Source organism: Lithobates pipiens, unplaced genomic scaffold (genome assembly GCF_037356315.1).
Source record: "Lithobates pipiens isolate NorthernLeopardFrog02 unplaced genomic scaffold, aLitPip1_a1.2 Scaffold_30, whole genome shotgun sequence".
Classification (NCBI taxonomy): domain Eukaryota; kingdom Metazoa; phylum Chordata; class Amphibia; order Anura; family Ranidae; genus Lithobates; species Lithobates pipiens.
In genome coordinates, this window is record NW_027507791.1 from 45,896,382 (window position 1) to 45,968,470 (window position 72,089).

Sequence of the window (72,089 nt, forward strand, 5' to 3'; positions counted from 1 at the left end):
TTATGCCGCGTACACATGATCGAATTGACCACAGTACGCCGGACAATTCGATGGTGTGTGGGCTCCAGCGGACTTTTTCATCATAAAGTCCGGCGGACTTAGAAAGTAGTTTTGACTCAAAATTTGTCCGCCGGACTTGGCTTTTCAGCGGACAATCCGTTCGCCAGTGTGCTAGTCCGGCAGACTAAGAATGACGCATGCTCTGAAGCAAGTACGAGACGGAAGCTATTGGCTACTGGCTATTGAACTTCCTTTTTCTAGTCCCGTCGTACACGCTGTACGTCATTGCGTTAGAAATTGCAGGACTTTCGGAGCGTCCGTGTGTGGCCAAGTCCGTTCGTTATAAAGTCCGGCGGATTGTTTGCCGGATTGTTTGCCGGACCAATTCCGCTGGACAATTCGATCATGTGTAAGCGGCATTAGGAGCTATTATTAAGGGTTAAGGTTAAGGACTAGGGTTATGAGCTAGGGTTAGGGTTAAGGGCTAGGGTTAGAGGCTAGGGTTAAGGGTTAGGGGCTAAGGTTAGGGTTAAGGTTATGGTTAAGGGCTAGGGTTAGAGGCTAGAGTTAAGGGTTAGGGGCTAGGGTTAAGGGTTAGAAGCTAGGGGTATGGTTAAGGGTTAAGGGCTAGGGACTAGGGTTAAGGTTAAGGGTTAGCATTAAGGACTAGGGTTAGGGTTAAAGTGTAGGGTTAAATGCTAGGGTTAGGAGTAGTGATGGACGAACGTTTCGCCCGGCGGTCGTTTCGCGGCGAATTTCCGACATTCGCGGTCCGCACGTTCGAACGCCTTTTTCCGTCGTTCGCCGCGGCGGACTTACGTGTTTAATGTATACAAGAACTTTAACCTTTGGTGACACGTTTATCATGTGATACAGGACAGCCAATTGAGACATGACAGCACATGGACACTTGGACATTCCCCCTAACCTATAAATACACCCGATCCGGTGGCCATTTTACATTCTTTCTTCTGTTACGATAGGGACAGGTTCCTGTGTGGAGTAGGGAGAGATAAACCACTAGCTATTTGGTACACAAAAGTTCTTTTCAGGACTGGTATAGGTGTTAGGTGTTGATAGGTTTGCTGTGCTGCTGATTCTTGCAGCAGCCTGAGTGTCTTTTGTTAGTTTAGAGAAAGGGAAAGGACGGTGTATGCTACAGGGACAGCCAGATTAGTCTTTCATCATCATCATCATCATCATCATCATTAGCTGTTACTATCAAGGTCCACAAAAGAGCTGTTCCAGTAACCACTAATCGTTCTCTTTTTTTGCCAATTTGTATAGGGACAGGAAGGAAGCAGTGTTGTCAGGCAGTGAGGGTAATTTTAAAGACTTGCTGTTATTATTAGTTCCACAAAGGTTCTTTTCAGGACTGGTATCAGTGGTACAGTAATAGGCTTGTACATGTATAATATTCTTTCTTCCAAATATAGAAAGGATATTATACTTGACTGCTGCCCTTCTGCTGCAGTCTGCTAAACATTCACAACTCACTTGTTCCACAAAAGTTCTTATAAGGACTGGTAACTTGGTATAGGGTGCTACGGTACATAGGCTTGAGTGCGGTACAGTCTGCTGTTCTGTAAGGACCGCTATCGGTCCACAATAGATAGGGTTGACGTGCACCACTGCTGACCGCTGCCCTATACTGCAGCAGTCCTTCAGCGGTATAGGGACTGACGTACAGTCTGCTAAACACTAATACACAACCTGCTTGGTCCACAAAAGTTCTTATAAGGACTGGTAACTTGGTATAGGGTGCTACGGTACATAGGCTTGAGTGCGGTACAGTCTGCTGTTCTGTAAGGACCGCTATCGGTCCACAATAGATAGGGTTGACGTGCACCACTGCTGACCGCTGCCCTATACTGCAGCAGTCCTTCAGCGGTATAGGGACTGACGTACAGTCTGCTAAACACTAATACACAACCTGCTTGGTCCACAAAAGTTCTTATAAGGACTGGTAACTTGGTATAGGGTGCTACGGTACATAGGCTTGAGTGCGGTACAGTCTGCTGTTCTGTAAGGACCGCTATAGGTCCACAATAGATAGGGTTGACGTGCACCACTGCTGACCGCTGCCCTATACTGCAGCAGTCCTTCAGCGGTATAGGGACTGACGTACAGTCTGCTCACTTCCTTGACCCAAAAAAGCACACCGTACTATATGCCCCTACCCTCCTCTTTGAAGAGGTTGAGCGGTGTCATATTTCTACTGGGGCTGCTTATGATATCCCTGTGCTGTGCTGACTTCCTCCTGGGGGTTCTTATTATGAAGGGATCACACTATCCCTGTGCTGTGCTGACTTCCTCCTGGGGGTTCTTATTATGAGGGGATCACACCATCCCTGTGCTGTGCTGACTTCCTCCTGGGGCTGCTTACGGTGCTGCTGTCAGTGCTGTATGTCACGGTGCTGCTGTCAGCGCTGTATGTCACGGTGCTGCTGTCAGCGCTGTATGTCACGGTGCTGCTGTCAGCGCTGTATGTCACGGTGCTGCTGTCAGCGCTGTATGTCACGGTGCTGCTGTCAGCGCTGTATGTCACGGTGCTGCTGTCAGCGCTGTATGTCACGGTGCTGCTGTCAGTGCTCTGTATTACGGTGCTGCTGTCAGATGCCTCTATCACGGTGCATGTGTCATTCCGGTATGTCACGCTGCTGGTGATCATCTCCTGCACCCTCTTCTTTGCCTACCCTGGTCCCTGACCTTCCCTCTCCTCCATTGCCTTCATTAGCTCCATAGTCCTGAATTGTTAGAACAATTTCCCAAATAAAATAAAAATGCTTGTAGTTATCGATCCCAAATTCACCTCATACATGTATTATGTCATTGTCCAGATGGTGGGACTACGTTTTACCCCCTAATAATTACCACGTGGCCGCAAATTCGACATGAAGGTTTGCAAAGTTCGCCTCCCATTGAAGTCAATGGGGCCCGCGGCGAACGTTCGGTTTCGCGAACGTTTGGGTCCGTTCGCATTTCGCTTTCGCGAAACGTCCCGTCGGAAGTTCGTCCATCACTAGTTAGGAGTAATCATTGGAGTTAGGGTTAGTGGTAATTGTTACAGTTGAGTTAATGTTAGGGTTAGCGTTCTAACAATAACAATTACTGCTAACCTCAATCCTACAATTACTGCTAACCCTAAACCTAACCCTAACTCTATCTCTAACCTTAACCCTAACCTTAACCTTAACTCTAGCCCTAACGTTTATCCCTAACCCTAGCCCTTTATACTAACCCTAACATTTATCCCTAACCCTAGCTCTTAACTCTAAGCCCTTGTACACACAGTCGGAGATTCCGACGGAATGTTTCCTATCGGAGCGTTTTGTCGGATATTCCGACTGTGTGTGGTCTCCATCGGACTGTTTCCGTCGGAATATCCGACGGACCAACTATTCCAACTTGCCGGAAATATTTTCCGACAAAATGCTCTGATCGGACATACTCCGATCATGTGTAGCCTGCTCTGAGGGACAAAGTGCCACACATGCTCAGATCAAATTCCTAGACCAAAGCTATTGGCTACTAGCCTGAACGTAGTCCCATCGTAACGAAATAACGTCACCATGTTATGCACAATCGGATTTTCCGACAACTTAGTCCGACCGTGTGTATGCAACATCACTTCCGGACCTCTTCCGGAATCAATCCGTCGGAATTACTCCGACGGATTTGGTTGTCGGAATCTCCGACCGTGTGTACAAGGGCTAAGTCTTCTAGGCATGGAATGAACAAGTTGGTGACATATTGCATCATCTTTTTCCATTCTTCAAGGACGACCTCTTTTAGAGCCTGGATGCTGAATGAAGACTGATGCTAAACTTCTTCAGAATTCCCTCATAGGCGTTCCATTGGCTTCAGATCAGGAGACCTTTTTTTTAGCCACGGAATCACTTTTACCCTGTTCTTCTTCAGAAAAGCAACAGTGGCCTTATGCCGCGTACACACGACCGGACTTTTTGACAGCAAAGGCCAGACGGAACAAGTCCATCGGACAATTTGATCGTGTGTGGGCTCCATCGGACCTTTGCTTGCCAAAAATCCCGCAGACTTTAGAAATAGAACATGTTTTAAATTTTTCCACTGGAACTCCGCAGGACCAAGAAATCCGTTGGTGTGTGTAAGCTAGTCCAACGGACCAAAACCAACGCTGGGGCAGCTATTGGCTACTGGCTATGAACTTCCTTATTCTAGTCCGGTCGTACGTCATCACGTTCGAATCCGTCGGACTTTGGTGTGATTGTGTGTGGCCAAGTCCGTTCATTCGGAAAGTTCCTTTGGAACTCTGCCGAAAGTCCGTCGGAAAGACAGTCGGACCTAGTACCTCGAAAAAGTCCGAAAAAATTAGGTATGTGTCTTGGATCCTTATCATGTTGGAAAAGTGCACGGCGATCAAGAGCACAAAGTAATCATAGCATCTTCTCTTTCAATATAGAGCAGTACATCTGTGAGTTCATGATACCATCAATGAAATGTAGCTCCCCGACACCAGCAGCACTCATGAAGCCCCACAGTAGGACACTGCCACCACCATGTTTCACTGTAGGCACCATGCATTTTTCTTTGTACTCTTCATCTTTGCGACGCCATAGTTTTTTAAGCCATCAGTTCTATCAGTTCCAAAAACATTTATCGTGGTCCCATCACTCCAGAGTACAAAGTCCCAGTAGTCTTCTTTTTCAGCATGGGCCCTGGCAAAATTCTAGGTGGGCTTTTTTGTGCATGGGCTTTAACCACTTTCAGACCGGACCATTTTGCTGGTAAATGACCAGAGGTCTTTTTACACTTTGGCACTGCGCTGCTTTAACTGGTAATTGCGCGGTCATGCAATGTTGTACCCAAACAAAATTTGCGTCCTTTTCTTCCCACAAATAGAGCTTTCTTTTGATGGTATTTGATTGCCTCTGCGATTTTTATTTTTTGCGATATAAACGTAAAAAGACCGCAAATTTTGAAAAAAAATGATATTTTCTACTTTTTGTTATTAGAAAAATCCAATAAACTCAATTTTAGTCATACATTTAGGCCAAAATGTATTCAGCCACATGTCTTTGGTAAAAAAAAAGTCAATAATTGTATATTTATTGGTTTGCGCAAAAGTTGTCACATCTACAAACTAAGGTACGTTTTCTGCAATTTACGCAGCTTTTAGTTTACGACTGCCTATCTCATTTCTTGAGGTGCTAAAATGGCAGGGCAGTACAAAACCCCCCCAAATGACCCCATTTTGGAAAGTAGACCCCCTAAGGAAATTGATAAGAGGCATGTTGAGCCCATTGAATATTTAATTTTTTTGCCTCAAGCGATTGAATAATGACAAAAAAAAAAATTTTTTTTTTTTTTTACACAAAGTTGTCACTAAATGATATATTGCTCACACATGCTATGGGCGTATGTGAAATAACACCCCAAAATAAATTCTGCTGCTTCTCCTGAGTACGGGGATACCACATATGTGGGACTTTTTGGGAGCCTAGCCGCGTACGGGGCCCCGAAAACCAAGCACCGCCTTCAGGCTTTCTAAGGGCGTACATTTTTGAGTTCACTTCTCACTACCTATTACAGTTTTGAAGGCCATAAAATGCCAAGATGGCACAAAACCCCCACAAATGACCCCATTTTAGAAAGTAGACACCCCAAGCTATTTGCTGAGAGGCATGTTGAGTTCATGGAATATTTTATATTTTGCCACAAGTTGCGGGAAAATTACAAACTTTTTTTTTTTTTTTTTTTTTTCACAAAGTTGTCACTAAATGATATATTGCTCACACATGCCATGGGCATATGTGAAATGACACCCCAAAATAAATTCTGCTGCTTCTCCTGAGTACGGGGATACCACATATGTGGGACTTTTTGGGAGCCTAGCCGCGTACGGGGCCCCGAAAACCAAGCACCGCCTTCAGGCTTTCTAAGGGCGTAAATTTTTGAGTTCACTTCTCACTACCTATTACAGTTTTGAAGGCCATAAAATGCCAAGATGGCACAAAACCCCCACAAATGACCCCATTTTAGAAAGTAGACACCCCAAGCTATTTGCTGAGAGGCATGTTGAGTCCATGGAATATTTTATATTTTGCCACAAGTTGCGGGAAAATTACAAACTTTTTTTTTTTTTTTTTTTTTTTCACAAAGTTGTCACTAAATGATATATTGCTCACGCATGCCATGGGCATATGTGAAATGACACCCCAAAATAAATTCTGCTGCTTCTCCTGAGTACGGGGATACCACATATGTGTGACTTTTTGGGAGCCTAGCCGCGTACGGGGCCCCGAAAACCAAGCACCGCCTTCAGGCTTTCTAAGGGCGTTACAGTTTTGAAGGCCATAAAATGCCAAGATGGCACAAACCCCCCCCAAATGACCCCATTTTGGAAAGTAGACACCCCTAAATTTAGGGGTACACTAGTGAGACTAGGTAATAAATGGCGGGTGCCCTGAAACTATAAAAAAATAACTAACCAACCAGCGTCACCTGTAACAGTTATATGGTGATCACTGGTGAAAGGGTTAACTAGGGGGCAATCAGGGGGCTTTATGCGGTAGTATATGGGGGTCCCTGGCGCTATAAAAAGCTGCGGCGAACCTAAATACCTACCTGCCTAACTAGCGTCACCTGTGACACTAATACAGCGATCAGAAAAACGATCGCTTATTAGGCTGGGTTCACACTGGAGCGATGCGGGAACGCCACGAATGCGCGGCGGGTTCCCGCATCGCATGCCTCCCGGCGGCAGTTCACACTGCCCTATGCGAACTGCTGGGAGTGTCAGTGAAATGTTAATGACACCCCCAGATCAGTTCGCATATCGCAGTGCGATCTGCAAACTCGGATCGCATGGTGTGAACACCCATGCGATCCGATTCTGCTGCGGGCCAAAAAAAGGGTCCCGTGCGAATTTGCGGCGGGTGCGGCGGGTGTGGCGGGTGCGGCGGGTGCGGCGAATGGCTGAACTCGAATCGCACAGAGATCGGATGTGATTTGCACTGCAGTGCGGTGCGAATCACATCCGTTCTCATAAACCGCTGCAATGTGAACCCAGCCTTAGTGACACTGGCGACGGGGGGTGATCACGGGGTTAAACCTTTATTGGGGGGGTTAGGGGGGTACCTTAGAACTAAAGGGGGCTAACCCTAACTGCCCTAACAGTTATTAGTCACAAATGACACCCGCCGGGTGATCAGGGGGTTAAACCTTTATTAGGTAATAAATGGCGGGTGCCCTGAAACTATAAAAAATAACTAACCAACCAGCGTCACCTGTAACAGTTATATGGTGATCACTGGTGAAAGGGTTAACTAGGGGGCAATCAGGGGGCTTTATGCGGTAGTATATGGGGGTCCCTGGCGCTATAAAAAGCTGCGGCGAACCTAAATACCTACCTGCCTAACTAGCGTCACCTGTGACACTAATACGGCGATCAGAAAAATGATCGCTTATTAGGCTGGGTTCACACTGGAGCGATGCGGAAACGCCGCAAATCCGCGGCGGGTTCCCGCATCGCATGCCTCCCGGCGGCAGTTCACACTGCCCTATGCGAACTGCTGGGAGTGTCAGTGAAATGTTACTGACACCCCCAGATCAGTTCGCATATCGCAGTGCGATCTGCAAACTCGGATCGCATGGTGTGAACACCCATGCGATCCGATTCTGCTGCGGGCCAAAAAAAGGGTCCCGTGCGAATTTGCGGTGGGTGCGGCGGGTGTGGCGGGTGCGGCGGGTGCGGCGAATGGCTGAACTCGAATCGCACAGAGATCGGATGTGATTTGCACTGCAGTGCGGTGCGAATCACATTCGTTCTCATAAACCGCTGCAATGTGAACCCAGCCTTAGTGACACTGGCGACGGGGGGTGATCACGGGGTTAAACCTTTATTGGGGGGGTTAGGGGGGTACATTAGAACTAAAGGGGGCTAACTCTAACTGCCCTAACAGTTATTACAGTCACAAATGACACCAATGCAAAAAAAAAAAAAAAAAAAAAAAAAATGACATTGGTGTCACTGTGACTGGGGGGCAGGGGTAATTGGGGGGGTGATCGGGGGGTAAAGGGGGGGTGTGAGTGTGCCTGGCATGTTCTACTGTGTGTGGGATGTGTTGGTGCAACTCACTGATCCGCTCTCCTCCGTGTCGGAACGAAAAATACCGACACGGAGGAGAGAATACATCACTTCCTCTCCTGTGTTTACATTACAGGAGAGGAAGTGATGTCACGGGGGATTCCTATTCGTCGGGAGCGATCGCGAGGGGGTGGCCATGAACGAATGGCCGTCCCCTCGTCCGGGATCGCTCCCGCACGAATACCGACCGCCGCAGGCACCGGGCGGGGGCCCGATCGGGCCCCCGACCCGCGGGAGGCAAGGGACGTACATGTACGCCAATATGCCTGCCCGTGCCATGCTATCGACGTACATCGTCGTGCGGCGGTCGGCAACTGGTTAAGAGAGGCTTCCTTCGTGGGAGACACCAATGCATGCCATTCCTCTGCAGTGTACGCTTTATTGTGTCATGGGAAACAATCACCCCACAGCCCGGATGTCTCTATGAGATGGTTGCATTTCCATCTTTGTTAAATTTTGTTAAATTTTTGTATCACTTTTTCTACAGTATTCTGACTGATAAGTAAAGCTTTGCCGATCTTCTTGTAGCCTTCACCTTTCTTGTGTAAATGATTTTCTTTCTCGGGCCTTGTTACATTTCTCTTCCATGTGGTGCCATTGCTGACAGCATGAAATGGGAAGGGGTTTTCTTTGATAAGTAACACCCTTTTATAATCAAAAATCTTCTGGACAAAAACAGTATCTCACAAGTAAGTACACCCCTCACATTTTGAAAATATTTTATTATATCTTTTCATGTGACAACACTGAGGGATTGACACTTGTCTACAATGTAAAGTAGTGAGTGTACAGCTTATATAACAGTGTAAATTTGCCGTCCCCTCAAAATAACTCAACACACAGCCATTAATGTCTAAACCACTGGCAACAAAAGTGAGTACACCCCTAAGGGAAAATGTCCAAATTGTGCCCAAAGTGTCAATATTTTGTGTGGCCACCATTATTTTCCAGCACTGCCTTAACCCTCTTGGGCATGGAGGTCACCAGAGCTTCACAGGTCACCACTGGAGTCCTCTTCCCCTCCCCATGATGACATCACAGAGCTGGTGGATGTTGGAGACCTTGCACTCCTACACCTTCTGTTTGAGGATGTCCCACAGATGCTCAATAGGGTTTAGGTCTGGAGACATGCTTGGCCAGTCCATCACCTTTACCCTCAGCTTCTTTAGCAAGGCAGTGGTCGTCTTGCAGATGTGTTTGCAGTCATTATCATGTTGGAATACTGCCCTGCGGCCCAGTCTCTGAAGGGAGGGGATCATGCTCTGCTTCAGTGTCACAGTACATGTTGTCATTCATGGTTCCCTCAATGATCTGTAGCCCCCCAGTTCCGGCAGCACTCATGCAGCCCCAGACCATGACACTCCCAACATCATGCTTGACTGTAGTCAAGACACACTTGTCTTTGTCCTCCTCACCCGGTTGCCACCACACATGCTTGTCACCATCTGAACCAAATACATTTATCTTGCTCTCATCAGACCACAGGACATGGTTCCAGTAAGTCTGCTTGTTTTCAGCAAACTGTTTGCGGGATTTCTTGTGCATCATCTTTAGAAGAGGATTCCTTCTGGGACGACAGCCATGCAGATCAATTTGATGCAGTGTGCAGCGTATGGTCTGAGCACTGACAGGCTGACCCCCCACCCCTTCAACCTCTGCAGCAATGCTGGCAACACTCATACGTCTATTTCCCAAAAACAACTTCTCGATTTGACGCGGAGCACGTGACCTCAACTTCTTTGGTCGACCATGGCGAGGCATGTCCTGTTAAACAGCTGTATGGTCTTGGCCACCGTGCTGCAGATCAGTTTCAGGGTCTTCCAGTGACCAGTATGAGAGAGTGAGGCCGCCTCCAACTCCATTTCTGAATCTGAACTTTGCTCCGAAGAAGCCCCAGATGAGGAAATATATAACCTAGAGGCTCTATGACAGTTGGAGACGGGCACTGGAGCTTCCCATTCAAAGGTTGAACTGAGCTCTTTTGCATGATCTGACCAGAAGAAGCAGACAAGATCCTGTCTCCTCCAAGGGCCATAATCAGTGGGTAGGAGGCTTGCCCCTAGTCCCCTCCAAAAGCCCCTGTCCCAGTAGGGTCTGCCACAGGCTCACAGTAGCTGTGTTGATAGTGGTTACTAATCTGAGAGGCATATGTTGCTCATTGCTCAAGAAACCCCTAGTAACCTTGGAGGAACCCTGGTTGAGAACAGCTGCTCTATACTGTTATTTAGGAATTTCATTTTGTGGGGTGGAGCAAAATCACTTGATAAAGTGATAAGTGGGGCTGCACTGATAATCAGGGCACTGATTATCTGTGTAAATGTCCCCTGTCACACTTTCCGGTTAGAGGCTCTCCTCTCCTCACACTGCAAAGGAATTCCAATAACTGGCAAGCTTGTTTACATGTGATCAGCTGTGATTGGACACAGCTGATCACATGGTAAAGGGCCTTCATGATTGACCCTTTACCCAGATCTGTGATCAGCTGTGTCCAAAGGAAAAAGCAATCACAGAGCGTTGGATGCGCACCACAAAGGGGGAGCGTGAAAAGGGGTTCTGGGAGGAAGCCAGTTAATGGACGCCCTCCCAGAACTGGACAACCTCATTATAGCCTTCTTTCAGCTATAGTGCGGTCTCAAGAAGTGGTCAGTCTGTAGAGGAGGAGAGGGGTCCTTTAGGTATGTGCATGGAAGGAAACATTTATGGATTTTATTTTAAAAAAAGGGGACAGAAGACATTTTAAGTGGACTACAATTCTCTACAGACTGAACGACGACATGAAAGGAAATATTTGGTGTGGTTTTAACCACTTCAGCCCCGGAAGATTTGGCTGCTGAATGACCTGGCCATTTTTTGCGATTCGGCACTGCGTCGCTTTAACTGATAAATTGCGCGATCGTGCGACGCGGCACCCATAACAAAATTGGCGTCCTTTTTTTCCCCACAAATAGAGTTTTCTTTTGGTGGTATTTGATCACCTCTGCGGTTTTTATTTTTTGTGCTATAATCAAAAAAAAGAGCGACAATTTTGAAAAAAACACAATATTTTGTATTTTTTGCTATAATAAATATCCCAATTTTTTTTTTTTAAAAAGCTAATTTTTTTTCTCAGTTTAGGCAGATACGTATTCATCTACATATTTTTGGTTAAAAAAAATCACAATAAGCGTATATTGATTGGTTTGTGCAAAAGTAATGCCGGATTTTGGGCCAAACTTGTCTTGCATACACACGGTTCCACAAAGTTGTCGGAAAATCGTTTAGAATGCGGTGACGTAGAACACGTACGACGGGACTATAAAGAGGGCATCGTGTGTGGGCTAGTCCGATCGTTTTTCTTTAAAAAAATCAGACGGACCTAGAAATAGAACATGTTTCAAATCTATCCAACAGACCCAATCCCTATCGGGAAAACCGTTCGTCTGTATGCTGGTCTGAACGGACCTAATACGATGCAAGGGAAGCTATTGACTACTGGCTATTTAACTTCCTTTTTTAGTCCCGTCTTACATCATCACGTTCAAAATGAACTGACTTTTCGAAGAGACTTAGTCAAGTGGCCAAGTCTGTTCGTTCGGAAGGTCCATCAGAATTCCGCTGAAAGTCCGTCAGGAAGACCATCGGACCTAGTCTGCCGGAAAGTCCGGTCGTGTGTACGTGGCATAATGCTATAAAATGCACTGATTACTGTATAAATGTCACTGGCAGTGAAGGGGTTAACACTAGGGGGGGGGGGGCGATCAATGGTGTTAACTGTGTTCCCTAGTGTGTGTTTCTAACTGTAGGGGGAGGAGACTGACTAGAGGAGATGACAGATCGTGGTTCCTAGCTATTAGGAACTCACGATCTGTCACTCCTCACAGAACAGGGATTTGTGTGTTTACACACACATGTGTCCCTGTTCTGCCTCTTGTGCCCGCGATCGCTACTGGCCGGCGTTCATCGTGACCGCCGGCCACGAGCTTCGGCACCCCCGCAGTGCAGTGGGCGCGTGAGCACGCCTCCAGCGGCGTGCGCGTGCCTGCTATCCCACTTAAAGTAGCCGACGTATAGCTACGGTGGCTTGTAATCGGTTAAAGAAAGTTTCCGTAGAAAAGTATTTCACAGCTGTTGGGTTTTAAAAGGGGAAATGGACAGTGATTTTGTCTCTGTCAGTTTCTCTGTCGTTTTTCCAGCACAACTGCCATTGTTTTCACCGAGATTTGGTGGCAGTTTAAAGTCTGGTGTTTTGGAGTCCGGATGCTGGTTTACCCCATGGGTTTCAGGAAGGCGTGAATATACCAGTAAGAGGATCCCGGAGTGATGTATTTGAAGGCTGGATATTCACTGGTTTAAGGTGAGAGTTCTGTGAGCACATAAGAGTTGTGTGAAGACATGAAATTAATACGTATAAAGCCCCATGCACACTATCAGATTGTCTGCTGATTTTTTCCTTCAGGTTTACCAAAACCATGTAGTAGAAGGGCCTGCCTGATTGCATACACATTGAAACCCCTAAGGTTTGACCTCATATTATATGGTTTTGTTAAATCTGATGGAAAAAATCAGCAGAAAATCTGATAGTGTGTATGAGACTTTAGAGGCACCTCTAGCATGAAGAACTATATGAATTAGATGTTTTTGGTTCTTGATTTAGTACACCAATTTTGCACATTTATATTATATTATTGTTTGTGATCATTTATTACTCCGCAAGATCACTTATTCATTATTACAGGAAGATTACCCAGGCATTCCCTGAAGTTGCTTCAAAGCCACATCAAGTAGTACTCAAATCGCCAGGAAGTCGCCTGCCAAAGTTGCACTTTACAAGTGTGACTTTCAGGTCGGGGCAGGGGGAGCCTCTGTCTGTAGTGCATGTTCAAACCTTAATACCATAAATAATAACATGTTATCAGATTTTTAATCAAGGAGTATATAATGAGTTTGGAAATTCCAGAGAAATGCTTACCGTATTTATCGGCGTATAACACTCACCAGCGTATAACACGCACCCCAAATTTAGGAGGAAATTTTAAGGAAAAAAACATTTAGGGGGGAAGTTTAAGGAAAAAAACTTACATTTAAATGCCCATCAAAGCAGCCTTATCAGTGTCCATCTGCAGCCTTGTCCATCATTGCAGCCTTGCCCAGTGTCCATCTGTAGCCTTGCCCAGTGCCTTGGCAGCCTTGCCCATTGCCTTTGCAGCATTGCCCAGTGTCTTTGCCTTTGCAGCATTGCCCTGATTTAAAATTGGAGCCTATCTCCACTGACTAAGCATAGAGTAGGGTGACCAGACATCCCCGGTTTCCGGGGACAGTCCCCGGATTGAGGACACTGTCCCTGAACCAAGTCTGTCCCTGGTTTTGTTCCCGGATTGGATTTGAACAGGGGCTGGGGCAATTTCAAAGACAGACAGTGCAGAATAAAAAAAATAAATCAGAATTACTTCCCCACCCCCCCCCCCCCCCGCTCTGCCGCTCCTTCTAGCTTAGACGGTGGGGGTTTATTTTTTTTTTATTATCTGTGGCCCTTCCTGATGATCATGTGCTAGTCGGAGCGGAGAGAATATTTCTTCAGTTTCAGGTGCATGCACGTTCCGCTCCTGCTCGCATGTTCTTCTGCCTTGGCTCAAGTCCCGGCCAGCCACCTGCCCGTCTCCTTGCCTTCACTGGTGGAGTGATCTTCCTCTGCTCGCCACCCAGTAGTAGCCGAGGCCTGGAGAGTAAGACTTGACAGGCTGTGAGGCGACGGGCAGAGAGTCGCTAATTGCCGCCATTACTAGTTAAACAAAAATATGTCCCCGGATTTCATTTAAAAAATCTGGTCACCTTATACCAAAGTTGTATGACTCCCTCTGTGACTAGCATCCCCCCCCCCCCCCCCCCTCCATTCTATAGCTCTCCCTCTGTCTTATCTCACTAACTGCTGCTATCTTTATTACCATTGATTTGTATGTGTTTTTTTTTTCTCTCTCTTTTTTTTCTCTCTCTCTCTCCTTTCCCTCAGAGATGTGTTTTTGGTTTGTTTTTTAACATTCTGCTTAAAAATTTGTGACTCAGTACTACTTTGACCTTGAAGAAGGGGACATACCCGAAAGCTTGTTCTGAAAAATTGTATGTTAGTGCAAATAAAAAAAGTATCACGGACAGTACTCAATTTTCTCTGTCACAATTGCACTAATATGGCTACAATCACATCCAGAATAACAAAATAATTTTTATTTTATTTTTATTCGGTCTTTTTACATTTTTTTTACCAAAAAATAAAAATCGCAGAGCTGATCAAATACCACCAAAAGAAAGCTCTATTTGTGAGAAAGAAATTATAAAAATGTCAGCGCTGAAAGCTAAAAATTGGTCTGGATAGGAGAGGTTTTAAGTGCCCAGTAAGCAAGTGGTTAAGTTCTATTGGCAGATAGCGTGTCTAATTTTTTTTTTTTAATGCACAATAAAAAAAATTGTGGAGAATAATACTTGGCTGTGTGTTTTACTTCAAATGACAATTTGGGAGTAGGGAGTTACATTTAAAAAAATACAATGTACAATTGACAAGGGACACCAACATAGTTGTATCTTTGATCTTAAAAACTACAGGATAATGGTGTTGTGGTAACTTGCCCCCCCCCCAAAAAAAGCATAATAATATTATTCTTGATATCACTAGAAAAAAAATCCTTTGAAAATTAGTTTGCAATAACTCCATCAGTATCACCAGCAAAGCAACTTCATTATTATCCCATTAAAAAAGAAGAGAATTGTGCGCTGCATTTGGAGATTTCATAATTTGCCACGTCACGAATTTTAATTCTCCATTACGAACTCTAGTTTACAAGACCAACCGCTTTTGCTTCCGAGCATGCACGTTTGTACTTTGGACTTTTGTCCGACGGATTGGTGTACACACGATCGAAAAGTCCGACAGCACACATTTGTTGGCAGTAGAAAAGATGTAGCTGGATAGCCGCACTCTGAATTATTCAACTTTATTTCAAAAATATAATTAAAATCATAGCATCTAGGCTGGTAAACAGACTAACGGCACAGCCGCTGACATGTTTCACACCGAACACGGTGCTAAGTCATAGCACATTTGTTGGCGGAAAATTTGAGAACATGCTAGCCAACATTTGTTGGCGAAAAGTCCGACAACAATTGTCCGATGGAGCATACACACGGTCGGACTTTCCGCCAACAAGCGCACATCCAACAATTCCCATCGGAAAATGTCCAATCGTGTGTACGGGCCTTAAGGCTCCTTTCACACAATAGGCCCACTCTGATCCCCCTGTCCGTTTTTTAGCGGATCCGAGCGGGCCACTCATTGACTTCTATGGGGAGGCGGATGTCAGCGGAGATGTGACTACTGATATTCATCTGCCATCCGGTCCGTCAAGATCCGCTCAGAACAGAAGGATAGCGATACGTACGCCATCCTCCCAGCGGATTGGATCGGATGGGATCCGATGCTGTTTGTTTTCATCTGATCTTCCCATAGTGAACAGTGGAGTTACGTTACAAGGTTATATTTATGGTTATAACAATTTCCAATGTGGTTGAATTGAACGGTTTGTTCTGATATAGAATTAGGATGGTGAAGTGTATTAGTCAATGGTCCATTAAGTCTCTTGTTGTGGGTTACCCTCCAGGAGAGTTCCCTGATTACAATGTTCTGTAAGCCCCCGTACACACGGTCGGAGAATCCTTCGGAATGTGTACTATCGGACCGTGTTGTCGGATAAACCGACTGTGTGTGGTATGCATCGGACTGATTCCGTCGGAATATCCGTCGGACCCAATTTTCCAACTTGTTGGAAATATTTTCCGACCAACTGGTTCGATCGGACATACTCCGATCATGTGTAGAGAATTTTGATCGGACCAAGTGCCACGCATGCTCAGATCAAATTCCTACATCAAAGCTATTGGCTACTAGCGTGAACGTAGTCCCATCGTAACGAAATTACGTCATCACGTTCTGAATGATCGGATTTTTCGACAACTTAGTCCGACCGTGTGTATGCAATAGTTTCGGACAAGAAACACAAGTATACAATAGTTTACGGACAAAATCCGACGGACAAAATCCAACGGATTTGGTTGGCAGAATGTCCGACCGTGTGTACAGGGGCTAGGACATGTTTGGATGTACAGACGATGATATAATAATGAGGAGAACCCTGGTCAACCTTTTATTTTGTGGCCTAAAGGACTCTAGTAAATCTCCAGTTAGTGTAGCACCGAAACCAAAAATTCAGGATGGCTAAAAACCAAAACCAAGATGGACATTTTTTTTTTTTTTTTTTTTAATATAATTGTATTATTTCCAACTTTTTAAATTAATAGTTTTTGAAGTGCTTTTGCCTTTAAAAAAAAAATCAAGAAAAGCTCAAGGAAAAGTGCATCCCCTTAAATTCTATGTATGCCTTCACACTGGTCCGCTGCAGTTTTTTATTCACATGACCTATAAAAATCATAGCAAAATTGCGCACGTTTTTCAGTGGCCATTATCAGCCCTTTTTTTTCAATCAGCAAAACGTTGATAAACCTGTTTTAATTTTTAGGGTCAATATATCGGTGCAACCCTATCTCCGGTGTCTTCGTGTATTGGTAGAAGGACTCATCACTTCAGTCTTCATGTGATGGGTAAGAATAAGGCAAGCGATCAATAACACACAGCCAGATATCACCAGTCGTATTGTGTTCTCTGTTGTGTAATCCACTGGAGTTTGCATCTGGGCAATTCCTAAAAATAAAAAAATAAAAACTCATTAATCGCTTGCCGACCAGAGCACGACGATATACGTCGGCACAATGACACGGCTGCGTAAATGAGCGTATAGGTACGTCCCCTTTAATAAGCGGCATTGTGGGCTTGCGTGCGCCCCGCCAGTCCGTGACCGTGCCCGTGGGACCCGATGTCCACCGGTGTCCCGCGATTGTGTCACAGAGCGGCAGAACGAGGAGATGCCTATGTTAACAAGGCATTTCCCCATTCTGCCTAGCGACATGACAGAGATCACCACTCCCTGTCATCGGAAGCAGTGATCTCTGTCATGTCCTAGGTAGCCCACCCACCCCTCCCCCCCACAGTTAGACTCCCTCCCTAGGACACACTTAACCCCTCATCCAGTGCCCAGGGCAAAGATGCCATACTGCACCCCCCTTTCCCTTAGGGTTAGGGTCAGGGTGCCCCCTACCCCTGCAATAAACCATTGCGCCAGGGGCAGCCTCCTGCCCACGCCTTGTCCCGGCCCTGGTTTTTAACCCCTTCCCTCCCGGGGTCATTTATACAGTAATCAGTGCATTTTTATAGCGCTGATCGCTGTATAAATGACAATGGTCCCAAAATAGTGTCAAAAGTGTCCCATGTGTCCGCCATAATGTCACAGTCACAGATCGCCGCCATTACTAATACTTTTTTTTATAAAAATGCCATAAATCTATCCCCTATTTTGTAGACGCTATAACTTTTGTGCAAACCAATCAATATACGCTTATTGCTTTTTTTTTTACCAAAAATATGAAGAAGAATACATCTTGGGCTAAACTGAGGGAAAAAAAAAGTTTTTTTATATATTTTTTGGGGATATTTATTATAGCAAAATGTAAAAAATATTGCTTTTTTAAAAAAAAATCGTCTGCCTTTTTTTTCTTTTTTAGCGCAAAAAAAACCCAAAACCGAAAAAAGAAAGCTCTTTTTGTGGGAAAAAAAGGACATCAGTTTTGTTTGGGTGCAACGTCGCACGACCGAGCAATTGTCAGTTAAAGCGTCGCAGTGCAAGTGCTCTGGTCAGGAAGGGGGTAAATTCTTCCGGGGCTGAAGTGGTTAAAGTCCAAATCCAGTATTTGTTATTACATTCATCCCAGTGCTCTGGTGCTCTCCCCCCCCCCCCCCCCCCGCATACTCACAGTTCTATCACCATTGGTCATCTTCTGGTCTATATGATGCTCATCGTAATTCAACCCACTTCCTGTGAGCTCAGGGAATAAAGCTGGCCATACAATAGTAGGATTTCATTTGAACGTTTGCACATAAATTGTTCAGCAGACATTCGATGATATCATCATGGAATCAAAACATTTTGTATGACTTTTCATTCCCTGGCCATGCAATTGCTTCAAATGTTAAACGTTGATCTCAATAAGTGATGGAATGCCCTTGTGCACTACAGTACATTACATTTTTAAGACCTAAACTACATTCTCTGTTATTCCCACACACCAACTGAGCTACGATAATCCAGCAAGTGTACAAATATAAAATAGAACAAAATATAAAATAACCGCAATATTAACCACTTGACCTCCAGAAGGTTCTACCCCCTTCATGACCCGGCCATTTTTTGCTATTCAGCACTGCCCTAATTTAACTGGTAATTGTACGGTCATGCAACACTGTACCCAAATGAGATTTATATAATTTTTTTTCACAAAACAGAGCTTTCTTTTGCTACCATTTTATCACCACTGGGTTTTTTTTTAATATATTTTATTATACAAATGAAATAAGACAGAAAATTACTTTCTATTATAAAACATATCCAATAAAATCAAGCACTTATTTTTTATGTTTTACATAGCTATACCTGCAAAAGGGGCAAACCTGAAGTCATCTAGCAGGACTTATTTTTCTGACTAAAGTTCTACTTTAGAGGGTAAAGTTCTGCTGTAATCTCTGAAAAGAATTGGTGACAGCAATAGCTTAATGACCACTAGATGGTGCTTCATGTGTCATAATAGGATTAGAGCAGCACAGTCGGTGTATGAATTATTGTGGCTTTGACAAATATCTCATAGCATGCTAGCAGCTTCTCATTCGTTTTTGTTTCACTATATATTATGTCTAGAAGCAAGGTTTCTTTTCAGTATGTACTGTAATACATTCTCTGTTAGAATTTTGGTAGTTAAGATGAGAAACTAGAAAAATGTTTCCCACCTTCGAATGTTTATTCTACTCATTTTGATATTGATTTGTCCACAATATTTGTTAGCAACCTGAAATTTTTGGAACAGAATTCTACACATGTATGGCCAGCTTTATAGACACTCAGCCTTGGGGCACGTCACCAAGTCACTCTACGATAGGGTTTCTCAACCGGGGTTCCATGGAAATCCTAGGGTTCTTCTAGAGATTTCTAGGGGTTCCTTGAGCAATGACCAATTTATGCCTCCCAGATAAGTTCCGACTGACAGCATTGAACTTTTTAGCTATCTGTAACAAGGTAAGTCTTCTCAAAGACCACAATATCCGACGGACAAAGTTTTAGAGCTGGGCTATAAAACTTTCCGACAACATGATCCGATCGGACTTTGTCCGATTGTGTGTAGAGAATTCAAAGTGCCACGCATGCTCAGATCAAATTTCTAGACCAAAGCTATTGGCTACTAGCCTGAACGTAGTCCCGTCCTAATGAAATAACGTCATCACGTTACGTACGATCGGATTTTCCGACAACTTTGTCCGACCGTGTGTATGCAACACAAGTTTTGGACTAAATCCGTCGGACAAAATCCGACGGATTTTGTTGTCAGAATGTCCGACCGTGTGTACAAGGGCATATATATAGTGCAATATAAATGAAGCAACAATATTAATCAAAAACCGGTAAAAGAGTACATAGAATGTGTGATAAAGTCCCCAGTGATAGCCAGAGCCTTGTAGATCTTTAGACCACAAAAACTGAGCTTGCGACCACCCATGTAACAGCACCACCACCGATAAAATTGCAGGCTTACCGGAGGGTTCAGACTCAAAAAGAACATACGTTCTGTGAGTCAATCAGGCTTTATGGTGTCAACTGACAGCTGGGATGTGACCTGCCGAAACTGCGTCCCCAAACTTATGGATAATCCGTCTCCATACAAAGACGGTTGATATCAATTTGCAATCAATTAATGGGAGAAATAGAAAAAGGGCCACATAGTGTAATTCCGTATAGCTGATGAAGTTTATTAAAAGTAGTACACTTACATTATAATGCCACGTACACACGATCGGAATTCCGGCCAGAAAAAGACCGATGAGAGCTTTTCATCGGAAAATGCGACCGTGTGTACGCTCCATCGGAATTTAGCTGTCCGAATTTCCGCCAGCCAAAAATTGATAGCATGTTCTCAATTTTCCCGACGGAAAAACTTTCTAGCGGTAATTCAGATCGTGTGTAATGCAATTCCGGCACGCCAAAAATCACGCACGCTCAGATTCAACTACGAGACAGAAGCTATTGGCTACTGGCTATTGAACTTCCTTTTTCTAGTCCCGTTGCACGTGTTGTACGTCACCGCGTTATAAACGATCGGAATTTGATGTGACCGTGTGTAGGCAAGACAGCTTGAGCCGAATTCCGTTGGAATTCCGTCGGGAAAACCATCAGAGCTTTTTCCGACGAGAATTCCGATCGTGTCATAAGTAGTAATTTCAAGTGCTTCTAAAAACAATGGCGGCAGTGGAGTTCCTCCCGACGCGTTTCATCTCAATAGACTTCGTCTGGGGTCCCGTCTTTGATTTTTTTTGTGGTCTAAAGATCTACAAGGCTCTGACTATCACTGGGGACTTTATCACACATTCTATGGACTTTTTCACCAGTTTTTGATTAATATTGTTGCTTCATTTATATTGCACTATATTTATGAGATTGTTGGTGCAACTCATGACTTTTTTCTTATTTGATAAATAGGTGTGATTTATAGTTTATGTCACAGAATTTGCTATTATTCACTTATATTCATTTATGATTTCTGGCGTTAGTTTGGCTAGGTAATTAATTTACCAAATTTAGCGCTGCACTTTATGCACCTTTTTCACTTGAAACAAAGTTATCTGTTTGTTGTGTTAGCTGTCATTTTTGTTCTTGTTTTTTTTTGGTTGCGCGGGGTATTTTTTACATAAGATTTTAGTACAGCTTTGGCATCTTTGAGACCTTGGGTCACCACAGTCTACACATCTCCCTTATTTTTTACCCTCTTTTACAGAATCATTTAAAGTATTTTTGTGTATAGAGGTTGGTAGGAAATTTTTCTTCTGCAAACTTCCTGCCGAATGCCTTAATGAAGTATCACGTGACTCTGTGGCTTCACGCGGCACTACAGTCCGAAGCTTGTTCCTTTCTTAAAAGGGTATTTTGCAACCTGTGGTAAACCACAAAGTATAATACTATACAGATATCTGTGCTCTATACCAGTAGATGGTTCCATTTCAAACGTAAAGCCTCAAAAGGTGTCACCACACCATCTTATCCGTTTTTTTTTGTTTTTTTTTATCATTGCTGAAATAAAAAACATAAAAACATACCTGAATCCACTGTCACGTGATCTCCAGGGCATTTTTAGAGGTGAACGGTGGTCTGAAACTGCTCTCCATTCTCTTTAATCGATCTTGCTTGGCCTCATTGGACCATGTGAGGATTTAGTGCATACCTCCAAACCTTTAAACTTGAGAATGAGGGACATTTCAGGGGGACGGTGACCTGCGGTATGCTTTGCATGCCACAGCAAAAAGTGAGTGTGGCCAACATGATAGTGGGAGGGGCTTAAACAAAACCTGGGCTTCCTTGTACCTATAAAATATGCTTTGATTGCTGTGCCACAAGCTGGAGTCTCCAGTGTGAACCAATCCTTAGGGAGAGAGACTGGAGAGAGCAGGGGATCACTGTTATATGGAAGAAATGAAGGAGGGATCACTATGGTACATAGAAGGCAGGAATGAAGGGTGACTATGGCACATGGAGGGCAGGAAGGATCACTATGGCACATGGAAGGCAGGAAGGATCACTATGGAACATGGAAGGTGGGAAGGAGCACTATGGAACATGGAAGGTGGGAAGGAGCACTATGACACATGGAAGGTGGGAAGGATCACTAAGACACATGGAAGGTGGAAAGCATCACTATGGCACATGGAAGGTGGGAAGGATCACTAAGACACATGGAAGGTGGGAAGGAGCACTATGGAACATGGAAGGTGGGAAGGAGCACTATGACACATGGAAGGCAGGAAGGATCACTATGACACATGGAAGTCGGGAAGGAGCACTATGGCACATGGAAGGTGGGAAGGAGCACTATGACACATGGAAGGCGGGAAGGATCACTATGACACATGGAAGTTGGGAAGGAGCACTATGACACATGGAAGGTGGGAAGGAGCACTATGACACATGGAAGTTGAGAAGGAGCACTATGGAACATGGAAGGTGGGAAGGAGCACTATGACACATGGAAGGTGGGAAGGAGCACTATGGAACATGGAAGGTGGGAAGGAGCACTATGACACATGGAAGTTGGGAAGGAGCACTATGGAACATGGAAGGTGGGAAGGAGCACTATGACACATGGAAGGTGGGAAGGAGCACTATGGAACATGGAAGGTGGGAAGGAGCACTATGACATATGGAAGTTGGGAAGGAGCACCATTGGACATGGAAGGTGGGAAGGAGCACTATGACACATGGAAGGTGGGAAGGAGCACTATGGAACATGGAAGGTGGGAAGGAGCACTATGACACATGGAAGTTGGGAAGGAGCACTATGACACATGGAAGGTGGGAAGGAGCACTATGGAACATGGAAGGTGGGAAGGAGCACTATGACACATGGAAGGTGGGAAGGAGCACTATGGAACATGGAAGGTGGGAAGGAGCACTATGACACATGGAAGGTGGGAAGGAGCACTATGGAACATGGAAGGTGGGAAGGAGCACTATGACACATGGAAGGTGGGAAGGAGCACTATGGAACATGGAAGGTGGGAAGGAGAACTATGGCACATGGAAGTTGGGAAGGAGCACTATGGAACATGGATGGTGGGAAGGAGCACTATGGCACATGGAAGGCAGGAAGGATCACTATGGCACATGGAAGTTGGGAAGGAGCACTATGGAACATGGATGGTGGGAAGGAGCACTATGGCACATGGAAGGCAGGAAGGATCACTATGGCACATGGAAGGCAGGAAGGAGCACTATGGCACATGGAAGTCAGGAAGGAGCACTATGGCACATGGAAGGTGGAAAGGATCACTATGACACATGGAAGGCGGGAAGGATTACTATGACACATGGAAGGCAGGAAACAGCACTATGGCACATGAAAGGCAGGAAGGATCACTATGACACACTGAAGGCAGCACGGATCACTATAATACATGGAATGCAGGAAGGATCGCTATGGCACATGGAAGGCAGGAAGGAACACTATGATACATGGAAGTCAGGAAAGATCACTATGGAACATGGAAGGCAGCAATGATCAATATGGTACATGGAAGGCAGGAAGGATCACTATGGAATGAAAGAAAGGGAGAGAGGGGGAGTCACTCAACCAAGGCTGGCTGTTCTCCAGAGTCTCAGGCAATGACACTGTGTGCACTGCTTCAAATTTCCCGCACACATAATCACTTCACAGCCACAGGATTGGCTGCACGCTGGGGTTTGTGCAGACACAGACACAGGGGGGCGTGGGGAGGAAGTGCAGCAGATCTAGCCTCCTCTCCTCTTCCATTCTGTGGAGCAAGTGGGCGTCCTTGCAGGCGGGGGAGGGGGAGTGGCTGTACTGGTCGGGCACTGAGCAAGTCTTAGCTGCAGTCTGGCGCACACTGACAGGTGTAGTCAAGTGCCGGAACTTGTTCCAGCACTGGGCTCTGCTGCGGGATTCAGCTCAGGTTCGTGGGAAACCGGGATTTACTTGAAATCCAGGGACAGTCCCGGGGAATCCGGGACAGTTGGGACATATGAATTCTAGTGATGGGCCCATCTGATAGACAATGAGCAGGGGCCCACATCTTTCTTGCCCTCTACCAAACTGCAGAGTAGATCAAAGAAGGCTTGGGACTGAGTTTTGGTTACTTGGGGCATTTAGGTACTAAAACCCCCCCAAAAAACTACAGAATGGACACAAAAAACGGGAGAAGTTTTTTTTTTTTTCCTGGAGATGAACTGAAGGAGACATTGTTATTAACTTTTTGTTTAATAAATGTTTATTAAAGATAAACAACAAACATATACTGTTAAATCCACATATAGCACCCAGTCCCATACACCAGGGGACAGGATTAGTAATTAGCATCAGAGCATCTTAGGGCAAACACAGTAAAGCAATAACGGAAGTGCCAGTGAAGAAAAACAAACAAAAAAACAAAAAACAAAAACAAAAACAAAAAAAAAACCGAAAAGCATTCAAGAGATAATGAGCAAAGTACACAGCCCTGATTCAAGGACCAGGTATCATGTTGTCTATCACAGAAACTGAGAAATAACAGAAAAAGGCGAGAGAGTGTAAAAAGGGGGGGGGGGAGGGGAAGAGAAGAAGAGGAGGGTCAAGGAGGGGAGAAAGAGGGTGGGGGTACGGTGGCTCGCGTGGTGGCATGTAGAGACTTAGTTTGCGATGCTCAGTGGGGCTGCGCTAAGATATCTGCGTAGAATGTAGTGGAGGTAAATTCTTTCCAACAAGACCAAGTCAAGAGGGTTTTTTGCGAGGAATTCTTATTGGCATGAGTGATGTCCTCCATGAGGTAAACTGCCTCGATTTTACGCATCCAACTTTTCAGTGACGGAATCTTTGATTGGCCCCACAGGGCAGGTATCAGTGCCTTAGCTGTGTTCAGCAGGTGTGGGATGATAGAGCGTTTGTATCGGCCCACAGGGTCTGTAGTAGCATGGAAGAGAATGGTCCAGGGTTCATCAGGGAGGAGGGTGCCAGAAATACGTTGAATAATCTGGATGACATTCGACCAGAACGGCTTAATAATGGGGCATGACCACCATATGTGTGCATGAGAGGCCCGGAACCCACAATTCCTCCAGCATAGCGGGGAGTTGTCAGGAAACATCCTGTGTAACTTCACAGGGGTGTAGTGCCATCTGGTGAGCAATTTGTAGTTAACCTCAGCTATTTGGGAGGCGATGGATGAGACCTGGGTTAGTTGTAGCACCTTCCGTTTTTGTAGGTCAGTGAGGTTGGTACCTAAATCTTTCTCCCATGAGGCCAGAAAGGACGGGAATGAGTTGTGGAGGAGACTGTTGAGGGCCTTATAGAACAAAGAAATGCAATGCAAGGGAGGATCCTTGGGGTAAAACACTACCTCAATTTCATTTAAAGTCTCGGAGTCTCTCAGTGGTCGGGGCAGGGCCCGCAGGAAACACTGTAATTGAACGTACCTCCACTTGTCCAGGAATGTAATCGGCTTGGCGCCGAGTATTTCTGACAAAGGTTTAGGGGCATTGTTCCGGAGGACCTGGTGCAGCATCAGGGACCCATCCGAGGACCAGGCATGAAAGCCTGGATCTAGTAGACCCGGTAGAAAATATCGTTGGTGGAGAAGTGGCATTAGAGGGGAGTTGTAAGACCAGGAGAACCGTTTGTGTAAGTAGTCCCAAACAGCAAAGGTGGAGGAAGTGAGTGAGGAGGTTTCAGTACCGAGATGTCTGTGAACACGAGGGATCCACGGTGCAACTCTGAGGTCTGCCCCAGATAAAAAGTGTTCCATGGCCACCCACAGCTTGGTGTTAACCGCGTACTTCCAATTTGCTATCCTGGTGAGTATAATTGCATGGTAATACATCCTAAAGTTCGGTAGAGCCAGACCCCCAGCATCTTTGGCACGGTATAAAACGTCCCTAGATACCCTGGGATGGCTGTTCCTCCAAACATAGCGGGAGATCATGGTCTGTATTGTTGTAAAAAAACCTATGGGTACCCCCATGGGGATCATTTGGAATAGGAATAAGACTCTGGGCAATATGTTCATTTTAACAACGTTAACCCTCCCTAGCCAGGAGTGTGAAAGGTTCTTCGATTTTCTCAGGTCCTCTCTGATATTGTTGAGTAGTGGGAGGTAGTTATATCGAAAAAGGGAGTGAATATTTGGTGTGAGGTTGATTCCTAGATATTTCATATGACGCTGAACCCATGTAAAAGGAAAGAGGGGCCGCAGTAGATCTGCTTCCCGTCTGGGGAGATTAATGTTTAGAATTTCCGATTTCGAAAAGTTAATTTTAAAATTGGAGAGGGTTTGGTAGGTAGAGAGGGCCGACATCAGATTAGGCAGGGAAATACGGGGCTTCTGGACAAAAAATAAAATATCATCAGCATACGCTGCATATTTATGGGTCGTGGGACCTACCTGAACCCCATGGATATTAATGTTATGCCTAATTGTGGACAGGAAGGGTTCGAGGGTGAGAGCAAATAGGAGCGGGGATAAGGGGCAGCCCTGTCTGGTCCCATTGTGCAGAGAGAATGAGTCACTCAGAGAGCCATTTATGCGGACACGCGCTGTAGGAGTGGAGTAAAGTGAGGTTATGCGGTAGAACATTTTAGGGCCAAGACCTAGGTGATGCAGGGTCGTCTTGAGGTAATCCCAGTCCACCCTATCGAACGCCTTTTCTGCATCCGTAGAAACAAGTAGGGTGGGCTGGGAGCACCGTCGGACATACTGAATCAGGGAAATTGTCCGGAGGGAATTATCCCTGGCTTCTCTACCAGGTATGAAGCCAGTCTGATCCTTGGAAATCCAGCTGGGTATTAGGGGAAGTAGCCGATTAGCCAGGACCTTGGAGTATAGCTTGACATCTACATTAAGGAGGGAGATCGGCCGGTAGCTGCTGCATGCTGTGGGGTCTTTACCTGGTTTAGGTATGACTGTTATGTGGGCCGCGAGAGATTCCGTGCGCAGACAGGAGTTGCGAGATATAGAATTGGCGTAAGCCGTGAGATGGGGGAGTAGTATATCACAAAACGTGTTGTAATAGCAGACAGTGTACCCGTCAGGACCAGGGGCCTTTCCCGTGGGGGACGACTTCAGAGCTGCCCGGAATTCCTCTACCGTAAGGTCCTCTTCTAGGGCCTGAAGTGCGGAAGCAGGTAACTCGGGCAGATTGGCCTCTCTTAAATATGCCTGTATGCGATTGCGTTTTTCCCCCGGAGCGAGCGAGGCCGTTGAGCCCTGTACATTATACAAATCCGCATAGTAATCGCGAAACGCCGCGGCTATGTGGGGAGTAGCATGCACCAAAGTGCCATTGGGAAGTTTTAGTTTGGGGATGAAAGACCTGGTTTGTGTCGCCTTGAGGGATCTTGCCAGTCGCCTCCCGGGTTTATTTCCCCACTCATACATAGACTGAGCGAGGCGTCGGAATTTCCTGTTTGTGTCTAGGTCAAGGAGGGTTTTCAATTCCTCCCGTTTCAGGGTGAGGGCTTGTAAATGAGCCATGTGCAGGGTGAGTTTATGCTGCTTGTCCAACTCTACAATCTGACCAATGACCTGCTCAATCTGCCAACCACGCTCCCTCTTCTTCCTAGAGCCCAGTTCGATGAGTCGTCCCCGCATGGCAGCCTTGTGAGCTTCCCACACAACCGAGGGGGAGGACTCAGGAGAAGTATTTTCTGCGAAATACTGTTTCATGTGCGAGACTAACTCAGAAACGTCAGCCTCGGTAGAGAGGAGAGAGTCATTGAGCTTCCAATTATTGGAGCGTTGTGCTAAGGAGGGCATGGTCAGGCACATTGATACCGGCGCATGGTCAGATATAGTGGCTGTACCTATATGAGCGGACTGCAGAAGTTGGAGATGGTGGTGATCTAAAAAGATATTGTCAATGCGCGAGTACGATTGGTGTGTTTTAGAAAAGTGAGAGTAATCCCTGTCTTTGGGGTGGAGTATACGCCAAACATCGATCAATTGTAGCTCAAGGAGCCTGCGTTTAAGTGCGGACAGTCTTTTAAATGGAATGTGGGAGCGGCCTTGGGAGGTGTCCATGCTGGGGTCAAGAGGTATATTAATGTCACCCGCTAGGATAGTTAAACCCTCGGCAAAGTGGGCTAATTTGGAGAGAACCTGAGAAAGGAAGGCAGGTTGGTGCCTGTTAGGGCAATACACATTAGCCAAGGTGCAGCGCGCATTGCCCAAAAATCCCTTTAAAAAAAGATATCGACCATGATCATCCGCTAGCATTTCAACAAGACGGAAGGGAACACTGCTGCTGAAGCCTATGGCCACTCCCTTTGCTTTATTCGTATCTGACAGACTGTAATACCATTGCGGAAATTGGGGGGAGGTCAACTTGACCGGTGTTGTATGCGTCAAGTGCGTCTCTTGAAGAAAGGCAATTGAGCATGCAATCTTTTTCAATTCACGGGTAATTTGGTGTCTTTTTGCGGCAACATGTAGGCCCCTCACATTATATGAGGATATTTTTATGGAGGCCATAGCATCAGCAGAGTGCTACCTCTAGGCTTAAATTTCCACGCAAGCCACCAGGGGGGGGAGTAAGAGAGGAGGGAGAAGACAGGGGGAAGAAAGAGAAACTGGAGTAGAAAAGAGAAACATAAGCGTTTAAGAATCATTTCTAACGTGAAACCATTGGGAACAGTTAGTATGTCACGCAGCAATCTGCCGTGATCCCAAAGGGGAAGGGGAGAGCAGACGGCAACCCCGTCCTCAAACCAGGAATCGGGGGTCAAAAGAGGAAAGCCAGCCGCTCTCCTCAACTCCAGAAGGGGGGGGAGGGTAGGGGGTTTACTGAGCGAGAGGCACATGGGAGCAATGTGCCCCGCCAGTGTTCAGCAAAGCGAATCTTAGGTAGAGAACATGAAAATACCAATACTAAACATATAAAATTGCAGCCACCAAAACCTTCATCCGCTATTAAGAACCAGTGAGCCTAGCAAACAGGTAGGAGCACACATAACATATATATATAAAAAAAAAAAAAAAGGGGGGGGGGTAAAATAAAAGAAATAACAATGATAAATGAAGAAATGCAAAAAACCCCCCCTGAAAACACCACGGACCCCTGCTAGGTGAAGTGCTTAATGTCTACTAAAGCGGTGCCAAGCAGTCAAACCGTAAGGGGTTGTGGACCCGCTCACAACAGGTAGGCATGTGTGGGCCAAACAAGGGCTATGAATGTCAAGAGGTGATGAACAAGTGATCCGGATCGAGGGATGCAAAAGGCAGGTATCTTCATCATTCACCCGTTCTTTTGTGTAGATCCTGGAAGGGACGTGCGTCGTTTTTTTGACGGGGTCCTCCGCCATTGAGGGTCCGAAGTGGCGGAGAACTGAGGGACGTGGGCTTGCCATCCTGGGAGATCAACTTGCGGCAAATTGAGGTCCTTCAGGAACGTGGGTAGGTCCTCTGGAAACCGTAAGGTGTGGGTGCGGCCGTTTTTGGTGGCAATGAGGCAGGCTGGGAACCCCCATCTGTAATTGATCCCATCAGCGCGAAGGAGATCCAGCAGGGGTTTGAGGGCTCTGCGACGGTCAAGCGTGTCCTTAGAGAGGTCTGGGAAAATGCTTATGGTGGCCCCATCAAAGTCTATGGTAGGTGTACTCCGCATTTTGAGCATTACTGCATTTTTATCAGAGAAAAAATGAAGGCGGCATATGACGTCCCGCGGTTGGTCTGATGAGAAATTGCGGGGGCGAAGGGCTCGGTGCACACGGTCGAACCGCAGGGGTGCAGTAACCGGGTTTCCCAGGATCGTATTAAGAATGCCCCGGATCGACGGTTCAAGATCATTGTCTCCAGTGGCTTCTGGGAGACCCCGTATTCGTAGATTATTCCTGCGATTCCGGTTCTCGAGGTCCTCAAGCTTGTAGGATGAGGCCCTCTGAGCAAACGCCAGTTGTGTAACCGTCTCTTGCAACTCTTTAATAGCTGAGGCTTGCGAGTCTTGCCGGAGTTCGGTCTCCTCCACTCTATCCAGAATGTGCGCCATATCCGCTCTGACTCCGGTGATCTCCTTCTTTATAGCTTTTTCCAGGCCATGGAACATCCCCGCCAGCTCCTTCTTAAGGCCGCTGACCAAGGTTGACATGTTGGAGCCTCCTGGGGACTCAGGGTCTTCCATAGGCTCAGAGCAGTAGGAGGAGGCCGGTGAGCTTTCCCGGACAGAGGCAACAAGAGAGGAGGGGGAGAAGGTGCGTTTAGGGGTTCTGGCGTGGTTATCTCGTTCGCCCGACCCCGATTTCCCTGCGGCGAGGTAGTGCTGTATCGATCCGGAGCCCGAATGGGTTAATGTTGGCCCCTTTCCAGATCCTTTGTTAGTTGTGGAACGAGATCTAGGTTTCTTAGTTGGCATAATTGTGGCGGTGAAGCTGAACACTGGACAGGGCTCAGGGTCATGCAAAGTTAATTAAGCATAACATATGAGGATTGACAGAGTCATTAACCGTTGATGTGGTGGACACTGCGATTGTAGCGTGCTTATCAGGTCACGGACAGGTGGAGCCCTGGAGGTCACTGTGGGGAGCCTCGTGCCAAGCCAGAAGGGTGTGCGGAGGGGATCCGGGATTTCTAGCGGGGGGGGACCCCGACGTGGCCACAGTGGGGAGATGGGGGTGTGCTGAGGAGCCCCGAGACCTTGCCTAACTGCCCCTAGGCTTCGGCCAGCCACCCAGGCCTCTGGTGTTGGGAGATGGCTCTGGCAGGGTCAGCGGGGTAATGATTGCCGGGTGGTGGCAGACACAGGGAGATCTGGCCCCCGGGGAGTGTATGGGGTGGCACAGTAGTCCGAAGCAGCACTCACCCCTATGTTGGGCACTGAGGCCTACTTAAGATGGCGGCCGTCCGTCCTCTTCCGCGGCTCGTGCGGCTGGGATCCGTGAATGCCTCGGGTGCAGGGAGGCTCCTGGTGGTGTCCAGGGCCCCCGGGACGGCAGTGCTTCCGGATCGGTTCCCGTCGGACGGCCGCGGCCTCCAGAAAGGCGCCCGCGGCGAGTAGGCCGCAAGATGGCGGCGATCCGCGGTTCCGGACCGGGCCACGCGAACGGAGCACAAAACTGCAAAAATACCGCCGCGGTCCCCTCCCGCGGCAGCTCCACTCTCTCCAGATGTCTTTGTCAGCCTGGTGGAGCCACTCAGGGCGGTGGATGGCTCGGGATTGCGGACGGTGGAGCGGAGCTCTGTCTCCACACGTCCTCTCAGCTTCACGTCCGGCCACGCCCCCCACATTGTTATTAACTTAACCAATAAATGTTACCAAACACAGAGAAGAAAAGAACAGTTCTAATACTTATTAATACCCCACAGCTCATAAATGTTTATTCATAATTCAGTATGATTCAATTGTTCACTTTTTCTCACCTTGGCCTGTATGAAGCGTGAACTCCTCTCCAGAGGCAGCATGTGTGGCGTAACTGTCCTGGCTTAGAGTACCTGAAAGTGTAATGACAATGTAAAGATGTGGCTTATGTTTTTTGCATTCCAAAATTAAAGCTTCCATTTTCTATAACCCCTCATAAATCCATTCTGAGTGGGTTGTCAGAAGTGGCAGGAGGGGACGTCCCAGACACCGCCCCTCACTGGTGTTTTTCTCGGGCTTAGTGTTTCCACCGGCTTGCCCGAGACTTGATCCAAAAGTGCATCTGGCTGGTCACAGAGGGGATCAAAGACTAGATAGTCTTTGATCGCCTCTATGGCCTTGGAGGACTGGAGAGAAGTCATGATATCACTTCCGGTCCAGGGGGGAAGTAAACATTTTTTTTTAAAGCAGAGGATCAAAAAAAAATGTTTTTCTTTTTTTGATCTTTTGCTTTTAAAGGTAAAGGAGAGATTTGGGGTCTTCATACAGTAAAGCATGATGCCAAACTTGTGGATTTTGGGTTTGCATATACTTCAAAGTATAACTGAAGGCAAAACTTTTATTTTAGTTTTGGATGGAGTGGAGAGGGATTAGAACCCCTGTGAATTTTTTGTTTGCTGTATGGGCCCTCATTTAACCACTTCCAGCCCGCCCTATTGTCAATTGACGGGCGAAGCATGCAGTGTAGCGATCGATGATATGCTCTGACCCTGGGACATTGTGCATCACCAATCTCAGTAAAGAGCCGATGACGAGGCTCTTTACCCATGTGATCAATTGTGTCCAATCATATCACATGTAAACAATGAAATTCCGGTTATCAGCTCCCCTCTCCTCACACTGACAGCGTGTAAGGAGGAGAGACGATCAGTGGCATTTCCTTACAGGGGAGACCTGTACAGATAATCAGGGCACTGATTATCAATGCAGCCCCAACAGTGCCCAGCAATGATGCCAGTCAGTGCTGCCTTTCAGTGCCAGTTCATCAGTGCCCATCAGTGCTGTCAATCAGTGCCCCTCCCGCCTATCAGTGCCCATAAGTGCCACCTATTAGTGCCCAACAGTGCCACCTATCAGTGCCACCTATCAGTGCTCATCTGTGCTGCATATCAGTGCCACCTATCTGTGCCCATCAGTGATGTATATTTGTGCCTCCTTATCAGTGCCATGTCATCAATGCCCTTTAGTGCCGCCTCATCAGTGCCTATCAGTGCCTATCGCTGAAGCCTCATCACACAGCAGTGAGAGAGAAAAAATATTTATTTATTTATTATTATTATTATTATTTATTTACAAAATTTTATAACAGAAACTAAGAAAAACTTTATTTATTTTTTTATATTTGGTCTTTATCAGTTTTTTTTTTTTTTTAGCAAAAAAAAACAGCACTGATTAAATACCACCAAAAGAAAGCTCTATCTGTCTCAAAAATTCAATTGTCATTCAAAGTGCGGCACAGCTAAAAGCTGAAAATTGGCCTGGGCAGGAAGGGGGTGAAAATACCCAGTAGACAAGAAGTTAAGGAGATTCACCCTCTCTAATTGTCCTGGTTACTATTGTCATTGAAAGTAAAAGAAAATCCTACATTTTGGGTTGTCCTCAGAAAAGTAATAGAGGGGAAATCTTCCAATGGGGACACAAATTCTGGTGACCTTGAGGTCCCCTAGAAATTCCCTTAATTTGCAGGGATTTCCTCTCAATTCCTGTTTGGCTATGGGACAGGAAGTAAAGGGAAATCTCCCACAATGGGCCACAAATGACGGAAAAAAAATCAAAAATGAAAAAAAAAAGTGTTGTCTAAAGTTCTACTTTAAGATATCACAATAGGGGACAGTTTTATAGAATCTGATGAAAAATCAAAAAACAAAAGCGATCAAATTCCTACTCTCAAATTGAAAAGGAACTGTTATTATCTGGGAAGTACACTCATTTAATAGCAATGAAGTCTTTGTCATATGCACACTTACTGGCCAATATACTAGGAATGTCTGTACACTTGCTTATTTATTCCATTATCTAATCAGCCAATCGTATGACAGCATTGCAATACAGACAATCATGCAAATACAGGCAGGAGCTTCAGTTATTGTTCACATCAAACATTAGAAGGCGCAAAATGTGATCTTTGTGATTTTAATGGTGGCATGATTGTTGGTGCCATATGGGCTAGTTTGAGTGTTTCAGATGCAGATCTCTTGAGATATTCACGTAAAGGAGTATAATTAGAACAATGTGAAATCAAAACCCACGAGAAGCCATTCTGTGGAGAATGGCAAGACTGGTTAGAGCTGACAGATAGGCTACGGTAACACAGATAACCACTTTTTACAAATGTGGTGAGCAGAAAAGATTCCAACAACACATTGGTCTTTGAGGCGGATGGGCTACAACAGCGGAAGACCACATCGGGTTCCACTACTGTTGGCCAAGAACAGAAAGCCAAGGATGTAGTTGGCACAAGATCACTAAAACTGGACAGGGGAAGACTAGCAAAATGTAATCTGGTCCAATGAAACTTGCCGAGGAACCTGGATAGTAGGCCAATTACAGGCTCTGAATCCAATAAAACACTTTTGGGAGAATGGGATTGGGAAGAATGGGAAATTCTGAGACTGAATGTTCAGCTGACAAACCTGCAGGGACTGAATGATGCAATGATGTCAACATAGATCAGGAGCTCAAAGGAAAGTCTGTGGAAGGTGGAATCCATGCCATGCAACACTAGGCCCTAATAATTTGCTCAGTGAGTGTATATGTATTCCTTTACCACTTATAGTCAAACAGCAGGGAGGCGTAGACTGCTCCCAAGGATTTTGTGGCCAACTGGGAAATAAATTGAATTGGTAAAAAGTAAAAAACATCATCACTTCGTAATTGGGGAAAAGTAAAAAACGTCATGAATACTATCATGCATGCACAGATTACTGCTGCCACCTTTCTGGCTATAGCTTGTTTCTATGTGTGCACGGTGCCATCCAACAATATGTTGGCATGCTTCCCCCCTTGCTGTCACAACTGCACCTATATGCCCCTCTCCTGCCTCTTTTCAGCAAACCTGCATGACTTCCTGTCCTACAACCGCAACTGCATGCCCCCCCCCCACATACTTTCAACACCCAGCCTGCATCCCCACCCACCCTGACCACAATGCTTGACCCCACACTCTCGTTGACCTTCCTCTGTACCCACTACCCTTATTCTCACCACTATTACCACGCCCCTCTGACTCTTACTATACATCCCTCACCCCCAGTCCCACCACTGTGCTTGCATACCCCCCCCCCCCCTTCACTCTTTCCATTGTGTCCAAACCATGCCTGCAATCTTGCCCCCCACTCATCTGCCCCCCCATCCTCCCTCCTCCCATCACTTCTGCACCTGCATGCTGATTCCCCCCAAGAAAGCACCTGCATTCTCCCCCACTGTCACCACCACACTTGGCTCCCATCAACCTTCACTCTCATCATAACAACCCCTTTGCTCCTACCACCGTACCTGCCACTATTCCAATACATCACCCATCCCCATTGTGGCCTCTTCTAGAATGGTCATACTTTAGCTGGTACAATAATACAATAGGGGTTTAAGGGGTATAAGTGCTGCAGCAAGGGTTAAAATACCTTGTGCTCACAGCATATATGATAGTCGGGATGCTGCTCTCACAAACAAAACAGCTGCCTGGCTCTCTTGCAGTCTAAGCCCTTGTACACACGGTCGGAGAATCCGTCGGAATGTGTCCTATCGGACCGTGTTGTCAGATAATCTAACTGTGTGTGGTATGCATCGGACTGATTCCGTCGGAATATCCGTCGGACCCAATTTTCCAACATGTTGGAAATATTTTCCGACCAACTGGGCCGATCGGACATACTCCGATCATGTGTAGAGAATTTTGATCGGACCAAGTGCCACGCATGCTCAGATCAAATTCCTACATCAAAGCTATTGGCTACTAGCCTGAATGTAGTCCCATCGTAACGAAATTACGTCATCACATTATGAAAGATCGGATTTTTCGCCAACTTTGTCCAACCGTGTGTATGCAACAGTTTCGGACAAGACCCGACGGAAAAAATCCGACGGACAAAATCCAACGGATTTGGTTGTGGAAATCTCCGACCGTGTGTACAGGGGCTTACAGATCTCCACTGAGTACTGCTCTAAAAAACTGCACTCTTGACCCATTAAAATTGTTGTTTGGAGCTTTGGACAAGGAGCGTATCGGACAACTGGAGAGCCAGACCACTGAGTTGTTTGTGAAAGCAGCGGTCTGACTCTCCTACATGTTGCCGGCACAGAGTATCTTTACAGCAGCACCTAGCAGCAAAACTAAAATTAAAAGCTGCTTATATATTATTGTATATCCAGCCTGACTGCATTACAGCAATAAATACAGAGGGTTCAAATGGTCTTTAAGGAAATAACATCTACTGAATTGAAGTAACTTACCCAGTACTGTAAAGTTGTACAGCTGTGCACATTGCAGTGATGTTTGTGCCACCGCATAACTTCCATATGTTCCTTGGTCTTCTCTGGTCAGTCCAGTTATAATTAATGAACCATTAGTGGTGACATTCAGACGTCCTTTGTACCGATCATCTAGAATTACGACAGGTTTACCTGGCTCTGTCACTGCAAAATGTACCAAATCATTGACAGTTACCCAGGTGATGGATGTAAACCCAGTAAGGTCCAAGAGAAGAGTGGCCTCTCCGCCCTCTACACCAGATACATTGATCCACTTTGTACAGGACTCAGCACTTGACACACCTGGTAGAGGACCTGAATGTCAGTAGGAACACAACTAAATTGCATTTCATTAGACATGGCAGCTATATTCAAAAGCAAAATTTTAAAACATATTAAAAGCCCAAATATTTTTATTTAATTTTCGATATTGCAGAAACATGTTATTTCCAGCTGGGGAGATTTCCCTTCACTTTCTGTCCAGAAGACATGACACATAGTGATGGACGAACGTTTCGCCCGGCGGTCGTTTCGCGGCGAATTTCCGACATTCGCGGTCCGCACGTTCGAACGCCTTTTTCCGTCGTTCGCCGCGGCGGACTTACGTGTTTAATGTATACAAGAACTTTAACCTTTGGTGACACGTTTATCATGTGATACAGGACAGCCAATTGAGACATGACAGCACATGGACACTTGGACATTCCCCCTAACCTATAAATACACCCGATCCGGTGGCCATTTTACATTCTTTCTTCTGTTACGATAGGGACAGGTTCCTGTGTGGAGTAGGGAGAGATAAACCACTAGCTATTTGGTACACAAAAGTTCTTTTCAGGACTGGTATAGGTGTTAGGTGTTGATAGGTTTGCTGTGCTGCTGATTCTTGCAGCAGCCTGAGTGTCTTTTGTTAGTTTAGAGAAAGGGAAAGGACGGTGTATGCTACAGGGACAGCCAGATTAGTCTTTCATCATCATCATCATCATCATCATCATTAGCTGTTACTATCAAGGTCCACAAAAGAGCTGTTCCAGTAACCACTAATCGTTCTCTTTTTTTGCCAATTTGTATAGGGACAGGAAGGAAGCAGTGTTGTCAGGCAGTGAGGGTAATTTTAAAGACTTGCTGTTATTATTAGTTCCACAAAGGTTCTTTTCAGGACTGGTATCAGTGGTACAGTAATAGGCTTGTACATGTATAATATTCTTTCTTCCAAATATAGAAAGGATATTATACTTGACTGCTGCCCTTCTGCTGCAGTCTGCTAAACATTCACAACTCACTTGTTCCACAAAAGTTCTTATAAGGACTGGTAACTTGGTATAGGGTGCTACGGTACATAGGCTTGAGTGCGGTACAGTCTGCTGTTCTGTAAGGACCGCTATCGGTCCACAATAGATAGGGTTGACGTGCACCACTGCTGACCGCTGCCCTATACTGCAGCAGTCCTTCAGCGGTATAGGGACTGACGTACAGTCTGCTAATCACTAACACACAACCTGCTTGTTCCACAAAAGTTCTTATAAGGACTGGTAACTTGGTATAGGGTGCTACGGTACATAGGCTTGAGTGCGGTACAGTCTGCTGTTCTGTAAGGACCGCTATCGGTCCACAATAGATAGGGTTGACGTGCACCACTGCTGACCGCTGCCCTATACTGCAGCAGTCCTTCAGCGGTATAGGGACTGACGTACAGTCTGCTAAACACTAATACACAACCTGCTTGGTCCACAAAAGTTCTTATAAGGACTGGTAACTTGGTATAGGGTGCTACGGTACATAGGCTTGAGTGCGGTACAGTCTGCTGTTCTGTAAGGACCGCTATCGGTCCACAATAGATAGGGTTGACGTGCACCACTGCTGACCGCTGCCCTATACTGCAGCAGTCCTTCAGCGGTATAGGGACTGACGTACAGTCTGCTAAACACTAATACACAACCTGCTTGGTCCACAAAAGTTCTTATAAGGACTGGTAACTTGGTATAGGGTGCTACGGTACATAGGCTTGAGTGCGGTACAGTCTGCTGTTCTGTAAGGACCGCTATCGGTCCACAATAGATAGGGTTGACGTGCACCACTGCTGACCGCTGCCCTATACTGCAGCAGTCCTTCAGCGGTATAGGGACTGACGTACAGTCTGCTAATCACTAACACACAACCTGCTTGTTCCACAAAAGTTCTTATAAGGACTGGTAACTTGGTATAGGGTGCTACGGTACATAGGCTTGAGTGCGGTACAGTCTGCTGTTCTGTAAGGACCGCTATCGGTCCACAATAGATAGGGTTGACGTGCACCACTGCTGACCGCTGCCCTATACTGCAGCAGTCCTTCAGCGGTATAGGGACTGACGTACAGTCTGCTAAACACTAATACACAACCTGCTTGGTCCACAAAAGTTCTTATAAGGACTGGTAACTTGGTATAGGGTGCTACGGTACATAGGCTTGAGTGCGGTACAGTCTGCTGTTCTGTAAGGACCGCTATCGGTCCACAATAGATAGGGTTGACGTGCACCACTGCTGACCGCTGCCCTATACTGCAGCAGTCCTTCAGCGGTATAGGGACTGACGTACAGTCTGCTAAACACTAATACACAACCTGCTTGGTCCACAAAAGTTCTTATAAGGACTGGTAACTTGGTATAGGGTGCTACGGTACATAGGCTTGAGTGCGGTACAGTCTGCTGTTCTGTAAGGACCGCTATCGGTCCACAATAGATAGGGTTGACGTGCACCACTGCTGACCGCTGCCCTATACTGCAGCAGTCCTTCAGCGGTATAGGGACTGACGTACAGTCTGCTAAACACTAATACACAACCTGCTTGGTCCACAAAAGTTCTTATAAGGACTGGTAACTTGGTATAGGGTGCTACGGTACATAGGCTTGAGTGCGGTACAGTCTGCTGTTCTGTAAGGACCGCTATCGGTCCACAATAGATAGGGTTGACGTGCACCACTGCTGACCGCTGCCCTATACTGCAGCAGTCCTTCAGCGGTATAGGGACTGACGTACAGTCTGCTCACTTCCTTGACCCAAAAAAGCACACCGTACTATATGCCCCTACCCTCCTCTTTGAAGAGGTTGAGCGGTGTCATATTTCTACTGGGGCTGCTTATGATATCCCTGTGCTGTGCTGACTTCCTCCTGGGGGTTCTTATTATGAAGGGATCACACTATCCCTGTGCTGTGCTGACTTCCTCCTGGGGGTTCTTATTATGAGGGGATCACACCATCCCTGTGCTGTGCTGACTTCCTCCTGGGGCTGCTTACGGTGCTGCTGTCAGTGCTGTATGTCACGGTGCTGCTGTCAGCGCTGTATGTCACGGTGCTGCTGTCAGCGCTGTATGTCACGGTGCTGCTGTCAGCGCTGTATGTCACGGTGCTGCTGTCAGCGCTGTATGTCACGGTGCTGCTGTCAGCGCTGTATGTCACGGTGCTGCTGTCAGCGCTGTATGTCACGGTGCTGCTGTCAGCGCTGTATGTCACGGTGCTGCTGTCAGTGCTCTGTATTACGGTGCTGCTGTCAGATGCCTCTATCACGGTGCATGTGTCATTCCGGTATGTCACGCTGCTGGTGATCATCTCCTGCACCCTCTTCTTTGCCTACCCTGGTCCCTGACCTTCCCTCTCCTCCATTGCCTTCATTAGCTCCATAGTCCTGAATTGTTAGAACAATTTCCCAAATAAAATAAAAATGCTTGTAGTTATCGATCCCAAATTCACCTCATACATGTATTATGTCATTGTCCAGATGGTGGGACTACGTTTTACCCCCTAATAATTACCACGTGGCCGCAAATTCGACATGAAGGTTTGCAAAGTTCGCCTCCCATTGAAGTCAATGGGGCCCGCGGCGAACGTTCGGTTTCGCGAACGTTTGGGTCCGTTCGCATTTCGCTTTCGCGAAACGTCCCGTCGGAAGTTCGTCCATCACTAATGACACAAAGTAAGGAGGAAATCTCTCCAAAGTGGCAAGAAAACCCTTTCTGAGACTGGAACTGGAACCGGTGTTTCCAGTGGAAGATCGACTACTTCCCCCCCAATTCCAGAGACAACTGAAAATTTTTAGAATTTTCCATCACTTCTCAGTGACAATGGTCACCAATAGTTACCAGGATATGGATGAACATCCCCCAACTTGATTAAGGCACTAGCTCTTCCCTACTTGCCTTTAGATGCACTTTAGCTAGACATCCCTGTATATCTTGTTGGACCTTACAGAAATATATTGCTAGTAAGGCTCCTGTCACATGGGTAGCCATGTGTTTACCAATCCCTGATCACCCATCTACCCACCTACAAGAGAACATAGTGCCTTGCTAGAGTGAGTACACTTTATCGTAGACCCCCCCCCCCCCATTAAAATAGGCATCAGGGAGACAACAGTATTGCCTCCTGAACTCCTGCAAACCTTCTATCACTATCCTCTGCTAGTGTGAAAGGAGCATAACAGTGACTTTGTTTTTGCCGGAGATGTTGGCAATCTTGTAAAAAATGTTGACAGGCAAAGCTCAGTTGTGCCTCTTCATCCAAAGGAGTGATGAGTTTGAGTTTGGGCTTGGGTTTGGTCCAAACCCAAATTTATCTGAACCCGGAAGTTAGTTGCCAACAGCTGTCACTGTTCGCCCAACAATTTTCCACTCATCTTCTTCAATCGCCGGAAAATAAAGATGTGTATGATCAGTTCAAGACAACAAATGACCTATAACTCAAGACTAAGGATGAGCTCGCATTTGTTCAGAACCAGTTTGGGTCCAAAAACAGATGCCAGCTGTCATTCCTAGTCCACTGGGTTGTGGATGGTGCATTTCCCATCCCGGCAGCTGACGTTACAAGGGCTTTTGGCATAGTTGACCTAACATGGCCACACATATGCGGCCATATTAGGTCAATGATGTCATGAGCATCCTCGTCCCTTTGTAACATCAGTTGCCGTATGGTGAATTCCCCACCCACAACCCATTGAGCCAGCAATGACATTTTGAATCCCCACCTGAAGCTTATTGGGCCATGAAGGATGGTTGGAATCCCCACCTGCAGCTCTTTGAACCAGGAATGACAACTGGAATCCCCACCTGCAGCTCAATGGACCAAGAATAACAGTTGGAATTCCCACCTGCAGATCATGGAACCAAGAATGACTTTTGGAATCCCCACCTACAGCACATTGAACCAAGAATGACAGCTGGATTCCAGGTTCAGATTCAAACCCAGTTCCGAATAAACACCATCTCATCCCTACTCAAGACCAACAATGCAAGAAATAAATCAAGAAAACCTTACAATTCATTCATCGGTAATGACAATTACTCACCAAACACTCTGAGATTAAATGTCTGAAGACATTGTCCAAATTTGAATCTCTGCACATTAGCAGTGTATTGTCCTTGGTCTTCTTTGGTCAGACTAATTATAACTAGAGATCCATCAGCTGTGGCTTTCACTCTTCCTATATATGCTGGATGTCGTGTGGCAACAGGTTTACCCGGTTCTGTTTTAGCCAAAAACTTTATATCAGGGTTAGCAGCCACCCAAGAAATGTACTCGATATCAGCCAAATCCACATGTAGAGTTACACGTCCTCCGATTGTACCTGACGTGTTTTTCTGCCCACAAGTTTCTCCTGATTAAAAAATAATGTATGATATAATATTTATTGTAATCAAGTGGTTATAAAATGAGATATATTACAGATAATCATAAATATGAGGCTTTAGTCTGAAACTAGGTCCACTGTGGTGTGTTGGCAGTTCAATCAACTGAATGGGCTACCTTAATGTAGAACAGAACTCAAAGCCTTAAAAAACAACATTTGGTTAATTGTGCCTACCCAGCACCTTAAAGAACTTACCCTTTGTCTGTAATTCCCCCTGAAATATACCAGAGCACTTTGTGGCATGTGAGGGTGCCTGGCTACTCCTGTTCTATAGCCTCATAGCTATATACTGTATCTGCAGTGTGGGATTTAAGGCACTGCTTCCCCTGACTGCTAGATATGGTGATGTCACTATTGTGATGCTCACTGTTCTCTTTGCTGGAGGCTCTGACATGAGGAAGCAAAGCCCTGCCTCTACCAAGATTTCCACCTCCAAAAAGAGATGCAGTGCAGAACAAGACATCGTAAGTCAGTAATGGGGAAGACCAACTACAGCAAATCAACAGATAATATTGGTGGCCACTGGCCAGGCCTTTACCCTCTGCCTACTTTTTTTGGGCACAGCTTTTGGAGTTCAATTCCTCTTTAACTTTTTTTGGCAGTCTCTGTTCTCCACTGTAGGTGGCTTTCAGCCAGAGAAGTACTGCAGCTGGAAAGGAAGTCAAGATAAATCTGTTTTTATATGGTTTCCTTAGTTCCCTGGCAGTGTTCCTGTTGGCTACTCTGCATCCAGGTGAGCCTGGTGGGCATTTTGGGTCAGCAAAGACTTTTGGCGCTTATTCTTGTGAGTGGATGGATGTGAGCTCCTTGAGGGTAGGGACCAATGTGAGTGTGCAATGTACAGGGATAGGGGTAGACACTCACTCAGGTTGAACTGGATGGACTGGTGTCTTTATTCAACCTTACTAACTATGTAACTATGAAACTATGGATAGCGTCGGGACAGTTCACACATCTGTCAGGGAGAGTGAATAGCAGTAGGGAAAAGGTTTCAGATGGGTAGGGACAGGATAGGAACATGCCACCCTTCATCAGAATCCTCCCTATTGGGGTTAGGCTGGCCAGGTTGCATTCTGCCCTCTGAGGCAGATGCTTTTGGTGCATCAAAACCTGCTCCAATATACTGTATGTTCCCAAATGGGTGTCCTCCAGCCGGGCTGTTCCTATCTTCAGGCCATTCCTTCAAAACAACTTTTCAATGCAACAGAAAGCTCAGTGTGTTTACTGCCGCCGTACCACACTACACCTACCCACAACGTAATGATCATTAGCCACTTGCGGACCACCGTATGCATATATGCATCCTGCCCGCAAGTGGTTATACCAGACTCAAGGCTGCAGATACGATCTTGGTGTCATTTTGTAGACGCTATAACTTTTGCGCAAACCAATCAATATACGCTTATTGCGTTTTTTGTTTTTTTTACCAAAAATATGTAGAAGTATACATATCGGCATAAACTGAGGAAAAAAATAGGTTTTTTTTATATATATTTTTGGGGGATATTTATTATAGCAAAAAGTAAAAAATAATGTGTTTTTTTTTTCAAATTGGTCGCTTTTTTTTGTTTATAGAGCAAAAAAAACAAAACACAGAAGTGATCAAATACCACCAAAAGAAAGCTCTATTTGAGGGAAAAAAGGACATCACTTTTGTTTGGGTGCAACGTCGCACGACCGCGCAATTGTCAGTTAAATCGGTGCAGTGCCCGAATCGCAAAAAGTGCTCTGATCAGGAAGGGGGTAAAATCTTCTGGGGCGGTTAATAAACATTTGTGCAAATACAATTGCAATAAAAAAAATTGCAACTGCTGCCATTTTATTCTATAGGGCCTCTGCTTTCAGAAAATATATCATTGTTTGGGGGGGATAAAGAAGTATTTATTTAAGAAAAAAAATGCAGATTTTTAACGTGAGCATAAAAAAAAAGAAGTGTCTGTGCTGCAAACTTGTTAAAGCAAAGCCATCAGCACAAGAAGTGTGCATAGGTGCGAACAGGGATAGGTGAACATTCTCTGCTCATTTAGCTATTCTAGCTTCAATACTAGGTAACAGGAAACAGCGTCCAATCTTGAGACAGGAAATCAGCTCAAAAACCCTTGCAATATATATATTTTTTTTTGTGTTGACCAACTAGTCATTTATGTGTAAGGATCATTTAAGACATTCAACCACAAAACAGAAGTGAATCTCTAATAGGGAACAACCATTACTTATTTATACAGAAGCCCCATTATCAGAAAAAGTAACTAGTTTCTCTCTGTAAGAAAAAAGAAGTCACTGCATTTACACAATCTACAAAATCACTGCGAATAGAGGTAAGAGAGATCGTAATAAATTTTTTGGTCTGCAATCTGCCAGATCCGATGCCACAATTGTGTTCTCTGGGTTTGCAACCTCTACTTTTTTTTTTTTTTTGGACCATAGCAATGCCCTTGATGTGAACTTTATAGAATGAAAATCCCCTTTAAAAAGGTATGAATGGTGGTTTGTGTGTATTTTCATTTTCTACTACTTATAGTGAGGACTAAATAAAAAAAAAATCTCATTTACATTTTTTTTCTTTACTCAGGTAAAAATGAGTATAAATTTTGAGCCAGTAGGTGGTGCTGTATGTTCCATTTTACAGGCTGTCAATCCCTCCTTATCGTCTGCAAAAAATAATGTTGTTGAGAGAGCTCAATAGCTAAAGCTACGTGCATACAGATGGAGGAGTCTGAGTAGTGATTCTTCCTCCTCCTCTCTTCCTCCTTCGGTACAGCTCAACCAGAGTTTGCAATCAAACAGAGGAAGCCCCATAGCAGGCAGCTTCTGCTAAGCTGCCTCCCAAAGTGGTAAACCCAACTAACTCTAAGACCCCTTTCACACTGGGGTGTTTTTCAGGCGCTTTAGCATTAAAAAAAGCGCATGTAAAACGCCTGAAAGAAGCCGCAACTGCAATCCCAATGTAAAAGCCTGAGTGCTTTCACACTGAGGTGCTGGCAGGGCGTCAAAAAAAGTCCTGCAAGCAGCTTCTTTGCAGCGCTTTTGGAGCGGTGAATACAACACTCCTAAAGCGCCCCTTCCCATTGAAATCAATGGGAAGCACCTGTAAAATGCCTGAAAAGCGCTATTGGCAGCAGCGTTTTGTGGGCGCTTTTAACCCTTTATTTGGCCACTAGCAGGGGTTAAAAGCACCCCAATAACGCTCGAAAAACGCTGGTAAAGCGCTGCTAGTTTAAGCAGCGCTTTACGAGCGTTTTTTGGGTGCTGACATTGTGAAAGGGCTCTTAAAGCACTTGGGCTTTCACATTGGGACTGCAGATGAGGCTTCTTTCAAGCGCTTTACAGGAGCTTTTTTTAACGCTACAGCGCCTGAAAAACGCCCCAGTGTGAAAGGGGTCTAACCGATTGCAAAATTCGGTAGCTGTAGTGTAGTGTCAAATAATACACTCTTGTATTCAAGATAAGCCCCACCTTGTCTCTCCCTTCCTCTTCTCTCCCTCTTATACTACGGCCTAATCAAGCTGCTTTCATACTATCCAGCCACTGAAAAATGTTTGTGACTGTTGTCTCTCAGATAATACACTATATTTTTTTATTGCAAGATAAAACCTTTATTGTCTGTTCTATTTGCCGCTTATTCAAATATACACTGTCCTGATGCTAGCCAATTTTTACCGAAAACATACCTAAAGTCTGTATTATCAATATTTAGGAAATCATTAAGGACACAAGGATGGGAGAGGGTTCAAGGAGGCTTCCTCTTCTCTCCCTCTTATACTACAGCCTAATCAAGCTACTTTCATACTATCCAGCCACTGAAAAATGTTTGTGACTATTGTCTCTCAGATAATACACTATTTTTTTATTGCAAGATAAAACCTTTTAGCACTATCCAGATGCTAGCCAATTTTTACCGAAAACATACCTAAAGTCTGTATTTTGAATATTTAGGGAATCATTAAGGATACAAGAATGGGAGAGGGTTCAGAGCAAGGGTTCAGGGAATGTAATGTTGTGGCTTTTTGTGGTGTTTTTGTGCGGTCTGTTTTGACACTTTCTTAAAGGAGAAGTATGGGATTTAAAAAAATAAAATAAACATTCATACTAGACATGTGCACTGATGAAAAATTTGTTTGTTTTAGTTTTCGCTTCATTCGTTTATTTTTTTTCGTAAATTCGAAAATTCGTAAAATTCTAAAATTCGAAAATTCGGAATTAGAAAAACAGAACTGATTGCGACATTGAATTTGCGCTACTTCACTTGAAGTAGCACAGGGGTCTCCAAACTTTCTGAACAAAGGGTCAGTTTACAGTCCTTCAGGGGGTTAAAAATGTCTCATCATTGGTTTCAGGGGGAGTAATAGTGCCCCATTGTTGGTCTAAGTTGGTGTAAGTGTTTTTGTGTCCTCTGTTTTGACACTTTCTTAACCACTTAAGCCCCGGACTAATTTGCAGCCAAAGGACCAAGCCCCTTTTTGCGATTCGGCACTGTGTCGCTTTAACTGACAATAGCGTGGTCGTGCGACGTGGCTCCCAAACAAAATTGGTGTCCTTTTTTTTCCCATAAATAGAGCTTTCTTTTGGTGGTATTTGATCACCTCTGCGGTTTTTATTTTTTGCGCTATAAACAAAAAAAGAGGGACAATTTTGAAAAAAATTCAATATTTTTTACTTTTGCTATAATAAATATCCCCAAAAAATATATAAAAAAACTTTTTTCTTCTCAGTTTAGGCCGATACGTATTCTTCTACATATTTTTGGTAGAATAATAATGAGAATTGCAGAGGCGTAGTAAAAGTCCAAAATCCTTCCACCTTCACCCAAGAAGGAAAAAAAAATAGGATTGGAATTTCCTTTCAAATTTGGGTGTAATATGAATTTATCTAAAGTTACGAATTATCCAAAATAACAAATGCCACATCTAAACAAATGGAAAAGAATTAATTAATAATAAATAATAGTAATAAAAAGTTTTTATTATTATTATTATTATTGTTATTTATTATTATTAATTTGTTATGTTCACTAACAGACAATTTTTAAGGGAGTTCCAATGCCTAGAATTTAATAGTTAGTAATAGTTAAGTTATTATTAATTAGTTATTATTTCAAGTTTTCACATTTTTGAATTTTCGTTCTTTTGAATTTCCGTATTTTCATTCTTATTTTTGGATATTCGAATTTTAAAATTTCCAAATTTCGGAATTTCCGAAATTTGTCTTTTTTTATTTTCCGAAATTTGGAATTTTCGCATTTTTTAATTTTCGAATATTTGAATGTCCGAATTAACAAATTTGTTGAAATTTATTTAAAAAAAATAATTCGGAAATAAACAAATTGCACATGTCTAATTCATACTCACCTAGGTGGATGCAGTATCAATCCGATGCTGCATCTTTCCTGCGCCGGCTCTGCAGTGAGAACCGAGCAATCAAATACCACTGATCGCTCAGTTCTCCCCTCCGCTCTGAGCAGAGAGCTGTGATAGTAACTCATCGGCTCTCTGCTCTGCCGCTCTAGTGCTCACTGGAGCGCTTGGGTGTGGAGGGGGCGGGAGGCCTTGCTCAAGCTCTCAGCAGATCGCTTAACCAGGTGTTGGTTCCGGCATCTGTGTGGATACCGACCAAATGGTCTGGATCTTTCCCTAGCCTGGACTGGATGAGTGACGTCAGTCGGCAGCGGTCTTTAGCTATACTTCTCCTTTAAATTGCCCAAAGCCATTGGATTGTATACATATCAAATAGGATCACATGCCTTCAAAAATTTGGCATTTTTCCATTTACATTTTCTTTAACATTAGGACAATGCAAAAAAAAAATTAAAAAAGCTCACAAGCTATACTATGAAACTGTTGTGCCATTGGCAAATACGCTATATTACCAAAAGTATTGGGACACCTGCCTTTACACGCACATGAACTTTAATGACATCCCAGTCTTAGTCCGTAGGGTTCAATATTGAGTGGGCCCGCCCTTTGCAGCTATAAGAGCTCCAACCCTTCTGGGAAGGCCGTCCACAAGGTTTAGGAGTGTGTCTATGGGAATGTTTGATAATTCTTCCAGAAGCCCATTTGTGAGGTCAGGCACTGATGTTGGACAAGAAGGCCTGGCTGGCAGTCTCCATTCTAATTCATCCCAAAGGTGTTCTATGGGGTTGAGGTCAGGACTCTGTGCAGGCCAGTCAAGTTCCTCCACCCAAACTTCGCTCATTCAGCTATAGTGTGGGCTGGAAGGGGTTACTAAAGCATATTTCCACTCTTGCAGTCAAATCCCCAATATATGTCTGTTATGTGTCTACATTCACATACCTAAAAATGTTTTGCGGTTATTTTTTTGGGGGTTTTTTTCTTGTTAACTTTCTAATATTTCCCATGACAAGGTGTCATGGCTGATTGCAAGGTCTGTTTGAACAATGTTATAGAGTGAATCTGTCTCAAGTCTGACCTTGTTATCGTACAATGCAAGAGGCCCAGGCCCTAAACCTTTAACCCTTTGTTAGGACAGACTGTTCGAGTCTAATGACAATTGATAATGATGATCTGGCGATGATGACAAACACAGCTGCCCAGGCCACTCATAAAGAGACCTAGCGAGAGTTTCCTTTGCTGGAGGGTGGAGAACAGAGCAACCATAAATAATGATGAGCTGCAGTTTTTAATTTTGTTTATGCTATGTGAATAGGGACATGTAACAAATATAAGGAGGGGTTCTCCTAACTTGGCTGCAAAAGTGGAAATAAAATTTAAGGGGCACATCCAACCCTTTTCTATAATCTTTTCTATACCCTTTTATATATCTTTGGATGTTTTGATTAGATTTTTCATTAAAACATTTGTATGCAGCAATCCCTTTCATAGTTTCCTATATATATATATATATATTTTTTTTTTTCACAAAGTGACAAACCTACCTTTCTGAAGGAAGGAAAAACATGTTACGATGAGTAGAAATGTCCCCTTCATTCTGTTCTTTTCTTAACACACGGTTATTTTGTGCCGCATAAGATTGGACTGAATTCTTGCTAAAATAAAAAAACAGACTGCCAAGCACCCACTAGCATTTAGGTTTCAAAAGTATATAACACCCTTGGTGGTCTTCAGTGATGAGCTCTCTTTGGGTCTTCAGTGATGAACTATCTTGGGGGTCTTCAGTGTAGGGCTGTCTTGGGGGTCTTCAGTGATAAACTCTCTTGGGGTCTTCAGTGACGGGCTCTCTTGGGGGTTTTCAGTGATGAGCTCTCTTGGAGGTCTTCAGTGATGGGCTCCGTTGGGGGTCTTCAGTGATGAGCTCCCTTGGGGGTCTTCAGTGATGAGCTCTCTTGGAGGTCTTCAGTGATGAGCTCTCTTGGGGGTCTACAGTGATGAGTTCTCTTGGAGGTCTTCAGTGATGAGCTCTCTTGGGGGTCTTCTGTGATGAGCTCTCTTGGAGGTCTTCAGTGATGAGCTCTCTTGGGGGTTTTCAGTGATGAGCTCTCTTGGGAACCTTCAGAGATGAGCTCTCTTGGTGATCTTCAGTGATGAGCTCACTTGGAGATCTTCAGTGATGAGCTCTCTTGGGGGTTTTCAATGATGAGCTCTCTTGGGGACCTTCAGTGATGAGCTCTCTTGTGAGTCTTCAGTGATGAGCTCTCTTAGGGGTTTTCAGTGATGAGCTCTCTTGGGGCTCTTCAGTGATGAGATCTCTTGGGGGTCTTTAGTGAAGAGCTCTCAGGTCCACCCCCCTCGCTACTGCAATTAAAAGATGGTCAACACTCCCTTGTTGGATTTACTCAAACTACACAGATACCCTCTGAAGAAAAGATATTGAAATACACGATGCACTTCCGTTCCTAGTACCTGTTTCAGTTGTGTTGGTCACACTTATTTTTTTTTTTTAACATGTGGTTGGAAATAACTCTATAGAAATGGTAAGCAAAACAATATAACTCTATTGTGCTACACTTAAATCTAAAATAGTTATAAAAAATAAAAAGTCTGATATGATTTTGAAAAATGTGTCCACTTGAAAGGAAGTTAAGTCTTCTTGTTTAATTGTACCTACAGGAAAGCCTATAATAAAGCTTAACTGTAGGTACTGTAAATATCTCATAAACCTGCACCGTTTAGGAGATATTTACTATATACGCCACTGATGACATCATTGGTGTGTGCACTCTGAAGGAATGGCCGCCAATGCCGTTTCTTCAGGGACCTGTGCCGTGACCAGCAGCTCCCGCAATCACAGCGCTGGAGCCCGCAAACCCGGAAGAAACACCAGGGAAGATGTCAGCTATCTCAGCGGTGTGCGGGCGCCGCACCAGGGCTTAGTTCTTAGGTACAGTAAGTATTTCATTATGCCTTTGTCTTACAGGTTGTTTTTTTTTCATTTTTATTTTTTTTAGGGTTTACAACCTCTTTAAAAGCCTTGAAATTAGTTCTGTACCACGAGAGCTAAGTTTCCAATTGCAGTGACCACAAAAGTAAATGATACTTGAATGACACAATGCTGATGAAAAGTATAAAGTACAGAGTGAATGGCTCTATGTCTTGTGATCACTGTGACCAATCACAGCAATCACAAGTGAAAGTGTAGGGTAAGGGCATGGCTGTGCCTGGTATAGTTCCCCTTTCTGCCCTTTCTGGTCACATACTTTCTGCAGAGTTATAGAATAGGTACAGGAACACTTGGATTGATAGACAGTGTAGGTGCTTTAGGAGCCACTAGACCTTACATGATCCCAGTGAGAGGCAGGAGGCATTTAGCACCTGCCGCAATGCTCCACCTTGGGTAGGAGTCTATAAATAGTTTGACTGCAGGGGTTGGGTCCCCAATCACAACCAGTTTTTTGGCAGTTCTCATAGTGACCCTGCACAGCTAGTGATGGTGCCAGTGTTGTAGATCACGTCAATTGACAGGGTTGCAGATCGCAGCAAGTGCCAGTGTTGCAGTAAGTTTCAATACTGCAGACCACACTAAGTGCCAGTGTTTCAGCGAGTACCAGCATTGAAGATCACAGCAAATGCCAGTGTTGCATTAAGCTCCATTATTGCAGTAAGTGCCAGAGTTGCAGATCGCACAAATCGCTAGTTTTGCAGATAACACCAAGTGCCAGTATTGCAGATCACAATAAATGCCATTGCTGCATGTTGCGCCCTGGACTTTTGGCAGGGGTGCTCCTCACAAATTTACTTACCAGGAATAATTATCCTGTTTGATTGTTAGAGATCTATTGATTTCTCCCTAAGTTTGGCCTTGTTACACTTTTCTCTTCCACCACTAGGTGGCCGGGTACTTGGAGGTACTAGATATGAGAAGGTCAACTCAAGGTATATGAGGTATTTCAGCCAATGGGCAGGGGTTTTCTTGGATCCCTTGGCCTGCTAGGAGAGCCTATATATGCAGGTGGAGTCAGATGATTTATGTTCTGTGCCACCTGGATGGCTGTCTGGGTGGACGTGTGTTGTACTGCCCAGGCTGCTAGGCCAGAAATCAGACCTATCCCGGGCACATCAGGCTGCTTTGTGGTCTCAAAGACCCGTAGAAACAAGAACCGCCACCCCCCACCCCCGATGGTAACTGATGATCCATGGTCCCAAGAAACAGCCCAGAAAGGAATCCTCCGCTCCCCTACACTCTGTGAGGTCCAACCAACGATCAGATGCTGTGCGACACTGAAGGGTTCGGGTTTGACTTGAAGAAAAGGTGGCAAGCCTAACTCACGGACTCACGGGTGATAAAGGGGTTAAATGTTAAATGTGTTCCCTAGGTGTGTTCTAACTGTGGGGGGGAGGGGACTGACTGGGGAGGAGAATGATCAGTGTTCCTACTTAGTAGGAACACACAACTGGTCTCCTCTCCCCTGAGAAAATCGGGATTTATGTGTTTACACACACACACATCCCTGCTCTCGTTCTGTCACGAGTGATCATGGGTGCTGGGCGGACATCGCACTCGCCAGGCGCACGCATCGGCCCCAGGGACACGCGGTGGGCGCGCCTGCTATGACGTCTTAAAGGAGTGACATATAGCTATGGCGATTTGCACAGCCAGGCCAACCTGCCACAGTATGACTGTGGCGGCTGGTTGGCTAGCGGTTAAAGGTCCTCACAAATTCTCCAAAACAGCGATAAGCTTACTGTATGCCATCTAAAACTTGCGGTAAAGCATCTAAAGCTTGCACCGTACCATGTATCCTAGCTTGACATTTTTCGCCATAGTGAATGACGTCATCAGAAGCTAAAGATTCAGGTGTGTGATTAACCTCATATGCCCTTCAGGTAGGTTTTCCTGGGAAACACCCAAAATTAATTATTTTGTTGGTATACAGAAACGCCACTATTTGATATTTGATATTCCCAGGAATGAAGTGAGCCAGGGTAATGGAGGGAGCACTTGTGCTTTTACCTAAAGCTAAAGGCCCGGGGGCTTGCTACCACCTGTTGATGTCTCTGGGACAGCAGGATCCAGTCTGCCATGAATCTCGGGATGGTCCAGGTTCTTTAAAGAGGACATGCTACCCTATTCAGAACCCCTGGCTGGTGAAGGAGGGATGGAAGCAAAATCTTCGATATCAGCTGCCTGAGATATGACTTATGAGAACAAACTGTCATTAGTTATAACCTAATGTACCCCAAACTACTCTAAGCCCTTGTACACACGGTCAGAGATTCCGACAACCAAATCCGTCGGATTCTGTTATTCCGATGGATTAATTCCGGATGAAGTCCGGAAGTGATGCTGCATACACACGGTCGGACTAAGTTGTCGGAAAATCTGAGTGTGCATAACGTGATGGCGTTATTTCGTTAGGACGGGACTACGTTCAGGCTAGTAGCTAATAGCTTTGGTGTAGGAATTTGATCTGAGCATGTGTGGCACCTTGTCCGTCAGAGTAGACTACACATGATCGGAGTATGTCCGATCGGAGCATTTTGTCGGAAAAGATTTCCGGCAAGTTGGAAAAGTTGGTCCGATGGATATTCCGACAGAAACAGTCCGATGCAGACCACACGCAGTCCGTCAAAACGCTCCGATAGGAAACATTCCGACGGAATCTCCGACCATGTGTACAAGGGCTAAGGAAAGGAAAATCTCTTTACTTTTTTTTTAACAACCTCCCAACATTGATCGTGATTAATGACAAAGTATGTATTGTGTAGGACTGAAAACGTGTCAGTCTCAAGAACTGCCAAGGCCGAGTTTCCTGAGGCGTATCAGGCAAATTAAAAACGTAAACTCAGGCCTATAAAACCTGAAGACGTGTCAGGAAAGTGATATGAGTAGTGAGATGTCATGATATATGAAAATGTAACGTAAGCCATACGAGAAACGGATGAGGAGACTTGCCACCGCACAAGTCAATTAAAAACGATCATCTCAATCCGTTGGTACCCATAAACGTGATAGGTAAACCTGTACTGGAGTGTTGCCATAATACCTACAGTGTGATGTGAAGATATGATCATATACCGTGTATGCAATGACAATGTAGAAGATGCCCTTGAATCCGTGGCCACGTTTTCTTTAGGTTGTTGCCATTTATAAACTAAATTACGGTGGTAATCTCCTATATCATATGTCTTAATGTTCTTATTTTGTATATCTTTATCTAATTTATCCAGAAATTCTTTGAGTGATCTATGTCTTTCCTTATATTCAATGGACTCTATATAGGGATTCAGTTGATCTTTAAGACCAGGGATATGCAATTAGCAGACCTCCAGCTGTTGCGAAACTACAAGTCCCATCATGCCTCTGCCTCTGGGTGTCATGCTTGTGCCTGTCCGAGTCTTGCTATGCCTCATGGGACTTGTAGTTCTGCAACAGCTGGAGGTCCGCTAATTGCATATCCCTGTTTTAGACTCTGTATATTGTTGTTATTACTGGCCAATTTTTGTTTTTAGTCTGGTCACAATAATCTCCAGGAATTTATTTTCACTAGGTTTAAAAAAGTGATACCATTCATCTTCCAGCTCACTTTCTTGCATTTCATCATTGAGTGACAGGTCCCATCTCAATCTCCTGGGTGTAATATTATCTTTAATGTATTTTCTCAGAAAAAGGTCAGAATATCTCACCACGTCCAGATTTGTTTATCCATAGCGTGTTTGGGAGATCTAAATAATTGAAATCTAAATGTTCCATGTCTTTGTTGAGTATACTGTGACCTCCTGAAAAAATCACATCTACTGTATATGTACCTTTTGGTTTCTAGTATTTATTACCAATTTTAATAACAATTACAAGCAATTTGACAAAGTAGTCAATAAGTATTGTCCAGTTCTGCTTAGAGATGTGACGTTGGCCGCCTTGTTGTCGAACAGGCCATCGTTTTGTCTATAGAAGGGCTCCTAATTTGAGAGATCGACTGGTGCTGAATGTACCTGATCCACCAGTAGACTTGGCACCTTTTTGGACCACAAAGGTTTTTATTCCTGTGGCAAATGCAAGCCGTGCAGAACGATTAAAAAATAGAATTAGACACACACACTCATTCCAATCAATTTCACTTTAAAAAAAAAAATATCCAATAAAAAAAACTGATCACATATCAGAATACTCATGTAACTTACCTTCTGGCTGGTCCGTGTGGCCAGCAATACGTTGGTTGCACCACACGCAAGGTAGCGTTAAGGTCTTGAATAATATAAAGAATTGGCTTAGAAAGCATAACTTGTCATAGCATCTTAGGAAGCTCCATAATAGGGACCCCTCTTTGCGTACCTTTGTCGGTATAGACAAGATTGAGGATTATTGGAGGGGTAACGATATGCGCAAAGCTGTATCACAAAATGAAACAAGGTGGATTTATGAATTATGTACTTTACAGCCACAGGGACTGAATTTAAATATAGATTTAAAATGTTCTCTGACATCAATTAATATTAATGTCTAGTCTGTATAGGATTGCAACCATTGGGGGGGGGGGGGGGGGGGTAGTTACCTGTGTGGATCTGTTTAGGTAAGGCAATAATGTTTTTTTAAATTAATTTGGGCAAACTGACCTATATATTTCCAATTTGAAATACCGTATTTATCGGCGTATAACACGCACCCCAAGTTTAGGAGGGAAGTTTAAGGGAAAAAACTTTTAGGAGGGAAGTTTAAGGAAAAAAAACTTACATTTAAATACCCATCAATGCAGCCTTATCAGTGTCCATATGCAGCCTTGCCCATCATTGCACCCTTGTCAGTTACATTTTCAGCTTTGCCGTTTAAAAATGGTGCCGCCGAGATACAGAGCCGGATGTCCCGTGTATCTCAGAGGAGCTTGGTAGCTCTCGGCCGCATTAGGCGGCTTTCGGCCCCTCTTGGCCACTCCCGGCAACTTTCGCTCGCTCTCGGCGGCTTTCGGACATTCTCGGCAGCTTCCCCCCGCTCTCACCGGCTTTTGGCCATTCTCGGCAGCTTTCACCCGCTTTCTGAAGTTCTCGGCGGCTTTCGCCCACCGAGAACGGACGAAAGCCGCCGAGAACAGCTGAAGGAGGCCGAAAGCTGCCAAGAACGGCCGAAGGCCGCCCAAAGGGTCACAATCAGCGGGGGATGTGTATAACACGCACCCACGATTTCCCCCTGATTTTAAGGGGATAAAAGTGCGTGTTATACGCCGATAAATATGGTGCATTGTAAGAATGGAATCCATGAATTATCTGGTAGGTAGCAACTAGGTTATATTCATCCGTGAAGATGAAGAATGGTAGTGGTGTTTCTTTATACCTAAAAAAAGAATTGATTTTGGGTGTTTCCCGGGAAACCCTACCTGAGGTTAAAGCAGAGTTCCACACAAAAATTAAACTTTCGGAAACCTCCCCCCCCCCTCCAGTGTCACATTTGGCACCTTTCAGGGGGGAGGGGGGTGCAGATACCTGTATAAGACAGGTATTTGTACTCACTTCCGGGCATAGACCCCCACAGAATCTGCAGGGGTCTACGCCACTCCCCCCCGCTGTCTGCTGGGAGACACACGGGTCCCAGAGACAGGGACCATTCGGATAGTGCAGCCCGACTCGCACATGCGAAATAGGGAACCAGGAAGTGAAGTCGCAAGGCTTCACTTCCTGATTCCCTTACCAAAGATGGCGGCAACAGCATCCGAGAACCGAGGGACAGTTGCTGACATGTCAGGCGCCCTGGACAGGTAAGTGTTCTTATTTTAAAAGTCAGCAGCTGCAGTATTTGTAGCTGCTGACTTTAAAAAAAAAAAAAAAAAAACGGCGGAGCTCCGCTTTAATCACACACCTGAATCTTTAGCTTCTGATGACGTCATTTACTATGACGAAACATGTCAATCTAGGATAATAGGATAAACAGTTGGTATGGTATGGTTTACACTAAATGGAGCCCGTTTTTATTTTATTTTTAAATGCCATTTGTTTGCTTGATTGTTCTTACAGGCAACGGGAGGGGACATTCCCCCCCCCCCCCCCCCCGGTGCTTTTCCAGGCTCTCCCGTTCCATTGGGGACCTGGAGAAAGAATCGGCCGCCGCCGGGTGACAAGCATAGAGACTTCCGTTGACCTTCTGGTCACCGGTCCTCTCTATGACCGTCGGAGGCCCGGGCACGACGTTATGATGTCACGTCCGGGCCGCGGTTGTAAGCAAAGCCAGCGATTGCGGCTGATAAGCATGAGATTGTGGATTTTTTTTTTCGATCTCATGCTTTCCAGCCTGGAGGAGAGATGCGGGGTCTTATTGAAGAAAAAGAGGACCTGTCACAAATTATTCCTATTACAAGGGATGTTTACATTTCTTTTAATAGGAATAAAAGTGATCAAAAAAAAAAATGTTGTAAAAGAAAGCAAAAAAATAAATAAAAAAATAAAGTAAAATAAAAATAAAATGAAAAAAATAATAATTTAAAAACGCCCCTGTTCCGGTAGCTCGCTCTCAGAAGCGAATGCACATGTTAGTCCCGCCCACATATTCAAACGCCGCTCAAACCACACATATGAGGTATCACCGCGTGCGTAGAGTGCAAGCAACAATTCTAGCACAAGACCTCCTCTGTAACTCTAAACTGGTAACCTGTAAAAAAATTTAGAGCATCGCCTATGGAGATTTTTAAGTACTGAAGTTTGGCGTCATTCCATGAGTGTGCGCAATTTTAAAGCGTGACATGTTGGGTATCTATTTACTCGGTGTAACATCTTCTTTCACATTCTATAAAAAAATTTGGCTTACTTTACTGTTTTGTTATTTTTTTAAATCATGAAACAGTTTTGAAGAATTGTTGCGCAAATACCGTGCGCGAGATAAAAAAGTTGGAATGACCGCTATTTTATTCTCTAGGGTGCCTGCTAAAGAAAAATATATATATATATGTATATAATGTTTGGGGGTTCTGAGTAATTTTCTAGCAAAAAAAATGATGATTTTTACATGTAGGAGAGGCTTGCCAGAATAGGCCCGGTATGGAAGTGGTTAATTTTCCAAACGGTTTAAATAATTTTATGTCCAAAAATGCAGATTTTAACGAAAATGAAAAAAAAAAATAGGTCTAGAGAGGAATTGGTTAAATACTAGCTTAGCCGTCATCTTTTTCTGAAGCTGTGGGTTAAAATTAAGCAATGCAGGGAGGTCATGGGATGGGCAAGGATGGGAGGCAAAGGGAGGAGATAAGCACAGCTGAAGGTGGAAGACATAGAAAAGAGCAATGCATGAAGTTGGAGTATTTCTGTAGAAGAGTAAGTAGATTTTACACATGCATTCTTCAAATGATCTTTCTTATGATATGAATTAAATGACATGACTAGGGCAGTCAGATACCTTACTACCCCACACAAAACATGTTTTACTGACTTTACACTTATTAATAATGACACTGACACCTGCTGGATGTAAATGGCCTGTTCGGCCTTTTATTAACAATAAATAACTAAAAAACTCAATAAAAACCAAAACTTTATTTACAACAAAACCTTTCCAGCTCCAATCCCAATACCTTTTTGTTGCTGGTCCCTGAGGACCCCATCTTCCAACTTTTTGGTCTGTAATACCTTTAAGTTAGTATCTGTTCCCAGCCGCCAGAAATTGCCTCGGGGACCACTAACTGACCACAGACCCCACCAAATTATGTTACCCGATAGTCTATACTTCAACCAGACCTCCGGGAGGACTCCACACCTGAAATGGGTCGCACCATTTAACCAATACCTCCTAAATTTTCTTCCTTGTCGTCAAAGACCACAACGCCGCTTACCACCCATAACCCCTACCCTTGTGCACCTTCAAAAAACCATAGGGCGGGCGGGCGGGAACTTCTCACCTCGCTTCTCCTTCCCAAACTGCTGACCTTTGCTCAACCCTTCCTTGGACATCAACTACACTCTTCCCCTACTGCCCCGGCTACCAATCCGGTAAGACCTAAAAACGTATTTTTCTTCCTTTCTTAACCCCTTGTTATCGTAAGCTACTTACACCCTGTCATGTATGTCCTGCGCCTACTCTGCTATTCGGCTGCGTACATGTCTTATACAGTAACCTATGTAATTTTCCATATAAAGCTCCTCATGTAAATTGTATCACGGCACACGCCCAATGCTACAAGACCAGCAGAGGGAGCAGGCAAAACAACGAAAACAACGACTTATGAAGCCGGCTATTTCAGGATTTTAGGGGACCGCCGGTCTCGTTATTAAATGCATGCGTGGTTTGGAGTCTATTGGAAAAGGAAATTTGAACTTTAAATCTTGCACTGGAGAGACTATCAACACCACGGATAAAATACTTGGTAACATTATTCTGTGTATATGCTGATCCAAATTTTATATCTAAATGAAAAACTACTAAACTAATTTTTACCATCTAAAAATTAGATCAAAACGAAAAACTACTAAACTAATTTTTACTACCTAAAAATTTGACTAAAACTAAAGATTACTAAACTAATTTTTACTACCTAAAAATTTGACTAAAACTAAAGATTACTAAACTAATTTTTACTATCTAAAAATTAGACTAAAAAAATAAAATAAAAAAATTTGGATCATCATATGCACAAAAATGTCACTTGTAATGAATGAATTAATGAATGTCATGAATAATCCTGAAGATTTGGACTTATTTCCATGTTTAAGGTCAGACAAATGGCTGTGATGTGCTTGCATGGCTTATTTTTGTCTCAAGATGATTTTGGCGAACAATTGCTTGGTGATATATATACAAGCTGATACATTGCAAACGGTGAGACCTTTTTTTTTTTTTTTTTAAAAAGGTAGTGTATAGATTTTTACAATTTTCTATATTGGATAAAAGCTGAGAATTAGTTTATCATTGGTGTTGTTTTTTTATGTTTATTTTAGATGTAAAATGTAGGTCTCCATATACACAGAATGATATTACCGCTTATTTTATCCTTGGTTCTTTTTTCTTTTTTTTCTTTTTTTTTTTTTTACAAACAAAATCAGGATCACCATATGCACATAATGCTATTACTATTTATTTTATCTTTGGTGTTGTTTTTTTCTAAGTTTATTTTAGGTGTAACATTTAGATCACTGTATACACAGAATAATATTACCACTTATTTTATCCTTGGTGTTGTTTTTTTTTCTTCTTTTAGATATAACAGTTAGGACCACCATATGCACAGATTACTATTACCAATTACCTATTTTATCCTTGGTGTTGATAGTTTCTCCTTTTTTATCCTTGGTGTTGATAGTCCTATTTCCACTGGATTCCTTCATTGTGTATATGAATAGGAGTAGTAGCAGTAATAATAGTAGTACATAATAATAATAATAATAATAATAATAATAATAATAATCATATTTTTTTATTATTATTAGTAGTAGTAAATAATCATAATTGATTAGTAATAGTAGTAGTATTAGTAATAATAGTAGTAAATAATAATCATAATTTATTAGTAATAGAAGTAGTAGTAGTAATAATAGTAGTAAATAATAATAATAATAATCATAATTTATTAGTAATAGTAGTAGTAGTAATAGTAGTAGTTCCTATACTGACCTACCTGATCACTACACTTCCCACAAGACTGACCTACCTGACTACTACACTGACCTACCTGATTTCCTTACTGACCTACCTGATTCCTATCCCTAAATGTTGTGCCCAGGGCAAAAGTACCGGCTGGCCCACTCTACGGCACTGCTCTCAGCCAGGGGATGAGAGAACTTATCGGGGTGCTCTGGTGGCGGGGGGCACCTCCCTGTCAGAACACAATAGCTCAGCAGGGGAGATCTCTGGACTAACATTGGATTGTTAGTACAGCGGCTTCAACCGGAGCTGTCAGTTTTTGTTTTTTTTTGTTCTACTTGCTGGGTTGAACGAAAAGAAACTAGTGGTGTGTACATTTACTGTACATTTACCACTGGCAGGCGGCTTCCCAGGGCACTGCAACTTACCCTTACATATCTGTGAACTGCCCATTTAGAGGCGTGGTGCGCCCCCTTAGTGTCCCTAATGATATAGTGTCCCCAATAGTATAGTGTCTCTAATGATATAGTGTCCCCAGTAGTATAGTGTCCCCCAGTAGTATAGTGTCCCCCAATAGTGCAGTGTCCCTAATAGTATATTTTCCCCAATAGTGTAGTGTCCCCAGTAGTACAGGCATACGCCACTTTTAAGTAAACAATGGGGTTTATTTACTAAAGCTGGAAAGTGCAAAATCAGGCTCTCTTCTGCATAGAAACCAATGAGCTTCCATGTTTTATTACCAAAGCTTAATTGAACAAGCTGGTGTTAGAAGCTGATTGGTTTCTATGCAGAAGTGAGCCTGATTTTGCACTTTCCAGCTTTAGTAAATAAACCCCATTGTGTACTTAAAAGTGGCGTATACCTGTATAGTGTCCCTAATAGTATAGTGTCCCCAATAGTATAGTGTCCCTAATAGTATAGTGTCCCCAATAGTATAGTGTCCCCAATAGTATATTGTCCCCCAATAGTATAGTGTCCCTAATAGTATAGTGTCCCCAATAGCATAGTGGCGCAATAGTATAGTGTCCCCAATAGTATAGTCTCCCTAATAGTATAGTCTCCCTAATAGTATAGTTTCCCCTTATAGTATAGTGTCCCTAATAGTATAGTGTCCCCCAATAGTATAGTGTCCCCCAATAGTATAGTGTCCCAATAGTATAGTGTCCCCAATAGTATAGTGTCCCTTATAGTATAGTGTCCCCCAATAGTATAGTGTCCCAATAGTATAGTGTCCCCAATAGTATAGTGTCCCTTATAGTATAGTGTCCCCCAATAGTATAGTGTCCCAATAGTAAAGTGTCCCCAATAGTATAGTGTCCCTTATAGTATAGTGTCCCCAATAGTATAGTGTCCCCAATAGTATAGTGTCCCCTCTGATTTTTTCAGACGGATTTTGGCTCAAACTTGTCTTTCATACACACGGATGCACAAAGTATTTGGAAAATGCGATCGTTCTGAACTCGGTGACGTATAACACGTACGACGGGACTATAAAGAGGCCAGTAGCCAATAGCTTTCGTCTTGTAATTTATTCTGAGCATGCGTGGCACTTTGTGCGTCGGAATTGTCTACACACGATAGGAATTTAAACAATCGGATTTTGTTGTCGGAAAATTTTAGAACAAGATCTCAAACTTTGTGTGTTGGAAATTCCAACGGAAAAAGTCAGATGGAGCCCACACACTATCGGATTTTCCGACAACACAGTAAGCACAGTAAGCACAGACAGCACATTTTCCGTCCGACCGTTTGTACGTGGTATTAGTCTCGCACTACTATATCCCTCCTCCTCTCTTTTCAAAAATATGTTTATGGGATGATACCAATGAGGAAATTTTCAGCACTAGCGGATTCACTCTCAGCCCACGTCGCACTATCTACCACACCTAGAAGAATGTGCCTTATATCTGTGGTCATTAGGAAGATTCTGCCCATTACAGATAAGCTGTTGGTAGCGGTGTTGATAGTGGTTACTCATCTGAGAGGCATATGTTGCTCATTGCTCAAGTAACCCCTGGCAACTTCTGGAGGAACCCTGGTGGAGAATGGCTGCTCTATACTGTTATTTAGAAATTTCATTTGGTGGGGGGAGGGGCAAAATAAATCCACTTGATGAAAGCACACTAACCCTTAAATCATTTTACTATAGGTACTAAATGAATATTGGTGCTAAAAACACTGTGTAAAATATGTATTAACTTTTACTTTTTATGTCTCAGTGTTGTTACAGACTGAGTTTAAAGATGAAGACAATCATATACATATTGTTGATGAACCTTCTGACCGGTAAGTTAATATTGTGATCATTTCGGCATGTCTTCTTATGGGTGCCAGAATTTGTGCACTTAAAGCTGAACTGAGTAAAAAAACTTACCTACCATACCTACCAAAAAACGTCGCTAACCATTCTCTGAACTCTGCGGCCAACCATTCTCTGGACTCTGCGGCCAACCATTCTCTGAACTCTGCGGCCAACCATTCTCTGAACTCTGCGGCCAACCATTCTCTGGACTCTGCGGCCAACCATTCTCTGGACTCTGCGGCCAACCATTCTCTGGACTCTGCGGCCAACCATTCTCTGAACTCTGCGGCCAACCATTCTCTGAACTCTGCGGCCAACCATTCTCTGAACTCTGCGGCCAACCATTCTCTGAACTCTGCGGCCAACCATTCTCTGAACTCTGCGGCCAACCATTCTCTGAACTCTGCGGCCAACCATTCTCTGAACTCTGCGGCCAACCATTCTCTGAACTCTGCGGCCAACCATTCTCTGAACTCTGTGGCCAACCATTCTCTGAACTCTGCGGCCAACCATTCTCTGAACTCTGCGGCCAACCATTCTCTGAACTCTGCGGCCAACCATTCTCTGAACTCTGCGGCCAACCAATCTCTGAACTCTGCGGCCAACCATTCTCTGAACTCTGCGGCCAACCATTCTCAGAACTCTGCGGCCAACCATTCTCTGAACTCTGCGGCCAACCATTCTCTGAACTCTGCGGCCAACCATTCTCTGAACTCTGCGACCAACCATTCTCTGAACTCTGCGACCAACCATTCTCTGAACTCTGCGACCAACCATTCTCTCAGGTCTTCGGCCAAACATTCTCTGAACTCTGCGGCCAAACATTCTCTGAACTCTGCGGCCAAACATTCTCTGAACTCTGCGGCCAAACATTCTCTGAACTCTGCGGCCAAACATTCTCTGAACTCTGCGGCCAAACATTCTCTGAACTCTGCGGCCAAACATTCTCTGAACTCTGCGGCCAAACATTCTCTGAACTCTGCGGCCAACCATTCTCTGAACTCTGCGGCCAACCATTCTCTGAACTCTGCGGCCAACCATTCTCTGAACTCTGCGGCCAACCATTCTCTGAACTCTGCGGCCAACCATTCTCTGAAGTCTGCGGCCAACCATTCTCTGAAGTCTGCGGCCAACCATTCTCTGAAGTCTGCAGCCAACCATTCTCTGAACTCTGCGACCAACCATTCTCTGAACTCTGCGACCAACCATTCTCTGAACTCTGCGGCCAACCATTCTCTGAATTCTGCATCCAACCATTCTCTGAACTCTGCGGCCATCCATTCTCTGAACTCTGCATCCAACCATTCTCTGAAGTCTTCGGCCAAACATTCTCTAAATTCTGCGGCCAAACATTCTCTGAACTCTGCGGCTATCCATTCTCTGAACTCTGCGGCCATCCATTTTCTGAACTCTGCAGCCAACCATTCTCTGAACTCTGCGGCCAACCATTCTCTGAAGTCTGCGGCCAACCATTCTCTGAAGTCTGCGGCCAACCATTCTCTGAAGTCTGCGGCCAACCATTCTCTGAAGTCTGCGGCCAACCATTCTCTGAAGTCTGCGGCCAACCATTCTCTGAACTCTGCGACCAACCATTCTCTGAACTCTGCGACCAACCATTCTCTGAACTCTGCGGCCAACCATTCTCTGAATTCTGCATCCAACCATTCTCTGAACTCTGCATCCAACCATTCTCTGAAGTCTGCATTCAACCATTCTCTGAAGTCTTCGGCCAAACATTCTCTAAATTCTGCGGCCAAACATTCTCTGAACTCTGCGGCTATCCATTCTCTGAACTCTGCGGCTATCCATTCTCTGAACTCTGCGGCTATCCATTCTCTGAACTCTGCGGCTATCCATTCTCTGAACTCTGCGGCTATCCATTCTCTGAACTCTGCGGCTATCCATTCTCTGAACTCTGCGGCTATCCATTCTCTGAACTCTGCAGCCAACCATTCTCTGAACTCTGCAGCCAACCATTCTCTGAACTCTGCGGCCAACCATTCTCTGAACTCTGCGGCCATCCATTCTCTGAACTCTGCGGCCATCCATTCTCTGAACTCTGCAGCCAACCATTCTCTGAACTCTGCAGCCAACCATTCTCTGAAGTCTTCGGCCATCCATTCTCTGAACTCTGCGGCCATCCATTCTCTGAACTCTGAGGCCAACCATTCTCTGAAGTCTGCGGCCAACCATTCTCTGAAGTCTGCGGCCAACCATTTTCTGAAGTCTGCGGCCAACCATTCTCTGAAGTGTGCGGCCAACCATTCTCTGAAGTCTGTGGCCAACCATTCTCTGAAGTGTGCGGCCAACCATTCTCTGAAGTCTGCGGCCAACCATTCTCTGAAGTCTGCAGCCAACCATTCTCTGATGTCTGCGGCCAACCATTCTATAAAGTCTGTGGCCAACCATTCTCTGCCATCTGTGGCCAATCATTAACTAAAGTCTGTGGCTGGAAATTCTCTAGTGTTTAAGGCCAAACATTTTCTAAAGTCTGTGGCCAACCAATATCTAGGTCTGTGGCCACCCATCCCCTGATGTCTAAAGCCCCATACACACTATCAGATTTTCTGCAGATTTTTTCCTTCAGATTTACCAAAATCATATAATATGAGGTCAAACTTTAGGAGTATCAATGTGTATGCAATCAGGCAGGCCCTTGTACTACATGGTTTTGGTAAATATGAAGGAAAAAAATCAGCAGAAAATCTGATAGTGTGTATGGAGCTTAAGCCCATGCATTCTATAGTGTCTGTGGCCAACAATTCCCTAACATTTGTGGCCAACAGTTGCTTATGACCTGTGGCTAACTGGCCACGCATTCTCTGTCTGAAGCCAAACGTTCTTTAATGTCTGTGGGCAATCATTCCCTAACATCTGTGGTCATTCAACAGTTCCATAACACCTGTGGCCAACCATTAACCAAATCCTGTAGCCAACAATTTCCTAATGTGTAAGGCCATACATTATCTAATGTGCAAAATAAATAAAGTACTCTTGCGCTTACCAATTGGCCATAAGTGCTATACAATCAGTACATAGCGTGATGGCAACCTCCAACACAGTCTCAAAAAAGCTAAAATATGTCATATCAAGTGCTGTGCTACCTATAAATGCATCACCATACGTGAAATATATTAATTGTATTAAATAATAAATCCTAATTATATATATATATATATATATATATATATATATATATATATATATATATATATATATATATATATTCATATTTCAAAATTAAAACAGAAAAAACAGGAAAGCATGTCAAAGTATAGTCCATGGCTGATTTTCAAATTCTAGTGATATCAGTTCATTAATATTCTGTCATAAAACAAGCTTCTTTAAATTAAATTTTTCAGTGTAAAATCCTATGCGCTTTAAACCTTCTTCCCATTCACCACTGTGCTCACAATATGCTCATCTTATTATCTTTATCTACAATATATTCAATATATGTAAGGTCAACCAACCACACTCATATATTATACAACAGCAGGATATTGAGAAAATATGCATGGAGATACAGTGAACTTCTAGTCTGTGGGTCCACGTGCTCTGCCCTATGCATTACATCATGCAGCACGTGACTTCATCAGGGTAGAATGTCTGTGGCCAACTATTCCCCAACATCTATGACCAACCATTCCCTAACATCTGTGGCCGCCAATTCCTTATCACCTTTGACCAACCATTAACTAAAGTCTGTAGCCAACCATTTACTGATGTCTGAAGCCTTACATTCTCTATGGCCTAAGGCCAACCATTCCCTAACATCTGTGGTCAACATTGCACATTCACATCAGTCTCTACCCTCAAGGAGCCCACAATCCAAGGTCCCCATTCATTACCAGGGCCAATTTTTGGACAGAAGCCAATTAACCTACCTGCATGTCTTTGGATTACCGGAGTGCCCGGAGGAAATCCACGCAGGCACAGGGAGAGCATGCAAACTCCAGGCAGGTAGTATCGTGGTTGGGATTCAAACCAGCGACCTTTCTTACTGCTAGGTGACAGTACTACCCACTACACCACTGTGCCGCCCACACCACTGTGCCGCTGTGGCCAACCATTTCCTAATGTCTAAGGCCACACATTCGCTAATATCAGGAACCATCTGCTCTCTAATGTCTGTGGCCAATCATTTTCTGACATTGTGGCCAACAATTCTCTAGCACCCATGGCCAACTATTCTTAAAGTCTGTGGCGTACCAGTCCCCAAATGTTAAAGTGACACAATCTCCAACCATTCTCTACCATTCGTGGTAAGCCATTCTCTAGCCTCCATGATAAACCATTTTCTACTTTTTGTGTCCAACCATTCTCTACCTTCTGTGGTAAACCATTCTCTACTAGCATCCAGGATAAACCATTTTCTACTATTTGTGGCCAACCAATCTCGAAGCCCTTGTACACACGGTCGGACATTCTGACAACAAAATCCATCAGATTCTGTCTGACGGATTTTGTCCGAAACTTGTGTTGCATACACACGGTCGGACAAAGTTGTCGGAAAATCCGATCGTTTCGGAACGTGATGACGTTATTTCGTTACGACGGGACTACGTTCAGGCTAGTAGCCAATAGCTTTGGTCTAGGAATTTGATCTGAGCATGCGTGGCACTTTGTCCGATCGGAATTCTCTAGAAACGATCGAACAAAGTCCGATCGGATCATGTTGTCGGAAAATTTTAAAGCCCAGCTCTAAAACTTTGTCGGTCAGATATTCCGACGGAAACAGTCCGATGGAGCCCACACACGGTCGGATTATCTGACAACACGGTCCGATCGGACATTTTCCTTCGGAATGTCCGACCGTGTGTACAAGGGCTAACATCTGTAGTTAGCTTAATGCCCCGTACACACGAGAGGACTTATGTCCGACAGACTTCCAAAGGAGTTCCGCCGGAGTTCCGCCGGAGTTCCGACGGAGTTCTGACAGACTTTTCGGCCGAACGGACTTGGCCACACACGATCACACTAAACTCCGACGGATTCGAACGTGATGACGTACGACCCGACTCGAATAAGGAAGTTCATAGCCAGTAGCCAATAGCTGCCCTAGCGTCGGTTTTAGTTCGTCGGAGTAGCATACACACGAGCGGAGTTTTCGAAGGGGACCGGGTCCGGCGGAGTTCCTTCGGGAAAATTTGAAGCATGCTTCATTTCTAAAGTCCGTCAGACTTTGGCGAATCAAAGGTCCGTTGCAGCCCACACACGATCGGATAGTCTGACGGACTCGGTCCTTCGGACTTTGGATGTTGAAAAGTCCGCTCGTGTGTACGGGGCATTAGAAGCAGTAATTGTCAGACTTGAATTGTTAACACATGCAACTGGCACACAAAAAGATCTTGTATATGATCATCTGTAATACCTGTTCAAGTAATTACATCGCTGTGTGAAAATTACATGCTTTAATGTCAAGGTGCTCTTTTCATTAACCCTTGATTATATTCCATACAAGGCGGGCTCTGTGAAACATCTTGCAATAAAAAGGGAGAAGAAGGGCTAATTCGAAATGAGAAAGGAGGAAAGGTGACTCTGCAAGTCATAGTAAAAGACGAGATACAAGAAATCCACTGGATTAGACAGCAAACGCACAACGTGTTCTTCAGGATCTTGGAATGTTGCAGATTTGAGAAATATTGCTGTCAGTTTGAAGACCCTAAAGATTGCTGCAGAGTTGAGAACAAAGCTTATGAAGCCAAACTCTGCTCTTGCAACGTCTCTTCGCTAAGCTCCTCAATCACCATCACAAGATGAAGGAGTGTTCCTTGCAGAAATCCAGGACAAAAAAAATCACTACAGCACTTGTACATTTTATCTTCATATTCCTGGTAAGCAATACATTTCAGAGTCTATACAAAACAAAATAATTGTATCTGCAGCTAGAGATCATTTACATGCTTTGGTTGTATTTGCATTTACTAAGAGGTAAAGTCTGAAGTTAGCATATTTAGAATAGGCATAGCTTAGGTCAGTGATTCTCAATCAGGGTTCCTCCAGAGGTTGTAGGGGTTCTTTCAGCATTGGGCAATTTCTGCCTCTCAGATAAGTTCCCACTCACACCATTGATCTTTTTAGCTATCTGTAAGGAGGTAATTCTTCCCAATGACCACAAGTGTAAGGAGCTTTCTTCCCACTGATCATCACACTAATGTATCATGGGTTGTAGACTTCTAATTTTTAGCAAGGGTTCCCCGAGACCGCAAGACTATTTCAAGGTTTCCTCTGTGTTGAAAAGGTTGAGAAAGGCCGGCTTAGGTAGTTGTCTACATGGGAATGGATGAGATTTTTCTGCCCTGCCCAAACTGACCAGTCAGGATAATTTGCAGCAGTGTGGCTCCTTCTGATCCAGCTGGATATCCAAACCTGTCTACATATTACATAAAGAAGGATCTTTTAGGCCATTGGTGACCAGAGCCATATCTGGGTCTCCAGTTAAACCTGCAATACTGAACTTTTGGCTACTGCTCTATTTGGGATTTGTGGATGGTTTACACCACTATGGAGTTGATTTACTAAAACTGTGCAAAATCTGGTGCAGCTGTGCATAGAAACCAATCAGCTTACATTATTTGGCAAAACTTAATTGAACAAGATGAGGTTAGAAGCTGATTGGGTACCATGCACAGCTGGACCAGATTCTGCACTGTAAATCAACCCCCATGCATTGAGGTGTGGATGTGCTGTTGAGGTGTGTTTTTAGTGGCTTTTTAAGGGAATGCAAAGGGCTGCAAATCACTCCTTGTAAATCACCCCTTCTAGCACAACCTTCCAAACCCCAACTATGCCCAGGTCAGCTGCCCCTTCTGCCCACCCCTTGCCCCGGGGCCTGATTTTACCAATTTGATTTATCTACATAATGGAAGGCCTTCCATATGTGGTGGGTTGTGAGGCATAGTGGGTGCAAAGGTGGTAAAAGTCATTGGGCGCCAGACATTTCTTGGATTTAAAAGAGGTTTAATTTCTTTGACAGTCCTTTTTATATTTTGCAAGGGAAAGAGGGTTAGGGCCAGGACACCCTTAAGTAGTTTCAATTTTAAATGGCAGACTCTGAGACTTCAACAGGAGGATAGCCGTACAGGGAAAGGCCCCAGCAAGGTGCCACTTCTGCACATGCAGGATTGCTTTCTCCCATGGTAACAGTACTTAAACAGTTCCTAACTCAAAGTAACAGTTCTCTCAGCTGTACTACAACTTCTCCTTGTGGTTCTTCAGCCTCTTGAGCTTCCGGTCTCTCATCTGACTCTGAATCCTGTGAGCTCCTCAAGGCCTTTGCGGGGGTATCTCCCACAAGCGTCACCCACGCTTCCCAGCTGGGTCCCTAGCTTGGCACTTCGGATACCTTCAAGCTTCACCCCCGCTGACCGGCTCGGTCCCTAGCTTGGCACACAAGGCTGCTCTGCAAGCATCATCTCCGCTGGTTGGGTCCCTGACTTGGTCATATTTACAAGATTTTCACTAGTAAGATCTGGTATCCAGCAGTGTCACATCTTCTCATTTGGCATTCACAGTGACAACGTGGTATTTAACATCTCGTTTGTCTGGCCTACGGAGGATAACACTGTCCTGATTGATTTTTCTGAATTTTAGAAAGTCCACTTTGAGAGGTATTTGGAGGAATTCCCGGATGGCCTCATCCACCTACTGTATTTCCTTCTCCAAGATCTCCTCTTCTAAATGAGGAGAAATGTAGGGGTATAAATACCCATAATTTTCTGCTACCTTCTTAATGATGATGCGCTGGATCTTAGACAGCCCAGGCAGGGTTTTAGGGTCTCCGTACCCAGATAGCACTCAAGCATCTCGGGTACACTGAACTGGATACCCAGCAACCACCTCCATCTTGTGATCCACATTGGAGCTCAGCATAGGCGTGATAGGCTGGGTGTGGATCCCGTGCAGGGAGAAGAAACAAAGAGAGTTATCCCTCTGTATAGAGCCCTCTTTAGCTTGTCAACACAGGGCTCTGGCTGTGATTGGATACAGCAGATCACCAGGTCCCGGCCATGAATCAGTGGCTGGGACTTGCTGACAAAATTCCGCCGTGTCTATCTGGCAGGGGGTGGGAACACGTGCATGCCCTGAACCTGGAAGAGGGCAGCGATGTATAGGCTGACCTCATAATGCATATGTGTGACAACAAAGAGGATGGGCTTTAATGTCCACACGCCACACATTAGCGCCTATGGGCGGCAGAGGTGTCTGGTGAGAGCGTGCTCACTACATGCTTCCGGCATTTAGAAAAAGCTGACAGCTCCCAGTCTCTAGTAGTCGGCAGAGGGTGGATGTACGCATGTGCCCTGAAACCGGAAGAGGGCAGTGACATACAGGTATGTCACTGTGCCTATAGGAGCCGCCCGTCCGCTGTACAATGGGCTGAAATTGTGTTCATTACATGCTTCCGGCATGGAGAAAAAGCTGTCGGAAGACAGATCCCAGTCTCTAGTAGTTGGCGGAGGGTGGGAATACGCTTGTGCCCTGAACCTGGAAGAGGGCAGTGACATACAGGTATGTCGCTCTGCCTGTAGGAGCCTCCTATCCGCAGTAATGCAATGCGCTGAAAGCAAGTTCACTACATGCTTCCAGCATGGAGAAAATGCTGTCAAAGAGAGCTCCCAGTCTCTAGTAGTCGGCGGAGGGTGTGCATACGCATGTGCCCTGAACCCGGAAGAGGGCAGTGACATACAGGTACGTCACTGTGCCTGTAGGAGCCACCCATCCGCAGTGCAATGCGCTGAAAGCGTGTCCACTACATGCTTCCAGCATGGAGAAAAAGCTGTCATAGACAGCTCCCAGTGTCTAGTAGTTGGCGGAGGGTGTGCATACGCATGTGCCCTGAACCTGGAAGAGGGCAGTGACATACAGGTACGTCACTCTGCCTGTAGGAGCCACCTGAAAGCGTGCTCACTACATGCTTCTGGCATGGAGGAAAAGCTGTCAAAGACAGCTTCCAGTGTCTAGTAGTGATCAGGAAATGGCATGTCCCCTAGGACAGCCAATCACACTGGTCAAGTGATCAGACAGATCTTCCCACCCCACTGCCATAGCAGCTCAGTTAATGGGAACACTAGGGTGGTAAAGGGTTAAAATATTTCTTCCTCCCTTGTTGTTGGGCTGTCCCTGCTCTGCTAGGGTTAAATGCACTTTTAGGTCGGGGGGGGGGGGGGGACTTGCCCAATCCTATGCTCCGAGTCCTCAGGCAACCGGTGCTCTCCTCTACACCAGCAGTGGACTTCCCCTAGGGACAGTCACATCCAATGCAAGGCTATGGGCGTTGGACATGATGACGTCAGAGGACCTGCAACCGCCTGAGCGTAGTAGAGCAGAAGCAGCGGGCACCGGTCTTACAAACTGAATGCCCCAGACCTAAAGCAGCATTTCACAGGGGTACACCCTGAGACTTTGCCACATAGCAGCGTTAAATACCAAATTTGGATATTTTTTGGTTTTTTTGAAGGAAAATTTGCTGTTTTTTTTTTGCTTTGAAATCAATTTTGACACTCAGCCCTGCTGCTGATTTTCATGTTTAAAAACATAAAACTAAATATTAAATGGCATGTTGTATTTTCTCTTTTTAGATAACCAACCCACTGAGCCTCAAAACAACATAAAACTTATAGTAGTTATTACTATAGTTATTATTGCAGTCGTCCTGGCCACTGCCATACTTATAAGAGTAATAATCTACAAATGCAAGGTAAGATTTTACTTTCCATCTTTTTATTGACAATTTTCATAGAGGAATAAACAGAATAATTAATAATGACATGGAATACAAAGGTTGCATATTTTGAAGCTCAATTCCCCATTATGTGCAAAGGAAAGAAACAATAAGCAAGGTAGGATTTTAACATATTATATGGTAAATGTTTTACCAGAGCATACCGGCTCTGAGTCCCCAGAGTCGCATCCCAGGGTCGCATCCCAGAGTCACATCCCAGAGTCACATGCCAGGGTCACATCCCAGGGTCACATCCCTTGGTCACATCCCTTGGTCACATCCCTTGGTCACATCCCAGGGTCGCATCCCAGAGTCGCATCCCAGGGTCGCATCCCAGAGTCGCATCCCAGAGTTACATCCCAGGGTCGCATTCCATGGTCACATCCCAGGGTCGCATCCCAGAGTCGCATCCCAGGGTCGCATCCCAGGGTCACATCCCAAGGTCACATCCCAGGGTCACATTCCAGAGTCACATCCCTTGGTCACATCCCTTGGTCACATCCCAGAGTCGCATCCCAGGGTCACATCCCATGGTCACATCCCAGAGTCGTATCCCAGGGTCACATCCCAGAGTCACATCCCATAGTCGCATCCCAGAGTCGCATCCCAGGGTCACATCCCTTGGTCACATCCCTTGGTCGCATCCCAGGGTCGCATCCCAGGGTCGCATCCCAGAGTCGTATCCCTTGGTCACATCCCAGAGTCGCATCCCAGGGTCACATCCCAGGGTCACATCCCAGGGTCAAATCCCTTGGTCACATCCCTTGGTCACATCCCAGGGTCACATTGCATGGTCACATCCCAGAGTCGCATCCCAGGGTCAAATCGCATGGTCACATC

At 44.7% G+C, this 72,089-nt stretch overlaps 1 protein-coding gene and 1 long non-coding RNA gene across 2 annotated transcripts in view; one reads left to right on the forward strand and one right to left on the reverse strand.

Moving 5' to 3' along the window:
- Positions 1-16,689: 16,689 nt before the first annotated feature.
- LOC143942762 (uncharacterized) lies at positions 16,690-49,053 on the reverse strand. Its single transcript, XM_077464153.1, has 5 exons — positions 48,209-49,053; positions 40,972-41,280; positions 35,638-35,958; positions 31,191-31,262; positions 16,690-16,850 (listed from the first exon to the last, which is right to left on the reverse strand). Exons 1-5 carry the CDS (start codon positions 48,258-48,260, stop codon positions 16,690-16,692), a joined length of 915 nt encoding a protein of 304 aa, XP_077320279.1. The 5' UTR covers positions 48,261-49,053.
- A 12,379-nt stretch (positions 49,054-61,432) lies between these two features.
- LOC143942051 (uncharacterized) overlaps positions 61,433-72,089 on the forward strand; it is an 18,586-nt gene continuing 7,929 nt past the window's right edge. The window contains exons 1-3 of the long non-coding RNA XR_013264659.1: positions 61,433-61,506; positions 66,987-67,359; positions 71,107-71,225. This is a non-coding gene — a long non-coding RNA (uncharacterized LOC143942051). The remainder of the gene's footprint in view (positions 61,507-66,986; positions 67,360-71,106; positions 71,226-72,089) is intronic.

Excerpts from the sequence above, each read along its gene's own strand:
- LOC143942762 (XM_077464153.1), bottom strand. The coding sequence starts at position 48,260 with ATGAAGGGGACATTTCTACTCATCGTAACATGTTTTTCCTTCCTTCAG. Across the intron at positions 31,263-35,637 it reads GTACAACTTTACAGTACTGG|GTACTCTAAGCCAGGACAGT; the intron begins GTAAGTTACTTC and ends TTACACTTTCAG. Across the intron at positions 16,851-31,190 it reads CACGCTTCATACAGGCCAAG|GAATTGCCCAGATGCAAACT; the intron begins GTGAGAAAAAGT and ends TTTTATTTTTAG.